General features: G+C 35.2%; 5 protein-coding genes across 7 annotated transcripts; 3 read left to right on the plus strand and 2 right to left on the minus strand.

The window, feature by feature from the left end:
* Positions 1–8,744: 8,744 nt before the first annotated feature.
* LOC133882403 (probable linoleate 9S-lipoxygenase 5) lies at positions 8,745–12,804 on the plus strand. Its single transcript, XM_062321564.1, has 9 exons — positions 8,745–9,095; positions 9,427–9,716; positions 9,881–10,127; positions 10,307–10,645; positions 10,751–10,836; positions 10,924–11,031; positions 11,129–11,433; positions 11,536–11,799; positions 11,883–12,804. Exons 1-9 carry the CDS (start codon positions 8,894–8,896, stop codon positions 12,649–12,651), a joined length of 2,610 nt encoding a protein of 869 aa, XP_062177548.1. The 5' UTR covers positions 8,745–8,893; the 3' UTR covers positions 12,652–12,804.
* Positions 12,805–14,439: 1,635 nt separating this feature from the next.
* LOC133882408 (photosystem I reaction center subunit II, chloroplastic-like) lies at positions 14,440–15,274 on the plus strand. The gene has a single exon (XM_062321576.1). The coding sequence runs from the start codon at positions 14,522–14,524 to the stop codon at positions 15,143–15,145; it is 624 nt and encodes a 207-aa protein (XP_062177560.1). The 5' UTR covers positions 14,440–14,521; the 3' UTR covers positions 15,146–15,274.
* Positions 15,275–28,346: 13,072 nt separating this feature from the next.
* Positions 28,347–30,335, minus strand: LOC133858947 (uncharacterized). The gene is made up of 8 exons (XM_062294394.1): positions 30,204–30,335; positions 30,054–30,119; positions 29,875–29,972; positions 29,710–29,747; positions 29,492–29,579; positions 29,193–29,402; positions 29,025–29,090; positions 28,347–28,724 (listed from the first exon to the last, which is right to left on the minus strand). The coding sequence occupies exons 1-8, from the start codon at positions 30,262–30,264 to the stop codon at positions 28,551–28,553; spliced, it is 801 nt and encodes a 266-aa protein (XP_062150378.1). The 5' UTR covers positions 30,265–30,335; the 3' UTR covers positions 28,347–28,550.
* Positions 30,336–32,572: 2,237 nt separating this feature from the next.
* On the minus strand, positions 32,573–36,463 carry LOC133858948 (thermospermine synthase ACAULIS5-like). Its single transcript, XM_062294395.1, has 10 exons — positions 36,064–36,463; positions 35,174–35,240; positions 34,970–35,064; positions 34,761–34,863; positions 34,265–34,353; positions 34,009–34,165; positions 33,343–33,418; positions 33,175–33,233; positions 32,938–33,074; positions 32,573–32,855 (listed from the first exon to the last, which is right to left on the minus strand). The coding sequence occupies exons 1-10, from the start codon at positions 36,204–36,206 to the stop codon at positions 32,768–32,770; spliced, it is 1,014 nt and encodes a 337-aa protein (XP_062150379.1). The 5' UTR covers positions 36,207–36,463; the 3' UTR covers positions 32,573–32,767.
* A 13,328-nt stretch (positions 36,464–49,791) lies between these two features.
* Positions 49,792–63,196, plus strand: LOC133882417 (amine oxidase [copper-containing] alpha 3, peroxisomal-like). 3 transcript variants are annotated; one of them, XM_062321588.1, is made up of 6 exons: positions 49,792–50,185; positions 52,043–52,447; positions 60,923–61,307; positions 61,404–61,517; positions 61,688–62,226; positions 62,337–63,196. In XM_062321588.1, exons 1-6 carry the CDS (start codon positions 49,809–49,811, stop codon positions 62,542–62,544), a joined length of 2,028 nt encoding a protein of 675 aa, XP_062177572.1. In that variant the 5' UTR covers positions 49,792–49,808; the 3' UTR covers positions 62,545–63,196. The 3 variants fall into 3 exon arrangements, with proteins under 3 accessions (XP_062177572.1, XP_062177589.1, XP_062177581.1); XM_062321605.1 differs by lacking the exon at positions 49,792–50,185 and having other exon boundaries at positions 51,543–52,447; XM_062321597.1 differs by lacking the exons at positions 49,792–50,185; positions 52,043–52,447 and adding an exon at positions 56,731–57,618.
* The last annotated feature ends 8,893 nt before the right edge of the window (positions 63,197–72,089 follow it).

The following is a 72,089-nucleotide window of genomic DNA, read 5'->3' on the forward strand; positions in this document are numbered from 1 at the left end:
TTTTCTTCACATTTGCATCTGAACTGCACAAACTAGACTTTCCTCCTACCAAATCCAATCTCAATTATACGAAGAATATATTCTCTAACAATAACATAAAAATGCATTTTCCTTTCAAAAATCCTGCTGCAGGAATGGTTTATAAGAGGTAACCGTTAATAAATCCTTTTTTAAAAGGAGAAAAAGATTAAAAAAAAAAAAAAACGTTTCGTTCTAAAAAAATTATTAACAAACATCACAAAACATAAAACACCCTTAAAAATATAAAGACAATTTTCTCACATTAGAACACTTTTTTAAATAAAAAAACCCCGAAGCATATTAATAAACTTTGCTTCTCAACCCAGTTAAGAATAATTTGTCCTTTAGGCTCTTAGGATGTCATCAATGGCTTGTGGATGAGCAAATCTGGCCGGAAAAACACTCTTGTAGTGGCGACTAATGACCTCCAGCGGACCTCCAGCGGACAACAAAGAATGAACTGCGAGAGAAAGTACGTGCAAAAATAAGAAGGTCAAACTCGAAAATGATTTACAGTTTTAAAAAAAAAAAGAAACTATTTTATTAAAATTAAAGAAAGTTTTCTTAATTAATCTAAAATATTTTTGGCTTAACCATAATTTTCGATCGTATCTAGCACTAAAATTTTAAAAAGCAAAATCATTTTTCAAAAGTATTTTACGTCAAAACAAACCAACCAAGCGTTACGTCTTATATCTTCGTGAAAGATTCAATTGAATATGTGAAATGATTAATAACCTCTACAAACTACGGTTGTTATAAACTTTTAAGCAAAGGTCGTGTTGTGCTTAATGGGCCCGGTGGTGTCTAGTATGGTCAATGGGCCAGATTTTTTCTGATGGGCTTGCACCGTAATTTGCAAACATGCCAGCCTAGCTCTGGCCCAACTAGTCTTTTCATTTATATTTTACATTAATTACTTTTTTTCTCTGGTACTTCCATATATTTTATGTTTCATATTATTTATTTTTTTTTAAATTTTTAGGCGTAGGCGATACTTGATTATAAATATTTTATATAATAAAAAGAAATTTTTGTTATATGATGTGTTAGTATTATAGTTCTCATCAAACATAGGGTTAGGCTTGAATGTCTCTGCTAATACATAGCATGATTCAAAGACATGAAACCTAGTAATATGACGAGGACGGCCCCTAACTAATAAGGCCGCTGGGCCTGGGCAACTTTTAAGGTGGAATGTTTTTAGTGTTAAAGTATTGATTAAATGATTAAATTTACCTATTTTTATTAGCTTAAACTTTTGGGATAAGTGATAATTTAACATAATATTAGAGCCAAAGGTCTTAAGTTCGAACCTTGGTTCCATCATTTACTCCAGCTGTAATTAAATATTCTACGTGTTGGGCCTCACTTATTAAAAATAGAGTTTGAACCTTCACATGAGGGGGAGTATTAAAGTATTAATTAAATGATTAAATTTATCTCTTCTTATCAGCTTAAAATAATCATTCTCATTTCTTAGTTTGGTGACAACACAACCTTATTAAAAAGAACTTACAGGATTTCTTATTTTTCTAAAACTTAAATCTAAAAAAAATCAGAAACAAGTTGAATTTGTGGGTGGCTAGGCCAACCTGGGGTTTGCTGTGGGTTCAACGTGTTTTTGAATTCTTTTTTCTTTTTAGTTTGAAATAAAATAAAGAAAAATATGTTTCTTTTTTATTTTTTTTTAAAAAATATTGTCTATTTACTCATGAATAGCTATTCCTTTTATTTTTTTATATGAATATATATTCTTTTTCGTAAGAAAATAATTATTTTGATGATAAAAGTTATTATTAGGAATAAATTCTTATTAAATAAAAGAATGACTCTATTTCATTTTAATTACTTATTTCGTAAATCTAACTCTCCTTAATTTTTTATTTTTTATTTTTTTAAAAAAATGAGTCAATAATATTATTAGTCAACCACGGAGGTTACAGTCAAACTTCATAATAATTAATAATTTCAGAAGCTTTATTTTAATTGACAAACATTTAAAATAAGCTCTGTCATATCTTGATTGTCGTGATATGTATCAATTTCTACTTTTGATTGTGTAAACGGGTAATGTCACCTATCAACTTATCAATACACTCACGAAAATGTCAAGTCGTGGGCCTTGTGGGTTGGCTTATTGGCTACATGGTGAAAGTTAATTATTTTGATGGCATATATTATTATGGGATATGATGAGATAAGAAGATTGATTTTATGTTATTTCACCCTCTAATTGTGTAGGTAGGGAACCCTATGTCGATTCGATGGTGGGAGAGGGAGACTCATCATCTTGATTCCTGCTCACTCAGCATCTTTCTTCTTTTTTTTTTTTTTTTTTTTCTTTTTTCTTTTTTCTTTTTCATGATAAATATTAAATTGATGGTTAATTATATCAAATAGTTTTAGCTCGAGCCAAAATAGAATATAATCCCCTGGGACCCTACGAATTGTCAAATCAATGAAAATGCTCGCCTTTACCGTTTAGAGCCCACATCCCCACACTGATAACACGTTATAATTTGGTGTGTTTCACATGGGAAGGACATTATTATTATTATTTTATTTGGGGGGGGGGGGGGGGGGGGGGGGGACGGGGGGTCCCAGGTGGAAACTCACGAGCAACAATTGCAAATGTTCATGTCCCACGTACCTTCCCAATTACTATTTCTTCTCCTTCTTCTGCTCTTTTTGCTTTTTAGGGAATTATGGTGCGTTTGAAGTTTCATTTTCAAAAATTTGAGATTTGAAAATGTAAAAAATTTACTTTTTAAATTGTAAGAAAATTGATATTTTTTTTAAAATGTAATATTTTAAAAGCTAATTTACGACTTTAAAAGCCAAATTACAATAGCTGTCAAACGATTAACTGCGTCTTTAAAAATTAGATTTTCAAATTGTTATTTTTAAATCACACTTTTTAAAATCTTAAATTCAATCAGACCCTTAATAATGTATTGTGGTAGGACAAAAAATGAAATCTTGACCATAAAAATAAACCGTCATCAATGTCCATGTCCTACAATCCCCTTTCATTTTTTTTTTTCAAAAGTATTGTTTCTCTTTTAAAATAAAAATTATATTATATATCAAATATATATCTGTCTCTCACAAATATGTTGCTTTTAAGTTTTAGATTAATTTGATAAGGGCCGATGGTGCACAATAGTTCTATAATTGTTGTGTACTTTTGTAGACGGGATTTGATTCTTACACTACACCATCACAACAACCTCTCACATGAATATGGACCCCAGTGTGTAGGACCCACCCTCATGTGAGGAGTTGTTGTGCAATTGTTGTATTGGTGTTGTAAATCTAACATTTTCCTTTATAGACACATGGGGTGAGACCCATGACATAAGTCTTACCCCACATGTCTACAAACTTGCACAATAATTACATAACTGTTGTGCAATAGTATTTTTGTTAAGGTTATGAGAGTTTTTCTGACTCTACATCCCGTTGAACCTGATAAATATCCTGAAATATTTTTTCCATTTCAAATTCTTTTCTAGATAATAAGAGAGTAATCTTCTAATTATAGAAGGAATCTGCCATGCCCATGAGCTCGTAATTTCTTTTTGTCTTCAATTTTCTTCATGAAATTTTCTTATTTTAGAGACAATATGTTATTGTAGTTTAAAATCCGATTGATTTAAAACTAATTTTAATTTTTATATCTCAATTTTCATTGGGCGAAGAATAATTCCATTCTTTTGGATTTTTTCAAAAACAATTTTAAGATTTTTTTTTTTTTTTTTTTTCCTTCTATAGCTTTAGTGAAAATAGTGAAAAATAATAATAAAAAGAAGAATAGAAGAACCATAAGATCCAATATAATTTGGTACTTAGGATACTAATTAATGAATTCAATACTGAAAACATTTATATTGAAAAATAGCTAGCTAGAGTGTACTATAATACCTTGTAAAGAGTTTTCTCAGTATTTCTTAATTGTTTTAAAATTATTCATTTTGTCCGTTTTTCTATTTAAATTGTTGGCCATTTAAAAATTTAAATTAGTAAATAATCACTCATTCTTATTTTTTAATTAATATTCTAACCCACGTTATCAACTCACCTGCCAGGCTGCCACCACATGTGAAAGCGAAACTTCCAATTATATAAAAAAATAATTAAAAAAAGAAGAAGCAAATCTATATATGGATGGTGCTGGTGGAGGCTGACAGACACGCTGTGTTTGACCCTATCCATGCACAAATTAAACAAGGGTCCTCCTACCCAAGTGGCATGTGCTTTGATTCCGTCCGGCTAGCTGTCTCTTTAACCTCTTGTACGCTGTTCTTTCATGTTTTCCCCAAGCAAGGGTTAAAAAATAAAATAAAATAAAATTTCTTATCATTGACTTCCCGATTTCATATATACCTGATTAGAAGAAAAAAAAAAAAAACCCTGATATATTAATTGGTCCTAATTATGAAATTCGAACTGCATGTCTATGACATGGTGTCATCAATATTCAAATAATTATCTAAATTGCAATATATATATATATATATATATAAAAAAGTTAAAAGTTCAGCAAATATATATATATATATATATATATATATATATATATATATGATGTAGTGTTGCGGGCATTGGTGTTACCGAGTAACGCTAAAAACCACGTAAGCAATATTTTAAAAATATGTAGCACGCATGAACCTAAGCTTTTCTATATCTGGGTTTGATTATCACAGTCTTTTGCTTATTATAATAAGCATACACTCTTGTTGGGGTATGAGTTTCATATATGCATACGAGAAAGTGTACAATTAATTATATATGATTACTCATTTACCTTTTCGCATGCATTAACAATTAATAAAGCGCTTTAATTTATAACTTGTAAAGCAAAGAATATATCCAGGAAAAAAAATTCTAATCCTCCTTTTGTTTCTTTATATATTTCCTTTTGGGAAGAAGGTCTTCGATCTGTGCTCTTTAATTATGTTTCCGTTTTTCTTTCGGTTGGAGGGGGTGGCCGGAAAAGCCTTTGTGAATCTTTTTGGCAACTTTTCTGGTAATGAATTCATTTCTGACCATGTCTTCTACTCTACCCTTTAATTGATTCCTTCCATTGCAAAGAAGAAAAGAAGAGTATCAACATTAACTTTATTGAGACAAGAGTTACAATAACTCAAGAGATAAAGTCACAAGAGTTATAAGCACTTAAGAGACACGAGTTACAAATTTATAAATTAGATTTATTATTGTTAATGTAGAAGTAGGAAAATACTTGTAACATTTAGACTATTTCTTTATAAAGAAAATCGTGTATACAATCAAATGAATCAATGAAAAATGTAACCAAAGAAAAGATCGACTTTGATGTGTGAATGTAGGCCATAAACAGAACTACTTAAAATATGTGTTTTCTATATTTCTTTTATTTCTCTTTAAATTATTATTAGTTTTTACAAACTTATTATAAAGATGACAATAGAAAAATAGTATATGAATTTTGGCTTCATGATTTTTTTTTTCTTAATTTTAAGCTGACACGTCCACGTGCGATTGGCTGCCATGCATTGCATGCATTTGTTTTTTTGGTCAAAATATTATAGGTATCCCGCCCATAACCCATAGACCAAACCGAGCAAACTAAACAACCAAATTAATTATTATTATTATTTCTTATGAATAACCAAATTAAATATTCAAAACGTATGTTATTCATGTTACAATTTTTAACGTTATTCCCAAATTATTGTCGTTTGTTTGTCTTGTCGTTATCGAATGATAAATATATATGTTTGCAGGTGGCATGATAAATCAAGTGGACCTTCGTGATTAGACCCCACCTAAGCCTAATCATACAATTTTTTTTTTTTTTTTTTAACAAATTCCAATTTTTATTAATATATACCTGTCTGGATGTCGCGACAGAAAACCTTAGAGCCAACTTTAGGTTTTAAGTCTGATTTTTACAATTTTATAAAATGACTTGTTGTACACGATTTTCAAGAGGCAAAGCTAAGTAGTACTGAGACAAATATAATTGAAAATCTTTGGCTTAGGCTATGATTTATTGGGGTGAGCTGGTTGTTCTATTCTCTTGCAGTTAATCAAACCACATTGTTCTTCGTCAACAAACAATTGAAGTCTATTGGTTGATCGGTAAAAGAGATCAAGAAGAAGAATTATCAAAAGATTCTAGAATTATTATGTCAGGAGACAAATAGAATCGTTTGTCTAGAACAAAGTCTAAACTGTTACAAAAGATTGTAAGTGTATATTTCTTGTACAGCTAAATTATTCTTAGTGAATGGTTTATTAGATTTAATTGTTCCAGAATGGTTTTCCTTTGATGGGTTATTCAAAGGATTTCAATTTCGTTAACAAAATTGAGTGTTTAGGTGTGATTGATTGATTTATCTTTTTAGTAGTTTGCTATTTGATTTATCGTGATGCATATTTCTTTTTTAAAATGTTCATTGTTGCTGGACTTCACCTATTCAACCCCTCTAATTAAGTGATGCCTAGGATAATATTTTCCACATCAGTTCTACAAAAATTAGAAAGTATTAGTGACAAAATAATTTTAAACAGTTAATTTTTATTTTTATTTATCTTAATCAAATTGTAAACCCCTATAAAAAAATATCTAACTGATTTATTATTATTATTATTATTATACACCTAAATCATTCATAAATCATGAATCATACGTATCGATGGCTCTGAAGAGTCAAATATGAGACATATGATTACTAAGTTGATGTCTCCACGTTAATTATATGTACAAGTTGCATCAATCAAGAATTTGAAGTAAAATATGGAAGATTTTATTCCCAATTAACAAAATACTATATTTTTATCTTATAATTATTTAATAATATTGACATGATACTCCAAATCAACAATTTTTTATTTTTATTATTATTTAACAATAATTAATTTAAGGGTTAGTTAGGAATGCCACGTCAAATTTTTTAAATGAATATTGAATAAAATTATAATATCTAGCATTTTTCCTAGCAAAAGTGTAACTTAACCCCTATTTAGGATATTCATTTTCTAATTATACACTTGGACAGGGTTTTGTGATCTTTATTTATGTAAAAACACTCTTTTCACAATAGGCTTCGTATTTTCATTTATATACTTTCCTACTTCCCATAAAAAATTAACCTTTTTAAAAAAAAAAAAAAATTATTTTGGTTTGTAGTTCGGAACATGATCACGCTTGTCAATGATAAGATTATACTGTAGTTCAATTTATAATTGTTCAGATTCCATTATTTCAACCCTCTCCCACGAAGGTATATGCGGCGGTTATTGGTTGCCTAATAACTATTAACGGTTAAAAATTACTAATTGCATAACTGTTTTTGTAGGTAGTAGAAAAAAATCGTTAACTATCTAGAACGTGGTGGTTAGCGGTTTTAGAGGTAGGCAGAATCAGTTAATAACCGCTAACCGCATTCTCTTATATATATAAATAATATACAAAACAACATCGTTTTGGTGCGTTTGATATAGTATTTTCGTTTCAAGTTTAATGAATTGATTTTTATTAATAATAATAATATTCTTAAACTTTGTTACATTTGACGCTTTCTAATTATTTAAAAAGGCGCAAAATCATATAAAATGAGTGATGTTAGGGACCATATTTTTATCATATTTTTACTCTCTTAAAATTGATGCGGCTTTTAAAATTATCATTAGATCAAAATTCAATAGGGTTCCATCTTAAATTTAATTATGACTTTAAAAGTCAATCAACTTTGAGATAATAAAAAGAGGGTTTATAACATTACTCCATCTAAGTAGGCCTTGAAAAGAGGCTGAAGGAATGTCTAAAACGTCAAAATAGGCTCAAAATGTTCATTTTTAAAAAAACGGTTATTCGGTGCAGTTATGAATTTTAATAATGGAGACAATAATCGATAACCGCATGCGCATGTACACCCTTCCTCTCATAATTTCTGCTTGGAAGACTTGTAAGGATGTTCCTTCTGCATTGTTATTTGACTGCGCACCTAAGCTTTTGTCTTACATGTCTTGGACACCTTGTATTCATCACATCAACTTAACTTTAGATTGGAAGATTTCTTCCCTGACTTCTCTGTCATTAGTTGGTCTTCCTCCATGATGCACAATCTTGCCAATTCATTTTTTGGGGACCATCTCCAGTTATAATTTTTATTTGCTGGATAATGGGAAGGAACATCCTTATATTTTTCGTTCTCTTCTTTCTTTTCTGTAACAAAAAAAAAAAAAAAAAAAATGACAAGGGTGAAAAAGACAATGGCCGGTACCTAACAAAAAGACAAGTGTGAAATAGACCATGCTAACAGGGACATACATTAAATATATTTCAGCATATGCATACATATTGTAATTAAAGGAAGAAAAAAAAAATAGTAGCCAATAAAAAATAAAAAAAAACATTTTTATTAATTTATTTTCAAAAGTAGCATAAGAAGTGAAGTTGCGTAGGTGGAATCAGTTCCTTCAATTATTCTTTTTTTGTTTTGGGCTGGTTCTTTAATTATTCAAAGATAAAGATTAAAAATTCCTTTCAGACCCCACACCATATAGTGGGCATAATTTATATTGAAGAGCTGCATAAACGGAGCCACAAACTTGGCAAGACGAAGACCCAGGTCTCCCAAGTCAAGAGCTCAGGGAAACCAATAAAAAAATTTATATATATTAAAAAAAAAAAAAAAAAAAAACTATATTATTACATGTAGCAGTGAAGCCATGTAGAATATGGCTAGCCGATCTTCTTGAAGATTTTGTCCATATATATATTGGCTTCCCAGTCTCTCTTAAAGCTTACAATCCTTTAATTCTTCCGCTGCTGATTTGGATTGCAGTCTGTTCCAGTTCAGAGATAGTAAAGAAAATAATGGAAATGTTTTGTGGCAAGAACAAAAAGAAGCAGATTCACAAGGCGGGTGAGAGCAAGAAGATCAAAGGGACAGTGGTGTTAATGAAGAAAAACGTGTTGGACGCCACTGACATGAAAGCCTCGTTTTTTGATCGGATTCATGAGTTCTTGGGCAAGGGTGTCTCCCTGCAGCTCATCAGCTCTACTCATCCCGACCCAGGTCACCCTCTCTCTCTCTCTCTCTCTCTCTCTCTCTCTCTCTCTCCATCTTCTTGTGTTCTCCAGGTGCATTTGTCAGAGGTCGTCTTGGACTAAGACAAAACAAAAAACATCATATGCCATCAATATATAGTAACTAAATTTAAGTTGTTGATTTTAATTTCATCATGTGTTACTCTGTTTGATTTGGGAAAACATTTAAGTAGAGCCCAATCAAACTGTACTGTGAAATTTCAATCAAGTAGCTTTTTTGAACAACTTTCTAGCACTGCTTCTTTCTTTGATCTTGCTGAGTAAGATGCTAAGAAACTGAAATTTTGGGTTGTGTTTAGCGAATGGACTGAGAGGGAAGCTTGGAAAGGTGGCATACATGGAGAAATGGATTTCAACAATTACTTCACTGACGGCAGGAGAAGTTTTATTCACGGTTACATTTGACTGGGATGCGTCCATGGGTGCTCCTGGGGCATTCATTGTCAAAAACCATCACCACAGCCAGTTTTACCTTAAGACTGTCACTCTAGAAGATGTTGTTGGGCACGGCCGTGTGCATTTTGTCTGCAATTCTTGGATTTACCCCCAACATCGTTACAAATACAACCGTGTATTCTTCTCAAACCAGGTAATATGAGTTTGAGTTGATATAATAAATGTGGAACAAATTAAGATTCTCTATTTAAATATTAATATTAATGGTTAATGGGTGCTTACATATGCTTTACTTTTTGTTTCTATGGCTGAACTATCTTTTATGGAAAAGCACTAAACTTATAATCTTTGTGTTAGACCTACCTTCCATGTCAAACACCTGAGCTGTTAAGGAAGTATAGGGAACAAGAGCTAGTAAATCTACGTGGAAATGGATCAGAGAGGAGGAAGTTTAAGGAGTGGGACAGAGTCTATGACTATGATTACTACAATGATTTGGGAAGCCCAGGCAAAGGGGCAGAATATGATCGCCCTGTTCTTGGTGGATCAGATGAGTATCCCTATCCCAGACGAGGGAAAACGGGTCGAAAACCAACAAAAAAAGGTTAGAAATATAAACAATATTCATTTTTCAGTTGTTAAAAGCTGCTTTGACAAGTCTAAATTGGTGGTTTTAGAATTTCAAATGGCATGAGGCATGTAATCAATGAATGATTTTTAGGTGTTTTTGAAGAATGATTTTGATCATTTTGAGTCAGCAGCTTGATATTCTCATTGTGACAGATCCCCGCACTGAAAGCAGATTGCCACTTCTAAGTCTTAACATATATGTTCCAAGAGATGAGCGGTTCGACCACTTGAAGTTCTCAGATTTTATTGCCTATGCTGTGAAGTCCCTATTTCAGATATTACTCCCAGAGATTAAATCTCTATTCGACAAAACCATTAATGAGTTTGACACCTTTCAAGATGTACTTAATCTCTATGAAGGGGGTATTAAGCTACCCAATGGACCCACACTTGGTAAAATTAAGGAATGCCTTCCTTGGGAGCTACTGAAGGAACTCGTTCGCAATGATGGCGAGCAATTCCTCAAATTCCCAGTGCCTGATGTGATCAAAGGTATGTGTAGAATTTTTCTCTGTTTCACTTGGCATTTGATGCTTTAAACTTCTTAACCATGAATCCTAAAGTTTTTATTTTTTATTTTTTATGGCACAATTGCAGATAATAAGTCTGCCTGGAGGACAGATGAAGAGTTTGGACGAGAAATGCTTGCTGGAGTCAACCCTGTCATCATCCGTCGCCTCCAAGTAAAATACAACTTTCACTAGATTAGTTGATTAATAATGTTGAATGGTATTTCTGCTTCAACATCTTCCCTGAAATGCTGTCTACAGGAATTTCCCCCAACCAGCAAGCTAGACCCTAAAATATATGGGAATCAAAACAGTGCAATAAGAGAAGAGCATATAGAGAACAACCTGAATGGGCAGACTGTAGATCAAGTATTAAATAAGCTTCATATTTTTCCTGACTATATATATATCTACATTACTATACTCTGTTCTACATTGACAGCTAATATCTATTTTGTTGTTATAGGCAATCACAACCAGTAGGCTGTTTATATTAGATCATCATGATGCACTAATGCCATACTTGACAAGAATAAACTCGACTACCACAAAGACGTATGCCTCCAGAACCCTACTTCTACTGCAAGATGACGGGACATTGAAGCCGTTGGCGATTGAGTTAAGCCTTCCACATCCACAAGGGGAGCATCGTGGTGCAGTCAGCAAAGTCTTCACGCCAGCAGAAAAGGGTGTTGAAGGCTCGGTGTGGCAGCTGGCCAAAGCTTACGCTGCTGTAAATGATTCTGGCTACCATCAGCTTATTAGCCACTGGTACGATGCCTAAGAAAAAACACACTGCATGGTAGCAGATGATGATAGAAGCTTGACCTTAATCTAGAATGCATTCTAAAATGCTTCCGGTTATGTTTGCAGGTTGAACACCCATGCTGTGATAGAGCCATTTGTGATTGCGACAAATAGACAGCTGAGTGTGCTCCACCCAATACATAAGCTTTTGCATCCCCATTTCCGGGACACAATGAACATAAATGCCTTGGCTCGGCAGATACTCATCAATGCCGGTGGTGTGCTTGAGAAAACAGTCTTCCCAGCTAAATTCGCCATGGAAATGTCTTCTTTTGTATATAAGAACTGGGTGTTCACAGAACAGGCATTACCTGATGATCTCCTCATAAGGTGAGCAAAACTCCGTTAAATTATGATTTCGATAGTTTTGATCTTGATCGGAATGGATTTTGATCCGCTTTTGCTTCATTTAGAGGAATGGCAGTTCCAGACTCGAGCTACCCCCATGGCCTCAGACTTCTTATAAAGGATTATCCCTATGCTGCTGATGGGCTGGAGATCTGGTCAGCAATAAAGAGTTGGGTTAGTGAATATTGCTCTATCTACTACCCAACTGATGACATGGTCCAAGACGACTCTGAACTCCAATCATGGTGGATGGAGATCCGCAATCAGGGTCATGGTGACAAAAAAGATGAGCCTTGGTGGCCTAAGATGCAGACACAAGCCGAGCTTATCCAATCCTGCACCATTATCATATGGGTGGCTTCTGCCCTCCATGCAGCTGTCAATTTTGGGCAATACCCTTATGCTGGCTACCTCCCTAATCGCCCGACAGTAAGCCGCCGCTTCATGCCCGAGCCGGGCACCCCTGAGTATGCAGAGCTTGAGTCAAACCCTGACTTAGCCTTCCTGAAAACAATAACAGCCCAGTTCCAAACCCTCCTTGGTGTATCACTGATAGAAATTTTGTCCCGGCATTCAACTGATGAGATTTATCTTGGGCAGAGAGATACGCCTGAGTGGACTTCAGATACTGAAGCACTAGCAGCATTTGAGAGATTTAGAGAGAAGCTGATGACAATTGAAAACAGAATTATAGAAATGAACAATGACAGCAAATGGAAAAATAGGGTTGGGCCAGTCAAGCTGCCTTACACCTTGCTCTATCCTAACACCTCAGATTACTCTAAACAGGGCGGGCTCACTGGCAAGGGAATTCCCAACAGCATCTCAATCTAAATGTCTATTTTTGAAGCAGTTACCTTTTAGAAAGTATTAGTGCTAAATTCAAAGATTTTCTGGTAGGTTTTTGTATCCTCATTTTTCCTCTTTATCTTGTAATATATGTACCTGTTTTTCTTGTGTATGAAATATATCTGCAGGTTTGCAAAATTTCTCTCCAAATATCTGGATATTATACCATATAATTGTTACATTTAATTTTAATTCATGCGGGTAAATTGCTCCATGCACCATTAAGTATCAGAATATAATTGACATTTCATAAGTAATTTGTTAAAAAATGGATGGAATATAAACAGAATAATCGATCTATTTGATAAAAGTTTCAACAATAGATATTTATTGGTAGGTGGAGTGTACTAAAAAAATGTAAGGAAATCCTGAGAAATAGTGAATGAAGACAAAATAAAATAAAATTATGTACTGAATTTTAGCAATATAGAAGGCTGTTTCATAAAAAAGAAAAGAAAAGTAGAGGATATGATTTTGATTAATTGTAGATCTGAATTATTTTCCCTACTAACCTGAATTAAATTCTATATTCAATAAGTGATAGAGATGAATAGTGATACCAAATGTTTTAATATTATATGTTGATGCAATGTATAATAACAGGCTTATAATGCTTTAACACTAGGTATGGAAATATGAGGAAGTTACTTAAGTTTGGAAACACTAATGGTTTGGGGGCATTAAGAAATGTGTAATTAAGTTCTGCCTATGATATTTATTCTTATTCTTATTAACAAGACTTGAGGAGTTTAAGTAATTGGTTAAATTGTATTGTGGCAGGATATTTAAATCTACTGTTTTAAAGGGAAAAAAAAAAAAATGAAAGTTCAAATATATTCATATAAATTCTCGAATTGGTTCGGTTCCACATATAATTGGATAGGGTTTTAATATGGTAGTGAGAAATATCACGCACCCATTAAGGTCTATTGGAGGCCCATGGGACTTATTGAAGCTTATTTGCACCTATCCAATAATTCTCCACTCGAGAGTAGCATGCTTGAGGGTGGCCTATCTGAAGGAGCCCAATCTGTAGGTGTTCTGACTAATGATACCGTAATTCGGTGCCACCTTAACCGACAAAAAACATATGTAGGAAGCCACCTATATAAGGAAAATCATTATTCTCTTTAATGCCTTGTCCCCCCTTTTGATTAAAAACCTTTTTTTTAATAAAAAATGGATGTTGGGGGAAAGTTTCGATCTCCCACAAATCATTTTCCTCTTGTCTATTATAAATCCAGCACCCTTAAAAAAAGATCAACTCTTTAAAGAAAAGGGATCAAACGAGGAGAATCTAGGTGGAAAAATTTATGCAATGATCCAACACTTTCAATTTTAAACCCTTAACCTTTTATATCTTCCAATTTTGACCTACTTGCCTTAATCGGAATAACCCTATTAAAGACCTTAGACCGCACACAATTAAACACCTTGCGCAGAAATGGGACTCTATGTACGAAAATGGCAATGAATCCAAAGTAAATGTAGAAAGGCCTGATCGGCCCGGATCCTTACCCAAGCCCATGATCAGGCAGGCTCTCTTTTGTCGTTTAAGGTAGTGAGTGCTATATTTTGGAACGATGCCGTTTTGAGTTCACTCCACATCAACAAGAACAAAATAATAATAATAATAATAAAATAAAAGGAAAATAAAAGAAGCTGAGGTTTAGAGAGTCCGTATCAAAATCAGACATCCTAATTGGTCCAAGCCATATCGCCTTATCCACACCCACATCCCTACCACCCATCCAAAATCCTACAAACTCTCCCTCAATAACATTCTCAACTTCTATTGATCCCTCACAACCTTGAGACAATCAACCATACTCACCACCTTATCTCCAACCCCTTCATGGCCATGGCAACCCAAGCCTCCCTCTTCACCCCACCCATCTCCGCTTCAAAGTCCGGCGACCGTGTCACTGTGCCATGGAAGCAATCACCAACCTTGTCCTTCACTACTCCTAAGCCACTCAAATTCTCCGTGGCACAGCGTACAGTTAAGGTAACTGCTTGTGTGAAAGAAAAGGAAGCGGCTCCGGTGGGCTTCACCCCACCTGAGTTGGACCCAAGCACTCCCTCACCAATTTTCGGCGGCAGCACGGGGGGTTTGCTCCGCAAGGCCCAAGTCGAAGAATTTTATGCGATCACATGGGAGTCTCCCAAGGAACAAATCTTTGAGATGCCCACCGGCGGTGCAGCCATCATGAGGGAGGGTCCGAACCTGCTGAAGTTGGCTAGGAAAGAGCAGTGCTTGGCACTGGGGACTAGGCTGAGGTCCAAGTACAAGATCAATTACCAGTTTTACAGGGTGTTCCCTAACGGGGAGGTCCAATATTTGCACCCCAAGGATGGGGTCTACCCGGAGAAGGTCAACCCAGGCCGCCAAGGCGTCGGAGTGAACTTCCGGTCAATCGGAAAGAACGCGAGCCCGATTGAGGTCAAGTTCACCGGCAAGCAAGTGTATGACTTGTGAGGTGTGGGGATGCATGCTTTGTTTGCTGTCTGTGATGTATTTTATGATTATATGACTGTTATTAATGTTTGTAACTTTATTTTGTTTTCCAATTGATGCTATGCTACATCCAAAACACATGTATCTTCATTTTTGTTTGTCCATGCAATTAAGCCTATGTTGTATCAAATTAAAGAAACTTTTAACTGTGAAAAGCTAGCATAATAAGAAGACAATTAATATATATATATATATGTAAAATAACCAACAAATTAAAAATAAAAAAAATAATAATTCAAAAGGAATTACCCATCTTTGATGCCGAGTTGTAGGATTTAAAATTAAGAACCCATTTTTAATTTGTATGGCCGTCCTTCGCTATAACAATTCAAGTCCAACCCCAACACATTTCTTGATAGTTTTCAAGTTTTCAATTAGTTATTCACATTGACATTGTTATTATTCTTCACAAAAATATATGCTTTTTTTTTTTTTTTTCATTCTACAAAGGAGATTGATATTTTGAAGAGTTTTCTAGTGAGCCCATAATATAATATATTGGGGTTGGCCGCAGCCGAGGATGTGCTCTCCCTGGGCTGTGTGAAAGCTTCTAGACAAATTAGTTTCACCCAATTGAGAATTAGTTTGGGGGTGAAATTGTTGGATATATGATTGGAAAATTTTGATTTGATGGGTGTTGGCTTTGAGGTGTGATTTTTGAATTTGATAAAAAGAGAGTTGTCGTCAGTAATTGTGTCATATAATTAAGGTGACAAAATATCATTTTTCTTCGTCTATTTATAATAAAAAGTAGAAAAATAGATATTGTAATAATTTTTTTTGAAGAAATCAAGGCACACATGGAACTTCTTGAAATTTTTTAGATATGTTGTCAAACTTTCTCATGAATTTATTTTCTCAATTTAGTCTTAAGCAACCAAATTATTAAAAATTTAGATAAATAAATAATGTTTAATTGTTCATTTATTTGTTACTTTTGAGTATCACACCCATTTCTATAGAAATCCAATGCCAAAAAAGAAAAACCACCTTCTCCTTAACATCACAATTCAGAGGTCCAAAAGTCGAAGCTCATAAATTCGGCCATCCTTGTCTAAAGGCCAACTATCAAAAACTAAACCCATTGCCATCGACCCCTCGTTATCCAAACCATACCCAAAACCAAGCACCCAAAAACGCAAAAAGCCCAACAAAAACAAACCTCAATTCATGAATAAAAGCAAAGGTGAAGTGATGTGTGTGTAGATGTAGGTGTGATTGCAATGTGGGCTCAATCCTTAGGCAACTTAGGTGGTTGCTTAAAGCCCTCAATAAATTAAGACTCTCAATTAATAATTGTATAATTTAGTTGGTAAAAATTTAATAAATAGTATTTAATTGAGGCCCCCAACAAATAATGGTAAAATAAAAGTTTTTTTTTTTCAACTTTAATATTATAATACTGCCAAAATTAATTAAATAGTAATTAACTTATAATGTCATTGTAACCTTCTGATCTTATTTAATATGTAAATAACCAGAAATGATTACCTCAACTCCTCAGTATTAGAATAACAAGTGGCATAAATAAATGACTTTTCTTTTATTCTATCAACATTAATCATTATAACTAGAGCATCTACTAAGAGCCATCACATTAATTAAAAACGTTACACAAAATATATTACCACCATAAAGTAGATCTAAACTCGTCAAAATCAGAATAAACTATAAGTCCACAACCTCACCCAAAGGCGCTAATACTGCGAGCAGCCTGTGAAATCCTATAATGAGTCATCAAACCATGACTAGATTAATATTATTACGTCAAATGACTGTATCTGCCTCGAGGTCATTCTTACTTAAAACCTAGCTAGCTTCTCAATAAAACAAAAAATTGTTTTTCATGTGGAAAAGATAAAAGTGTAAGTTCATGACTTAGATCACACGTGAAACACATTTATGCAATGAAACCAAATAATTTTACATAATGCACAAGCACACACACTGCGAGCAGCCTGTGAAATCCTATAATGAGTCATCAAGCCATAACCAGATTAATATTATTACGTCAAATGACTGTATCTGCCTCGAGGTCATTCTTACTCAAAACCTAGCTAGCTTCTCAATAAAACAAAAAATTGTTTTTCATGTGGAAAAGATAAAAGTGTAAGTTCACGACTTAGATCACATGTGAAACACATTTATGCAATGAAACCAAATAATTTTACATAATGCACAAGTACACACACACCAGTGCCCTTTCCCTCATCTCGGATGACATATGCTACAATCCCTATCCCTATGTCTAAGGCAATTACATAGTAAGCCATCACTAGTTGTCCAACCAGGTATAACCTCGGGTGATTCATACAACTAGCATGCACGCGCGCACGCGCGCACACACACACACACACACACACACACACACACACAAGCCATCACTAGTTGTCCAACCAGGTATAACCTCGGGTGATTCATACAACTAGCACACACACACACATAACCTCGGGTGATTCATACAACTAGCACACACACACACAGTGCCCTTTCCCTCATCTCGGATGACATCTGGTACAATCCCTATGTCTAAGGCAATTACATAGCAAGCCATCACTAGTTGTCCAACCAGGTATAACCTCGGGTGATTCATACAACTAGTATTGCTGCAGGTAGTGTCCGCCGTCCATGGATGGCTGTGCCTGTCACAATAACGTTCGAATCCAAGGTAGAAACTCACACACTCATCAACTAGGCCATAAGGTTAGTCTGTATAATCTAGTATGCACATGCTACATATTTCTTTCACAATAAGTTTCGCATTATTTGATATAGGTGATCATGTTACACGAGCACATTATTAATTCATTTCCATGCATGTAAAATAGCATTGATAGTCACAAAATCATTCATTTTTCAAAACCATAAGCTTTAATTTGAAACTCAATGTTCATAACATTAAAATCACATACTATTTCATAAATGTATAAAATATGCACTTTTAATATCAAAATAGACACACTTCAAAATGTCGGTAAATAGTTTTTGCATGAGTTTTACTCACCTTGGTTATACAAGTCTTTTTGGTAATCTTCATAAATCCCAGCTCCTTGTCTGCAAAAGAGTCTACTATTAGCTGCACATTTAGACTTAACTTCAAATCTAGAACTTAAACTTCTAGGTAGTTCGCCAATCAGATCATTGGACGACATAGGAACTGTTGAGACAGTCCCACCCTTTGATCAATCTTCGCACCATTGGAATGTCTGACTGTTCGGACTGTGCTCGGACCGTTGTAACGGTATCTATACATAAACCTTTAAACTCCAAAAGATCATACCTTTGATCTATCTAGTACATTCTAAGGCCCAAAAATGCCTCCTTATTCTACCCTAAGCACAAGTCCGTCCTCAAAACAGAACCTAAACACCAAAGTTTAAATCTTTCTCCCAAAAATCCATTATTTCTTACAAAAGTCAAGGTTTACCTTAAAACAATTCAAATGCACATATATCTACACTCTAAGACCATAACCCTATAATTATCATTAATCTACAATAAATTACATTTAAAGCTTCTATCAACAACCGCTCTCTCTCACACACACAAAAATAATCATTAATCAGAAACTAAACATGGATTAAGCAAGGTCTAAACCATGAAATAGAACCAAGCTTAGGGTCTAGGGTTACCTTCCTTGAAGATGGGAACCCAAAACCCTCCAAAAGTCTCACCTCCTCCTCCTCCTCTCTCTCTCTCTCTCTCTCTCTCCTCTCTCTTTGGGTCTGGTGGCTGAAGAGCAATAAAATAGGGTCTAGGGTTCGACCTTGGCCCTTAAATATTCATTCCTCCATGAGCCAATGCTGAAATGGTCAAATTTCATTTCATGTAGATTGCCACTGTTCGAACATTTAAAGCATTGTTCGGACATTCCTAAGATATATTGTTGGAACACTTCATGAAAATTTCGATCAATCGGTCTACACAAATTTATCCTAAGTGTCCAAATGTCCAATTTTTCTTCATCTTTTGACATTTAAGACTAATTCAATTCTATAAAAAATACTTAGGCCTCGTTTGGTTTGCAGAATGACCATTCCATTAGGAAAATGAATAGAGATTCATAGGAATAAAATGTGGTAAAATGGAATAGCTATTCCTATTTTTTTGTTTGGTAATAACTCACACATTTTAATCGGAGTTAAAAAAAAAAAATTACTGAAAAAACCCTACATTATATTATTATTTTAAAAATAAAAATAAAAAACAAAAAAAAATTGAAATAAACTGGTGGGTGGCTGGCCACCCCCAAAACACCTCAGTGGTCCCCCCGAGGCATTCCAAGGGTGGTGCGACCACCCCTGGCCCTCCACAGTGGCTGGCCGACCACCCATTGGGGTGGTCGGCCAACCACTTTGGGGTTTAGATTTACTTTTTTTTATATATAAAAAATGAGTTTATTTTTTTTTGAAAAATGTCGTCTTTACCCCAAGAAATAACTATTTCTCTCATTTTTTAGAGGAATAGGTATTTATCTTCGTAAGGGAATAACTATTCCAATGAGAATAACTATTCCATAGAATATACCCCTACCAAACTAATGAATAGTTATTCCATAGGAATAACCATTCTATTCCAGCGGCCTATTCTGCGAACCAAACGAGGCCTTATGCATAACTTAGGGTGTCCTAAATCCTAATTTAGTGCACGTTGTTACAAGTATGGTAAAAAGTTAATTAATAATCTCAAATTAAGACCCTCAATTATGGTAACAACAAATAATAATTTTATAATATTGGGGCCTTCTAAAAAATCTATAGTGTATAAACTCTAGGCATGTTACACTTTTGCTTCGGGTTTTCATTTGCAAACCAACCTCGCATCTTTTGTCCTGTGGACTGAGAGATTGTTAACATCCTTCTTGTGTGGGTGGAAGGGCTTGAGGAGAACGAAAGCTTCAGCATCATAAATGAAGCATTGATGGCAACAAATATGAGGTAATAAGGGAAGGAGAGGAACCATTACAAGACAAAGCTTTTTAAGTGTAAATAGAGGGAAAAACATTTTATGGTCTGAATGAGATTTTACAAATCTAAATGTGTATATGTTATTACATAGTAAATATGTTGTTATATTTTTTAAATTTTGAAATGAAGTGACACTATGTATACGGTTAGATGCAATAAAATAAAAACTAGACTATGAAATGGTTTGTCCCCATTTTACTTGAAATGAAGAAAATCCTATTCCAAGCGGAGAGGGAAAAAAAGGATAATGAGTGTGGAATGAGCAGTCACGATAATGACACTAATATAGGGGGAGGTAAACAAGATTTTTTGATTTTCTAATTTCATCGCATTGAAGCAATGAATGCTGAAAATACAAAAAAAAAAATTTGTATGAAATATTTTACGCATAAACAACTACCAACATTAATAAGTATTAAGAATGTAAAGCTTCTCTCTCCCTTCTAGAGAGAAGGTCTGAACCCTTTGTGTTTCATCTCCACCTTCTCATGAGTGCCTCATGGGAAAGAGGTATGGCCTCCATTATCCTCCCCTCTCCTTGTTTTCATTGTTTTCGTCCCTTTGTTTCTTTCGTTTTTCTCCCTCTTTTTCTCTTTGTGTCCATTGGTCCTCTCCTTGGACAATTGCTTGGTTAAGTTCTTTGTCAACGGATCCCGTTCGGTTTTTGGCATTACTTCCCATGCAACAACCACTTCACAGTCAAGGGTGGAGCCAGGGGAGTCGAGAAGAGGCATATGTCCCCCTCAACCTCCAAATTTTTTTCTTACATGTTGTAGAAAATCCTCTAAATGCCCTGTTTGCCCACCCTTAACTGCAGATTAGGGACAATCGAAACCCAGTCACCAAAATCTAGGGGCAAATGATTCAAGTAGCGGGGATGTCTGGAAATTTTTCTGCCACAGTTTCAGCATTTCAGGATTTTAGGTTTAGGTTAGATGAAAATAGGGAAAAAGATAATAACAAGCACGATGTCCTTTAAACACATTGTTTAAATAAATTTTTGTCGTTAGACTGTTTGTGGATCACTGCCTTAGCTTCTTTCTTTCTTTCTTATTATTATTTTTGCAAGTTGGCTTAGATTCTTTCATTTGAGGCTTTAGTGGGCTTAGAAAAAAAGAAAAATGTTAGTGGGCTGGTGGGTTTGGTTGAGAGACCAAACTCTAAAGACTTTTCAAAAGTTCAAACCTTTAAACTCTTCTGACAACACAGCATAACACGATTAACAACAAAAGTCTAAACTCTAAAGTATCCACTTATCTTTTTCTGTTTTCATTTCTTGCGTTTAGAAGAAGATTTTCACACGATTTTTTTAATTTTATTTCCCAGAGTATTATAATTCGTAGATTCTTTCGTTGGCCCGACTTTCATGTTACTCAATAAGCCATGACTAAAAAAAAATGTTTCTCTCTCTAGAGAAAAACCTCTGCCTTCTCTCTACCGAGAGTAAGGAAAAATTAGGTCACTAACCTATTTCATTTTTTGTAATTTTTTCTTTCTTCTGTGGAAATTTCTCCTTTGGTTCAACCAAATTATCAGTAATATTATCCTCTCTTATGAGATTTTCTTTCAACTGCGACTGAAATCCCTATCATTTTTTCTCCCCTCTTTTGGTTTCCACCTGAGGTTCTGTTTGAGTTTGCTTTCTGCTGATTTTGCGACGAGTGGTGACTCAAAGTTTCTTTGGCGGCTGTCTTGGGGCGAGAAACATCTTGGTACACACTTTGGGTTCTCTTGATTCTTTCCACCAGGTTTGAAATCCTCCTGATCCCTCTCTTTTCTTCCACTGGAATTTCTGGATTTGTTCGTTTAATCGGTATTTGGACTTGCTGAGGTGGCCTATGTGTTTCTGTTTTCGTCTTACACTGTATATTCTGGATTTTGCTTGTTTTGATTGGTATTTGGAGTTGCTGTGGTACATTGGATACTCTGGATTTTGTTTGTTTACTTGGTTTTTGGACTTGCTGTGGTGCCCTTTGTGTTTTCTAATTTTGTCTTACATTGGTTATTCTGGTTTTCGTTTGGCCCTCTCGCCATGAAAATTCTCTCTTGGAATTGTCGAGGGTTGACCCGTCCCTCGGCTATTCGTAGCCTCCGGGCTATGATTAACAAACATTCTCCTGATGTTATTTTCCTCTCCGAAACTAAGACTTCTCATTCTGATGCTTGTCCTATATTACATCGTCTTGGTTTCTATTCTTTAGCGCATGTTTCCCCTGTTGGCTCTAAGGGTGGACTTCTGTTGGCCTGGCGAAGTGGAATTGACCTTTGATGTTTTGTAACCAATAAACATTCTATATCTGCTTGGTGTTACTCTGATCCTCCTAATAATCCTTGGATTTTATCTTGTGTGTATGGGCCTCCTTACAATAAGAACAATACGGATTTCTGGAAATCTCTTGCTAGTATTGGTTCTGACTACTCTGGCCTGTGGTTATGTATTGGAGATTTTAATCGCATCTTGGACCAAACAGAAAAATATGGGGGTTGGCCTTTTTCTTGTTCTTCAAATGACTTGTTTCGAGATTTTCTGAATTTGCATGGATTAGTTGATCTGGGATTTTCTGGTTCACCTTTTACTTGGTCTAATCATAGACATGGCAGAAATCTTATTCGGGAAAGACTAGATCGTGGTGTTGCTTCCACTAAATGGATTCATCTTTTCTCTTCCTTCTCAGTTAGACATCTCATTGCCCATGCTTCGAATCATCACTTTTTGATCTTAAATACTGCCACTCCTAATTCCAATCTTCCCAAACCTTTTCGTTTTGAGGAATTTTGGAGTAAGGACCCTTCTTGTCATGATGTTATTTCCTCTGCTTGGAATCCCCATGTTGTGGGTTCTTCACCATTTATTCTTGCTAAGAAGTTGAAAGTCACCAAGATTGCTCTTAAGTTATGGAATTCTACTCATTTTGGAAATATATAGCAGCGTATTAGCTCTTTGACTTATCAGCTTGAAGCCATCCAGTGCTCTCTACATGATTCCAGCTGCCATAATGAGGAATGGGAGATTCATAACTCTCTGGATGAACTTTATCTACATGAAGAGACCCTTTGGCGAAATAAGTCTCGTGAAACTTGGCTCACTTGTAAAGATCTCAACATTAGATTCTTTCATACTTCAACTCTCATCAAAAGGCGGCGATCTTCCATTGATTTTCTGAAAACTTCTACAGGAGCATGGATCACTGATCGCAATACTATTGGGAACTGCTTCTCTTCCCTCTTCACCACATCCACACCACCCTGCCCGGATGAATTTCTCTCTCTGTTTGAGAATTCTATCTCCTTAGCAGAAAATAACACTCTTTGCTTCATCCCATCTGAATAGGAAATTTTTGATGCACTTTCAAGCATAGGATCTACAAAAGCACCAGGGCCAGATGGTTTCACTGCCCTTTTCTACAAAAAATATTGGAGTATTATTAAGGATGTTGTCCTTGGCAGTGTTTGGGATTTTTTCATGAAAAATCATCTTCTTAAGGAACAAAACCACACCTTCATTGCTCTTATTCCAAAACAATTGGGTCCTCCTACTGTCAACCATTTTCGACCAATTAGCCTTTGTAACATCATTTACAATATCATCTCTAAAATCCTGGCAAACCGTTTCAAAGTTCTTCTCCATCATTTCATTTCCCCTCTCCAATCCGCTTTTGTACCAACCAGAAATATTCAAGATAATACCATACTTGCCCATGAATTGCTCCACTCCATGAAAGCGAAAAGAGGTAGAGGTGGCCTCATGGCTATTAAATTAGATATGGAAAAAGCTTTTGACCGTATGGAATGGAGCTTTCTCTTTGCCATCTTAGAAAAAATGGGTTTTCGATCTACTTGGATAAATTGGATTCGTATCTGCATCACTTTGCCATCCTTTTCCATCCTCATAAATGGTAGCCCTTTTGGTCTCTTCAATCCAGCTCGTGGTCTTCGACAAGGTGATCCTCTCTCACCATTCCTATTTATTTTAGGAACGAAAGTATTCTCACGTCTACTTCAACGGCAATTTTCCCTTGGCTCTCTCAAAGGTATAAAAATGGCAAGGAATTGGTCCCCCATTACTCACCTCTTATTTGCAAATGATCTTCCTATATTTACAAAGGCCACCTCTTCTGAAGCCTCCACCATCAGGAATTGTTTTGACCTTTACTGCTGCTGGTCTGGTCAAGCTATTAATAGTGCTAAATCTTCGATTCTATTTAGCAAAAATACTTCACCTGCCTCCATCCATAGTATCACAGGCATCTTTCCGTTTAAAACTACTGCAGCAACAGCCAAGTATTTAGGACTTCCATTTATCATTGGAAAATCAAAAAAAGAGGCTTTTCAAGCTATTCTGGCAAGGGTTCACGGGAAAATTGATGGTTGGCGTGCCAAAACTCTATCACAAGCTGGCCGAACTGTGCTAATTAAGGCTACTGCATCCTCTATCCCTTCCTATACTATGAGTACTTTTCTGCTACCTAAGTCATTGTGTGCAACTCTGGATAAATGTTTCAAGGATTTTTGGTGGGGATTTCCAAAAGGGAAAACTCGAAACTTATCTCTCAAATCTTGGCGATCTATATGCATTCCCCGCCATCTTGGGGGTTTGGGCATTCAAAATATGTTTGATATCAACCTTGCTTTGATTACAAAGCTTGGATGGCAGCTCCTATCTAATCCTGATAGCTTTTGGGTCCAACAACTTAAGGCGAAATATTTAGCTTATGGTACCTTTCTATCTTCCCCAGAGTCCTCAAATGCTTCCTGGTTATGGAAAGGAATACTGCAATGCAAATCAACACTCGCTTCGGGAGCGTGCCTCCAGGTCTCCCTGAACTCTAATTTCCCTATTTGGACTACTGCTTGGATTCCCACTTTACCAAACTTTAGGCCACTCCCGAAGCATCCAGGTAACTGAGAGTTCCCTTCCCTGTTTATATTAGATCTCTTCCTCTCTGGAACCCATCACTGGAATGTCTCTACTATTTATTCCTTGTTTGATGAGTTTTCTGCTCAAGAAATTCTCAAACTTCACATTTACCCCTCCACTTTTCCAAAATATTTATGGACTCCTGCTCCATCAAGAAAATTTACAATAGGTTCAGCTTATAAATCTATCATGGCTCTAAATCATCCTGAGTTGGTGTCTACCTCATCTCAACCTTTTTGGAAAAGCCTCTGGAAACTAAACTTGAATGACAGGCTGAGACTTTTCTTGTGGAAAATTGCTTGGGATATCCTTCCTACAACTTCTAGAGTCAACTCCATATTACCTTCTCCAAATAGATTGCCAACATGCTCGCTTTGCAAATTAGGTGATGATTCCTTTCATCATCTTTTTTTCAACTGCATTTTTGCACGATTTGTTTGGAGGCACTCATTTTGGCCCCTGGATTCTTCAGCCTTTACCTTTATCTCACTGCAAAATTGGGTTCAGCAGATTATTTCTCCAGGGACTTTTCTCAATATCCTTTCATCAAATCATCACAAGTTTCAAATCTTTGCAGTAGTGGCTTGTGACCTTCTATGGTTTTATAGGAACAAATCTCATCATGAAGGAATTGCCATTGATATTCACCACATCTCCAAACATATCAATTTGACTACTTTGGAGCACTATAATACTTGGCATCCATCTTTCTCAATTGTTATAGAGATTAACAAATGGATACCTCCTAAACCACCATGGATTACAATCAACTTTGATACTGCAATCATAGATTCTTTCTCGATGCAAGCTGCAGTCTGTCGAAATTCCCAAGGTTGCATTCTTCATATGGTATCTCAGCTCTCCCCTCCTTGTCATCCAAACTATGGTGAAGCACTTGCTGCCAAATTAGCGGTTTCACTGGCGTCATCGCTACAACTAGATCACTTTATTCTGGAAAGTGACTCACAAGTTGTACTTTCAGCTCTTCAAAATCCTGCTGATTCTCAAGATTGGAAGATCTCTTCCCTAATTATGAGAACGTTAGGATCCATCCCAGCTTTTTCCTCTTGGAAAGCTAACAAAATTGTAAGAAGTGCAAACTTCTGTGCCCATTATGTGGCACATTGGGCCGCAACCAGATTCTTTTCTGGTAGCATTCCCATCTATCCCCCTCATTTCTTTGTTGTTCCTATTGTAAGTGGTAAAGACCTCCCCCTCTAGAGGTGGCAGGCTTCTTTCCACATAGTTTTGCTTTGTTGTAGTTTTGTTTCAAAGTATCTATAAAAATTAAAAAAAAAGAAGAAAAAAAAGAAGAAGTATATACTTGAAAAAAAAAAAATAGAAAGAAAGAAAGAAAGAACAGAGAGAAAAGCAAAAAGTATATTAAGGCCTCAATCTAGAAGGAAAAGCTGAACAATAGATATGGTCATTGACAATGAAAATCAAAATTGTAAATTGAGAATTGCAAATTTTAGCCTTCTTCGAAATTCTAAAGTTTTTTTCTTTCAGTTTAACAATTCAAATCAATTGTTTTTTGAAAATTTCTCATTCTAAAAAAATTTCAAGTATGTAATCAAACTTTAGTTTTGATTAAGCTTTTAAAGTTAGATTGCTCAATTAAATTAATTGTTATTAATTTATATAGTTTTTCTTACATATATTAGTTGTATGAAATATATAATTGTAGTTACTTGAAATTATGAAGAACAGCAATGATTCTATTATGGTCCAATCAAATTCTAAATGAAGTCGTACCGAGGTAAATTTAACAAATATAAAAACATATCTTTGCTTAAGATTTTTTTTATTATTGTTTTTTTTATTACCATCCTAGTGATAGAAACTAAATTTGAATGACATATCTACAAAATAAAATAATAATAATAATAAATCTTGTCAACCAATTATGAAGACTCGTCGAAGATAATTGAATAAAGTAAAAGGTTAGAAGTCTTGTCAGATCCTTTTGGCTTAAAGAATGGGGGGTCTTGTCCTTTATTTTCAAGCTGTAAGCCCTATGGTTGTTTGCAATATTAATGATAGCACATGCTATTTGTTCAAAAAAAAAAAAAAAGAAAAGAAAGTAAAAGGTTAGGAGTGACAGAATAAATTGTATGTTACATTTATATATTTTAAACAATAAGTGAATTTTTTAGTTATATTTTTCAATATTTCTAATCAATTATTGTTAAACTTTAGTTTTTTTTGTTCTTTCTTAAAAATGTATAAAAAAATCTTGAACCCCCTTAACAAAAATTTAGGCTCCGTCACTGTTCACAGTGGTTGTTGCTTTTTCTATTTGGGGCTCGTCACATACCCCATTTGCCATTGATTATCTCTTTGTGCGACTCTTAGAATGGCCGGCTTTTTTATTTTTATTTTTTGGATCCATTGTCTACTCTTTCTTTCTTTTCTTGTGTTGCCTTTTTAGTTTGAATTTTGTTGTTAAATAGCTCATTCCGTTTCCATTTTTTGGATCTCTGGTATATATCTCTTTTTTTTTCATTATTGACTATATATATATATATACCCATTGGGTGGAATTCGATCCCCTAAGCACCCAATCCGAAGATTTGGTCGAATCATGTGATTCATGTTGTGATACCTACCAACCCTCCCTATCACAATCTATTGACATGCATAATTATGAAAAATGCCAAAAGCTCATAACCATCTCAAGGCTGAGTTGAAGATATGAATTATTTCAACAACTAGTAATACTTAAAGGTTCTGACTGCCTAAAATCCTTATCAATCAACATTTAACTATTAAAATATGATCTTTCTGGTAAATATTTAATGAATGAAAGGACCCTCCCTCAGCACGGGAAATATAAAAAAAGAAATAAAAAGGAAAGAAAGCAACCTTCATCTTTTTCACAACTGCTATCAATTACAAAGTGTATATTCGTAATTCGCGCATCACATTCATCTATCTTGTCGAGACAATAATGCATGTCTACAAACTGATTTTTAATTAATTTATTTTTTTCAAACTGAGTTTTAATTAATTAATTAATTAATTATTTTAAAACTTAAATGATAAGTTAGTAGCGCATATCTTTTTCCCGTACCTTTTTGGGGCAACAGCAAAGAGAAGATAATGCGTGGAATAAAATAATGATTTGTTCATAAAGCTACATCAAGCTTCTCAACACGGCCAAAGAACAAAGAAAAAGTATGCATATTTTATATTTATTTCTTTGAGTTAGACAAGCATTAATTTATATTCTTGAAAAGAAAAGGGAAAGCATTATTGTGAGTTACAGCGCATACACTCGGGTTAATATAATTAATAATTCTAGGAAAAAGGAAATTATTACAACCATACACTTGGCCTAACATGCTCCATTATATGGACAACCACGTTTTCATATATATCAACAAATATGCACATACATTTAGATAGATCTACATGACTGCGATTGCAATCTACAGCCCCAACCCAAACGCTTTGAACGTCTTGATCGATCGTGAACCAGTTAAGCACCAACGGCCGTGATTGCGATAATAGAATCAATCTCGCCTTTCGTACGGCTGATCCTTTGATCACCACCATCCATTCCGCTTACCCATAGTTCCGGAATTCCTTGTGCCAAGCTGTGGACAGTCTCCAATGCGTAGTCGGCTTCTTTGCTTTTCACGGTCTTTCCAACCTTCACGAAATAATAATAATAAAATTAATCAAGGGCAATTAATACATTATTTAATATATTGTGGGCTCCATATATATTTAATTAATCCTTGCATTAATTGCAACACTTCTTATCATTTGGCCTCAAGTAAGTAAGACATTAATTAATTGTTTCATTCGATGTGACGTCTGAGACGAGACAATCTTTGACACGTTGGGTGCCGGTGGACTTTAGTCCTTAACAATCGATTTTTTGTTTCCCTAAGCATGTTTAATAAATTAAACCGATTTAATTTATGTTTCGGACGAAACGTGGAATTACCAGAACGGTTCGGAGACCCAAGGCTTTTCCAGCAGCGACGTTACGGACGTTGTCGTCGAGAAACAACTGCTCAAAAGAAAAGGGCACAGACATCGTTAACCGGGCTATACTATAATGGAAAATGAAACGACTTTACTAGAATCTATAGTGTGTAATTCGCGGGGGTACCGTTCGCCGAGGATCAACGTCAGCAGCATCCAGCGCGATCTTCATGGCGTCCATCGACGGCTTCAGAAGCACCGGGAACTCGTCGGGCCGGGTTGACCTCGAGAGGTTCGGGTTCATGGTCTCGAAGCATATGATTTGCTCAAAGCAGTCTTTTAATCCGAGCCTATCCAACACCTTAACCGCGTGATTCCGGTCCGAGTTCGTGAATATCTGAAATAAACTCATTAGTTAAAGATTAAATTCAATGTACGAGAATTAATTAAAAAATTGGGTCCAATCGAGGTTAATTTTGAGCTTACGATTTTTCTTTGAGTAATGCTACGCAAGAGGTTTCGTAGATGAGCATCCGGTTTGATCAAATCATAGGGTAGTCTCCCGTGTACGAAACTGTGGTCAATAAAGCGGACGAGAAAGAGAAAGCAAATTTCGATTAGTTCAACTCAACGACTAGAATTTCTATTGAAAGTTAAAATGGGTGATTAGAGGAATAAGACTCTCTCTCTGTGGCTCTGCTAACCTGTGGTAATCATCAGCGTCGATGTCATAGCCTACTGCCTGTGACAAATACAGAGATTGCTCAGAAGAAAATCGCAGGCAGAGCAAATTGCCAGCTAAAAAGAAAAACCCATTTTGATTTTCCTTTCTTTTTTTTTTTTTTCGGAGAGTTTAAAGGCTGAATTACCCGCAAACCAGCTAGGGAGCTGCCGTGTGTTTTGAAAAGCTCAGCTCGGAGAGTCGAGGCCTTGCTCTCTGGGAATCCGCATTTCTCCACAAGGAAATCTGCAAAAAGAAATTAAAGATGATCAATATCTAAGATTGCAATGAATTAATTAAATGTGATGAATATATGAAATTTCGTACCATCGATGTTTTTCCTGAGAGCTTCGGCAATTCCAGTCTTGGAAGAGTACAGAGTGTCATCCAAATCTGTCTCAAAGAAGCCCAAACAACAGTCAGACAATATTTTCATAGAAAACCAGAAAACAAGAAAGAGATTTGTGAGAGAGTTACCGAAGATGAGGCAATCGAAAGGAGAAGTAGAATCGATAAGGGAATTACTGCAGGAATCCATGGCTTGAGGAAGAGAGAGTGGAGAAGTGACGCGAGAGAGTTAATAATCAGAGTTGGGCGAAAATGGACGGGTTTTGAAATGGTGGAGAGAACAGGTATTTATAGCAGAGGGAGAGAGAGAGAGGGAGAGACGTGGACGGATAAGATGTTGCTGACTCAGACAGGCTTGAGAGAGAGAGATTGGGAGCCGAGTAGATTGTGGGCCCCACACGCCAGATCCGGACCATTTTTTTTTTCTGTTAGACGAGAATGCCCCTGGCCCAAAACCCACCAAACAAAATAGGAGGTGTCAGCTACTTATTTCCTTGATTTTAAATTTTAATGTTTTGCAATAATGCTATTTTTATTGTCTTTTGTAGGCATATTAAATTATTTTGAATCAATTACGGATATATTTGTTAATGATTTTGACGTGTTTTAATTTTATTTTATATAATACAAAGTTGTAAAGCGTTTTTGGTGGAGTTTATATATGAGATTTTTTTTTTTGTCGTTGGTTTACTTAAGAAAATTATTTAGCAAATTTATTGAAAATGCGACCTGTAATTAGATATTGACATATTATTTAAATACGCACTAAACATTAAACCTGAAATATTGAAATCACCAGATTTTATATAAAAAAACAAAACCAATGACAAAGGAGCACCTTTTTAGTTTTCTTTCATAGCAAAAGACCAGCACCCTCGTTGGATCTGCCCAAAAAAACTGAGGAAAGATAAAATCAAGGAAAAAAGACAACCACCTAATCGTCGGAACCCACAGAAGCCCCTCTCTCTCTCTCTCCAACAAAACAAACAATTCCGAACAAAGATGAACCAAAAGTTGGCGTGGCATACGATGTCATCGTTTCGAACAGAGGTGAACCATAACAAAGATGACATCATTCCGAACAAGGGCGAATTGGTACTTGACGTCGATAGAGATGCTTTGAACAAGGATGAACCGGAACCAACAGAAAAATTCTATTGAAAATTGTCCTAAATCCAAAACAGTATTAATGTAACAATTCAGTCCATACTGAGAATTTGCATAGCCCATATAGAAAATGAGTAATTTATAAGAGATATTAATTGGCTAATTATTTTAGAATAATAGCGCATATGTGACTAACACTCTTTTATGATCGTTACAACTATCGAAGAATTTCAGAATCTAACAATATTTTTATTTTATTTTATTTTTTCAGAAAAAGTTGGTCAATACCTGAAGTAATAAAATCACATTTTTTTCTTAAATTATTTTAAACTTGTTTTTTTAAGTTACGCAATCCTTTTATTAACGTAAAAATTAATAATTATTGTATTCAACGGTTACAAAATCAAGAATACAAAATGGCCCTCTATATGAACTCTTCATATGACCTCCATTTGTCGTTTTGTTTAATTTAAAAGAGGAGTGATACGCGTGCACACTTTTATTGTAGAAAAACCATTTTCCAATTTTAAATCTTGTCTTCCAAGTTAATAATATATGAGTAGATATTTTTGTTGGCTCCTTTAGATAGTGGGAAAATTCCTGACACCAATAAGTACAAAATAATGTCGTGACAGTTGGAAGCACACATTTCAATAACAACGTGTTCCACACCAAAACACGAGTAACGTCGTAAAATTGATTATTCAATGTTGTGTGCCACAGCCTACCAGCGCGTATAAAAAAATAAAAATAAATAAGCAAAAAAAAAAAAAAAGAAAAAAAAAAAGAAAGAAAATAAGGGCTGTTGTTGGGAGGGGTAAAATTCAGGGTGTTGCCCAATTTGGGGTTTGGCCCACTTGGGCTATCCTCCCTAATAGTTTCTTTTGGCGAAATCTTTTGAGACAACACGCTATGAACTTCTTGTTCATGGGAAGGGATATTCTGGTAATAATTTAATTACAACAATAATCCTGACCTAGTTGAGATCTTGGCTAATTTGGAAAAGATGAATATTAAAGGAAAACTAAATGGGGTAGCTGGCCATACTTAGAAAGGAGGAAAAATCCTCATAAATGTTTCGTTAGGCTTTTAAGGAAAGGTTTGCAAAATTGAAAATTAAAATTTTCAAAAATATGTTTATCTATTTAGGCCCAATCTAATAGGCTCACATACATTGAAAACCCAGAACACTGGGCCTAACTAAGGCCCAATATCCTCTAAACTACGGGTGTTACGCTGGTTGTCACTTGTCAGTTGTCACACAAAAAATGGAAGGTTTTTTTTTTTTTTTTTTTTTTTTTTTTTTTTTTTTTTTTCCGACTTTTTATAGGAATGCTCTGTTTCGATGAAGCTAATATAAGCTACAATTGTCAAAACTTCTGAAGAGAAAATCACAAACAAAAGACCCACCATTACCATTATATCAAACCTTTCAAGTAAGTACACTTGCAGAAAGGAAAAAAGAAGAAGAAGAAGAAGGGGGAATAGAAATATAGATAAAATAAACCCAAGATTGTGTTCACTTGCGCGCAGTACTCTGATGTTTCACTGTGCTTTGGTATAGGGCCACCCTTCTGCTCCATTTGTCATCCTTGAGTATTTCTATGGGCGCTGCCATGGCCATATATGAACCTTGCTGTTCCTTCTGTGTACACATGAGTCTCGTTGTCCAGCCTGCCAAATGGTTAATCTCTCAAATCAGTAACGTTTCTGTTTCAAGTATCCAGAACAAAGTCAAACACAAAATCAGCCTTACGAGTTCCTCACGGCTTTGCTCAAGGTGGATGCTGATGAAAATGTTTTCCCATCGAGATATCTGTTCTCCCCTTTGATCCTATGCTTCATCCTGACGTCCAACTCATCAGCGCTCACCACAAAAGGAGTATCAGAAGCCTGCCATTTTCAACAATTCTTAGTCCACCAAATTATTTTTTATTTATTTATTTATTTTCACTATTGTATTATATATATACAAGGTATTGATTTGTCATACCATCACCCATCCCCAAGTATCAGCGAAAGAAGGAATATGAGCTGAGTAAGGCACCACATCTGTACGCGAGAACAAGCTAGTGATTAAGTTGAACCCTAGCTATGACAAAAAAGTTGGGAAAAGGCTAAATATCTTTCATTTTTGTTAATTATCTCCATTGTTACTTACATTTGAAAACCTGCCTTAAAGTGTTGTAAATGCAAGAGAATACTTCTGTATGGCTGAATATTCCAGCTGGCCCGGCCTACGTAGATTGCAAGACACAAACAGGTTATTTCTTTATTTTCCCCTCACACTCCCTTTTAAAAGTATAGAAATTTCTTACAAACCGGTTTATAGAAAATTTTTTATAACCTACTTAAAAAAAGGACGTGTGTCTTTTAAACGTGTGAAAAACATATATTTTTTTTATTAATGCTATTAAAAAAACATGTAAGAAGCACATCCTATTTAAATAACATGCACTTCTCACATACTAAGGAACACATGTCAATCTTATATGTGGGTCGTAGAAAATTTCCTACAAACCGATTTGTAGGAAATTTATGTTCCTCCCAAAATAACAAAAATGATATTTTGGATATCCAGATGAAAATACCAATAATGCATAAGTTAAATTAATAGAAAAATTAATTTGATTCTCTTTTATCTTTATTGAGAGAATATTTTAAACATAATAAAATTGGATAGCTAAAATGTTAAGTCAAATGTAGATACTTTGAAAAAAAATGTGAGTAGCTAAAATAAGAAAAATATATTAATGTATTTTTAGCTAAATATTTACTGAGCCAAATGTGAATGCCAACACACAAACGGGGGCATGAGGACACACACCTGTGTGACAAATATGCCACCCTCATTGAGTCTAGGCTTGATAGTAAACTCATAGAAGGATTTGGTGTAGAGTTTGTAACATGGACCTCCTTCAATGGGGTCGGCCAGGTCGCCTATGATCACATCATAACCATCTTCTCTGCTTTCTAGCTCAGCCCTGCAGGAAACCACGAGAATTCTTAGTATGTTGTTAAAGTAACAGAAACAATGATAAAAAGAAGAAGGATAACTAAAGCTTGTGAGTAGAGAAAGGGACCTGGCATCATTGATAATCAGCTCAAGTCTTGGATCACAGAAAGCTTCCCTGTTTACAATTAAGTATGACTTGCAAAATTCCACCACCTCCTGTTCCATGGAAGAAGAAATTAATTACCAAGTTAATTAATTACCTTTCTTAGGGTTTTTTTTTTTTTTAAAAAAAAATAACTTTTTACTTTAATCACATATTTTGCGGCTTGTAAAGTTTCACTTTAGTCGTATACTTATAATTAAAGGTTGACAGAAGTTAAAATTTGCAAGACAAGACAGTTTCTTTTCGGTCGGTGCTTTCACTTGTTCTTGTCTTTTGTGACAACATAAGACAAAAAGAGCTCTAGTAAAAGGCAAGACAAGGAAAAACACAATTGTACATTCACATTACACCGGAAAACGTGCAATGTTCATTTTCTTTAGACAGTATTTTAAGGAAATGTTTTGATCATGGAGTTAAAACATGGATATAACGTATAAGAACAATACTATAGAGGTTTTACCTCATCAATGTCACACATGGTAACCTTGTCTATAGTCTTGTGTCGAAGAATTTCTCTTGCTGTGGAACCTTCACCTCCTCCCATAATAAAGATGGTCCTTGGACTAGAATAATCAAATGGAACATTCTTAACACGCCGTCCATGTCCAATGTAAAACAACAGGAACAAAAAGTAACGACAACTACTAAATAAGAGGAAAAGGTAAGTACTTTGGATGATGAAGAAGTGATGGATGAACAAGAGATTCATGGTAGATGAATTCATCTGTCTCGGCACTTTGAAGCTTTCCATCAATGACAAGAGCCTATATATTCACAAAACAATGTTTAGCGCAATATACTAGCTAGTAAAAAATTGTTGATATATATATATATATATATTTTTTTTTCAAATTATATATTATGTAGATGAACCTTTCCAAAGGGCTTTGTGTCCAAAAGAGCAATGTCCTGGTACAGAGTAGCTCCTGTATGCAATATACTGCATTGAAGAAAAAATGATTAATATATTTTTAAAAATATGGATGTGTTGCACTTTGTAATTATAAGACTAATTCTTCTATATAACAAATTTACAAGAAATTAACAAAGGAAAATTTGTAGATACACTTTTCTATTCTGTAGCCTCAGCAACTAGTGAAATATATATATATATATTAATTTAATCTTGTCTGGCCTTTTCATGACCTAGTTATTTTATTAAAAAATTTGCGCTTTTTAAGAATAGACTTTACGTTGCTAATTAAGGATGTTATTAAAATAGTTCCCACTAATGTGTATCATTAAAGTAGTTTCCACTTCCCAGAATCAAAGGAAATAAATACTCCAAAACCTAGAATATCACCCTAGTGGACAGCTAGCTTGGACCTTGGCTTTTTACATTAACAAGGTGTAAGCAATTGTTTTGCCCTAAAAACATGCATGATTTTGTCCATGCATGAAAATTTTCTCTGTATAATTAACATGCAATTAAATAGGAAACCAAACTTCGCCAAAATGAGCAGCTGAATTGACTAATTTCTTTCCTTTTCCTTTTATCGAATTAATCCGCAGCTCAAAAAAGAGGCCTACCCCAAAGAAAATTGAAAAAAAAAAAGAAAAAGAAAAAGGTGGACTCTTAACAAGGGAATGTGAAAGCTGAATAACCGGAGAAGAGATAAGACGAAAAAAAATTCGAACATGGACCTTGCAGTAATGTCTATTTGATCTTAAACTAAATAAATTAACTGGCATTAGTTAAACCATTGTGACGATCGACAACATTAATATTGAGCTTGCATGCATCATATATGCATGGGATATACCTATTGAGAGCAAAAGACCATCTCAAATTCTCTTCAATTTCTTCCTCGTACCAACAGCTCTTCCTATAACCATTTAGTGGAAGGCCTTTCCCATGAACTCCATTTCCATTGGAAATACCATTGGAACAAGAAATATCACCCATTTTCCTATCGCTGAAAGAAACTCAACACAGAAAGAGAGAGAGAGAGAGAGAGAGAGTAGAGAGAAAGAGAGAGAGAGAGAGAGGGGCAAGTGATGGGAGGATAGAAGGGTTGGTGCACAATATAAATGGAGGGAAGGAGGGGTATAAAGCAGGGAAATCGAAAAGGACTAGATTTTGCTTTGGGTATGGATGAGTAGGGAGATTTATCGAAGTGGGCGTGGTCGAGAGTGAAAAAGAGTCAAAATCCTCGTGGATTTTCGCGAAGTAAAAATTCGGTGTGCGTGGTTTCTAAGGTTGATCTGCACGCGTGGTTGTATATCCATATATTGTCTTCCTTCTCACCTTTAATCCATGATGTTCTTTGTATATATTGGACATACGTGATGATCTTTGCCATGTGCATGCGCAGCCATATGTGGAAGTGATTTGACGTGTATGATTTGGTGGGGTTAAAGATAGAGATATACCTATGTACTACGGGACCTATGGAATTCTCCAATGCGCATTTGACACGTGGGAGTGCAAGTGATGGCATGTATGAACGAAAGACATGGCATGGATGATGCCGAAGATCGATAGCAAGCTAGCTAGTAGGCACATGGAAAAAAAAAAGAAAAGAAAAGAAGAGAGTTTTATTAGATGGTAGGAAGCAAAAGGATAAAGGATGATTATTGAAGCGGTGACATTTACCGGAAATTTTGGTTATTCCTTTTCTTCAGAAATGTGTGCAGATCGACTTTGGCATAGAGATGGAGAGAGAGAGAGAGAGAGAGAGAGAGAGAGAGAGAGGAGAGCGTGCTGCGGAAATCATCATCATATTCTCTTTGTTGCCTTAAAAGATTGAGGGAGGGCGTGCTGTGCCAGGCGCACTCATAATCACCATCACCATCGAAGCATTAATCCTCTCCCCTCCCTCCCTCCCCACCATGATAAAAACAAAGAATAACTGTTGAGCTCACTATTTTTATCCTGCCTGCTTTGCCACGTGTCCGAATAGGATCCCATCTTGTGATCCACTTTGTGGGTCCAGCAGGACCCGGAGGCATGGTTCGGCTTATGATGTAAGGTTGGCATCAGCATGATGTGCCCTCCGGACCATGGGTGGACAAAGGAGATCGAGGAGTGGTGTTCTTGTTCATGCACGCCAACCACCATATATGAATACAAAGCAATCATCGTTGTAGGGTTTTCGGGGTGATAATGGATTGGAAAGTGATAATGGTACCCAAAGGACCTCAAAGGCCCTGCAATCGAATCCCTCTTTGCTTCACTGTTCTGTTCCCCTTAGATCTTTTACTTGCTCTCTTGCCCCTCTTCATCACCTGTTAAAATCATTGCGGATGGCATTGGCAAGCTTTAAGTGACCAAAAGATGTAAGAGGATTGATTAAGACTTATTTCTATGGGACACAAAATATAACTTTTCTTTTAGTCGTATCGTAATATGGGAATAAGATTATATATATATATATATATATATATAGCTCAATCTTAATCTAACTTATTTGATTGAACATTTCAGACTTTTCAATCATAATTCGTTAATTTCGTGTTGAATTTGTATTGAATCAATTTGCGGGTCGATCATGTTAAAAATTGTTAGTTTTATTTCATATGTTAGGTTCGAATCGTATTGAGACATGGATATAAAATTATATAGGTCAACCTTATATAATCTGACTCATTTAATTTTGTATTGGGTTAGTAAAATATCATTTAATTTGACATAAATTATCCCTTCTATTCAGACAATATTGTTGTTAAAACAATTCGTCAAAAAAGAAAAGAAAAGAAAAAGTTGTTAAAACCTTTAATTGGGAACGTTGACGACTTTTGTCGACGGGCGACAGTCGTGGATATAGTTGCATATTTTGTGGACGGTGGACCAGGGATACACACTAATTAGCCTGCTAGCGCCTTCCACTGTATATCCACAAAGTGACACCTGTGTGGACGCACCGGCACCAATAAACATCATCCTCTTTTCTTTCTTTCTTTTTTTATTTTTATGAATCATATTCCTAATTTGAGTGATGCTACTTTTATCTGTCGCTATCGCACTTATTTTATGTGTTTTAAATGGATTTTTATATTAATCATTTAAAAAATTAAAAATTAAAATACGTGAGCCCATGTTTAATTATTAATGATTTTTGTTGCTTTTTATTAAGTCAAAGAAATTGATAAAGAATGAAAAATACAAAATGTTCTTTAAAATATAAAAAAATTATTTTTTATATTTTGTCAGATCAAAATACTTTTTCAAATAAAAACTAATAATAAAAAAAATACTCTCAAAACACTAACAACCATACTAAGATTTTAATATTTTCTTAACACATGCATGTAGGGATGTAAATAAATTAGTTCGTTCGACAATTTGCTCGATACCTTCTCGATTCAGTCCGATCCGAACTCGAGCTCGATACTGTAGAAATTCGCTTGTTACTATAAAAACCTGTTCGATTAATAAATGATACATACCCGATTTGCTCGACAAAATTCAATAAGGGCTCGTGAGCTTAGCTTGTTTAAAGTTCGACCGGATCTCTCGCCAGGCTCATTAGCTCGTTCATATCTCTTATATATTACTAAAAATGAGTTATGAAAATTTAAGCATAGATATTAGTAATTAAGTAATATATGCTATATATGTTATTTAATATTTGTATGTGTGTATTAGTTAAAATACTAACTAGTTAGTTCATAAACTAACATATTATCTAGTTAATTAACATATGCTAAGTAAATGTAATTAATTATGTGTTACTCGATATTTTTTTGTATATATGTATACTAAATAAGCATATAGTATACTAGCTAAGTAAATATTATATTACATATTAATTATAATACTTTGATAATAATATTTAGTATGTTAAGCTAACATATTAAGTTATTAATAGTTAGTATAGAGGTTATTCACAAATTCGGACTTTAACTTCACTTTGATTACACATTGAAAAATTTAATAGCCTACCTTGAGCTTTAGTTGATCCAAGCTTGTCGAATAACCCGGCTCGAATGTCATTCTCAACGAGTTCGAGCTCGTCCGAGTTTTAAATCAGTCAAGATTGAACACGCATTTTATAGCTCGGCTCGAACTCGAGCTCGACTATTAAACTCGACTCATAAATAAGTCAGTCTTGAAATTTTAAAACTTGATTCGACTCGACTCGATTAGATCCCTTCTTGCATGCGTAAAACTGAAGATAAAATCAAACTTACACTTTCTATACCTAACTTCTGATGCAAATCGCATTTGAAGTAAATTTACACCTAACTTTTTTGTTTTGTTCGGCTTCTTGAACACTTTTTTCATCCCACGCACATCATTAATTATAATTAATTATCAGGATAGATATGTGATGGGCACTCGATCTTCAGAGTCAACTAAATGTCAATATATAAGAAGGACCAAACCCAACACTTCATTGATCTTCATGCATGATGGAATATCATAAATTAATTGAAATAACTATATATTAGACCAAGCTAGCTCCTTAATTATATATTGGGGTTCCTTAACTTTTATTCTCTAATGAATTGAATCTGCATTTATTCAACGAAAATGAATGAGTAGAAAAAGTGCATAACTAATAATTGTGAGCAACCGAAGGTAGAAACATTGTAGTTTGGTTTACACCTAATTAATCCGAGGTGGAACCATCCTTAGCATTGAGTTTATTTAGTTTTGTCCCCCCTCTCCTAATTAAACCTAATTGGCATGCTTTAATTTAATGTGAAACAAATTAAACGATGGAACACCAAATTTTAGACCTTACTCACTACCCAAAAAAAGGCATTTATGGACGATTTTTTTCTAGACGGTTTCTAAAACTGTCTAGAAAACAAAATTTGTAGACGGTTTTTCTGAAATCGTCTGTAAAAAATTTATTATGGACGGTTTGATTAAACCGTCTATAAAATTCTAGACGGTTTAGTTAAAACCGTCTGGATATTTATAGACGGTTTTTTTCAAAACCGTCTGTAAATGTTATTTCTAGACGGTTTAGTTAAAACCGTCTGGAATTTTATGGACGGTTTGGTAAAAACCATCCATAATAAATTTCAGTTCCAAACAGTTTCAAAAAAAACCGTCTGAATTTTTTTTTTCATGACATGTCATCGATCCGCGTGATGCCTCCAAATTTTACCACATCCATCCGATTTTTTTCCAAACCAAAATCACAACCGTCTGTTTTTTTTGACTTGTGCACTTTCGTTAAAAACCCCGAAACTGTACACATCTGCGCATTCTTCCGTTAAAAACAGAGTAATTCTATTGATCATTATTCAATAAACACAAGAACACCACCGTACACATCTGCGCATTCTTCCGCACGCGTCCAGACATTCTTTTTATTCTTTTCATTTTCATTCATCCTAATCATGTATATTTGCACTAAATCTTCCGTTAAAAACCCCAAATCATACCTTTTCTGTATAGCCTCTTCACCTCTGCTTGTTCAAGAATCCAAAATCAGAAATTGAAGCAGATTGACAGCAAATGGGTTTGCTTTCTGGGTTTCAAGCAGATTGACACCGACTGGTATAATCGTCGTCCAGTTCCCCCAAATCTTTCCCTTATTCTTCTTGTTGATTTTTGGGTTTGCTTTCTGGGTGTGATTTTGTTGGTTTTTTGGGTCTTCTTTTGGATTACTAAAATAGGATGAAATATTTGGGTCGATCTTCATTGTTGTGTTTTGCGTTTTGAGCAGATCCTTCAGACGAGACGAAGAAAAACGTACACCGAAGACAATGACCGCTACAGATGAAAGGAAATCGAATGAAGAGGAAGGGAAATCGGTTGACGACGAAGAGACAGATGAACGGTGAACCCAATGACTTTCGGTGGATTTGCAAATGAGGGAGATGACCGAACAAAAAAAATAAATCATATTCAAACTCACGCATAGATTTTGTTTTTTTTTTTAAAAAAAAATAAAAATTAATGATTCTGGACGGTTTTGGGCAAAACCGTCCAGAATTTTTCTAGACAGTTTTGGGCAAAACCGTTCGGAATCAGTTCTAGATGGTTTGTGTCAAACCGTCTGGAATTGCGGACGATTTGGCCCAAACCGTCCATAATCTGAATTAGCGACACCTAGTATTAGACGGTTTGAAACGGTCTAGAAAAAACCGTCTAGAACGTTTTCTAGACGGTTTTTTCCAATTTTCGTCTAGAATTCTTAATTTTTTTGTAGTGACCGACTACTTGGTTATAATTTTCTCATGGCAATATGGAAGATATATATTACAGTCATTTTCTTGATGAACATGTTATATTCATCTCCATTTTTTTGATTTGAAAGATGTTACAAATTAAAACAAGTCAAAGTTTCACTTAATAGGACTTAAAAATCCCGGCCATGTATTTGATTTGATTGGACTAATTATTAAACATGCATTTTTTTGAATTGAAAAAAAGATATTTATCTGAAATCTGAAATCGTGAAAGTAATAGTAGAAACATTTATCCGCATGCAGTCCAACAATTAGTTAGAGATCGAAATTAATAAGTAATTATCCACTTGTGAGTGGCGCTGACTAATTAGTACCACAAGCTATAATGGCCATTGGCCACTCTCCAACAACCTGAGGGCATTTTCAGAGAGCGCAATTAACATTAGTCCTGCACAACGAAGAGCTAGGACCCACCACCAACAGCACCGCCGCCCAATCCGACCATTAGTGCCACCATTTCCAACACGCTGCATATATATATATACAGCCCCAGTCCAACACCAAAAACCCTGCAATCCCACCCAATGATTGTTCGCCGACGTAGGACAACGTTGGCCCATCTACGTACGTACCGACGGGTTCATCGGATGTGAATGCCCCTTTGGTGGTGCACCAGGACAGGCACCATATTTACATGTCGATTGTGCCTGGTCCACCGTTTTGCGACCCTAGCTAGCTAGAATCGAACCCAAATATAGTCTGTTTCATTTAAAGAGCAAGCTAGCTAGATATTCTTTGTTGCCACAGTTGACCGCACACCAAATGATTTAGCCGAGAGCACTTGCAAAATAGATAGAAAACGAGCAAACAAACTTGTCGGTGTGCGGTGGAGAATGGCTCCATGCTTAAATTATTATTATTATTTTTGAAAATGGGGAAAAAAGAACTAACATTGTGATAAAGGCAATCTTGGCGCATATACATAACTAGATAAAAAAAATAAAATAAAATAAAAAAATTATTTGAAAAGTTGACAGAAATGTTGATGATGTTTTGGAATGAACCCTTACTGTAACATCTCAATCCAATTTTTTTTTGCTTAAAAGTATACTTTCTATTTCTAATATCTTCAAATGGATTTGTCACAATATTTTCCACAGGTAGTTAAACAGGGCATTTATAATCTTCAAGCATTAATCAATATTTTATCTAAATATTGTTTAATCTTAATACTCCTAAATAAAGTTTAAACATCTCTATTATTCTACATAAGTTCCATAAGCCAGTACTTCAAAATATTTACACTATTACATATTTATGAAAAGTTGACAAAACATACATCAAGCCTATTCCTCAAAAATAAATCACATTGGATTTTTCCAACTAACTAGTCACCAAAAATCTCTCCAAGATATGCAACCTTTTGCTAAGCTCCAAGATCCTCAAATTTCCCCCGGTATAGAATACTATTAAGAGTACGTCTTCGCTATCTTTGAAAAATGTAAATAAAAAATATAATGAGCAACTCCAGTAAGTAGAAATAATTAATCAATGGAGCGATGTCGAGACATTTACTAGTTGGAATTATGCGCAAAACTTAATAAAACAATTATCAATATTTTCAAAACAAGATATGAAATATTTCATTTGTAGCATTCAATAACTATGAAAATAATTTGTTTGCATGAGTAACCATTTTTTTATTGTGAGCAATAAAATAATGCAATGATTTAAATCTATTAAAATTATTTCCCAAATGTCATACACTTGTTGTCAACGTTTTCGTCCCGTCTGACTTGGGTTGTACGATCCCCATATTGGGACTAAAACCACTTCTCGGGCAAGAAGAAACAACGCACCCTCCTTGGAGCCTCTAACCATGGGACTGCCCATATAATTTATGAGGAATTCACCCATGACCGATTACTATGTTGCCTCTCTCTCCAAAGCACACAGTTGCATGACCCAAACTTTAGGATCCAAACACTAGACATCCTCATATAAGGACTGGCTTTGGTACCGAGCTTATAAATCTCACTATGCATAGGAGTTTTCAAATCATAATCAAAGTGCTTACAAATAACTGAATCGTTCAAAAAATTATACATAAAGTACAAATTTTCATTTACTGAACAAAATGTCATATTTCATCACAAAATTCTCATCTGTCACATTGGTAACCCAACGCCTTTCCAGATCAATCAATGCAATTCGCATTTATAAAATTCAACATATAAATTCCACAATGGCACTACTATATCAAATATAATATTATGCATAATCAGTATCAAAATATAGCTCGACTTACTATTTGTATGATTTATTTAAAATTTCTCATTTACTTTGAGAATCAATGACAATAAGGCATATGCACATGTATATACATCCAAATACATTTTATTTTGAAAATCCTTACTTTTGTGCGTATTATTTTCATAAAATTCTTGATTAATTAGTTCTATTTACCTTAAATTCCTGTATCACTACCACGGGGATTTACTACGCCTCAACTTATGCCGCTTGTTCCTAAAAATAAAATATTTAATTATCAATATTTAAAATCATAAATACATATTATTTAAGTTATAAATTTATAAAAGCCAATTTTTTTTTTTCACTTTTATCTTTTATCTCTCATATTTTCCAAATTTTGTCTTTTTGTCTTTTTATTCACATCCGTACATAACTTTTTTCTTCTTCTTCTTTCTCTTTCTTTTTTCTCTCTCTCCCTCTCTTCCCTCTTCTCATTTTTTTTTTCTTCCCTTCTCTTCTCTTCTCTTTTCCTTTCTTTCTCTCCTCTCTTCTTTCTTCTCTCTCACGCCCTAATTAGTAACTCAAGATCAATCTCAACAAAAACTCTACCTCAGTCCACCAAAATCAAACCCCAATAAAAAATTCAAACACCCTTCTTTTCTTCATAATCAAGTACACTAAATCAAACTACAATTTCTTTCCAAACCACTAAAATCATCAAATAAATTAAGGACAATATTGAAATTTTCACCTTTTGAAAGAGGAAATTTCTACCTCCACCGGTTCTCTTTACTCTCAATTCCTTTCTTCTTTTCTCTTCCCCTCCTTTCCTGCTTTTTCTCCTTTTTCTCTCCCTCTTTTTCTCATTATTAACAAAAGGAAAAGTCACATGGTTTTAGAAATTTTAAGTAAGTTTTGTAAAATTACTTAAAAGCCCTAATTACTTTGGTTATTACACTTATGCATAGTTTATTTTGATGTTGTTAGAACAGATTCCAATTTGGTGGTTTGTCAATCTGCAAGAGTCTTTAACTTGTAAGAAAGGAAACTGCGTCAAGGGAACCTGACAATTCGACTTCGATGCTTAAGTCAGTGTTTTCTCAAATGTATATATTTTTGGAATCACAGAAAGCAATCTCTCTCATACCTGCGTATTAGTGAGGTATTTATAGGTGAAGTGGTGAAAGTAATCCCTTTTTTCATTGGGGCACGTGTCGAGCTCAATGCATTTGTCGACAATCTAGATCGTGGGATCGTGGGATCATGGTACATGGGCCACGATGATCGTGGGGTCGGTCTTTAACCGGCTCTGGATTGTAGAGTACCTTCCGTGATGATCGGAGGGTTAGTTAAATATGGAGTACCTTCCATGATGATCAGAGGGTCGGTTAGATAACCGACTTTGGATCGTGGGGTGCGTGCCACAATAATCGGTGAGTCGGTGTTTTGCCGACTTTGGATGAGGTGGACTCGGTAAAAGATCATTGTGAGCCCATTGGGCCTTGACGGGCCCAATGGATCTGATTCTTGCAGTTTGTTGTTGGACTCGGTTGACATGAATCTCGGCCCATTCGGCATGTCGGGATAATTTCCCAACAGACGTGAAATGTTTTCCGTCGTAAAATATTTTCAACGAAATCATTTATCAGAAAAAATGATTTTTCTGAAAATATTTTTTTGGTGTTTGGCTCTTACGAAAAAATTACCAATGACGAAATATACCGGTGACGAGATTTCGTCACTGGCTGGCAGGATTCCAGCCACTTTCACCGGATTTCGGCTACTGTTGCAGATTTCAGCACAAATTGCCAAATTCCGGAATCGGCCGAATTCCGGCGATGGTCACCGGAATCCAGTCAATGCCGCTGGATTCCAAAAATCGGATACCAAAATTCAAGGACCTTCGGCAATAGATTCGTGCTACAAACAAACTCCAATGCTTAGTAGTGACGGATTTTTATAAACGTGCGTGCAAGAATTAAGAGTTTAAATTCAGAAAACGATTAACGGTTGTCAAAATCGTAAATCGTTTTTCTAAAATTAAAAAGACTTTTACGGCCAAACTGAAAATAATTTCATTTCGCCATCATTTTTTTGTTGCACCAAACACCGAAAAATACAAAAAATATTGTTTAGAAAATATTTTATGCTCAAACAAACATAGCATTACTGATAAATCTTTATGCTTTTAGAATTGTAGGTGAGGGAATCTATTGTCTCTTGCATCTTTGAGCAATTTGCCTGACTAGCTTCTTGAGATGCCCAGTTACGTACTACGGATTTCATGCCCCAAATATGCCATTGAAGGTGTATTATGAAGAAATTCTACAGAACACTCGACCTGTTCTCCATAAATAAACAGCCCTATGCACATGGCCAAACTCTGTCTCAATATATTTCAAAAGAGAGGGAAGGGCCATGGCCGATACCGGGCCTTCCCTCCCTCTGGGCCACTGTCTCTAGGTCCCTTCTTGGAGTACAGCCCAAACATGTGGCACTCTTTGGTTGGGCACACCCTTGCTCTACGGAGCATCTCTCATTCCCTCTTGTGTCTTGAAGTGTGGTCTCCTGGTGTGCACTGGTTGGCCGCGTGATGTGGCCACGAGGGAATAACAAATATTCCCTTTTCGTGTAGTTGTCAGTTTTGTCTCTAGTAGCATGGTTAGAGTGACGTGGTAGGGGTGGAGATCCTCTGCGGTGCTCCCGGCCACCTTGCGCCCACCGTGATCCTTCAAATGGTTAGTGAATTGGGACGCAGTCCTTAGTGGTGGGTTTTAGGCTCTAGGCCTCACTTTTTGGCCCAGCAGGCCTGCCTTAACCGGAAGGACCAAGGGGCCTCCAGTAAAAGGGTATACCATTATTAAAATGCATTAAGTTCTAACTTTTCTTAGTTTTAGATTAATCAAAATTTTGTTTTCATATTAAACGTTTAATCCATGTGTGTAGACTTCTCTTATTTCAACTTAATTAAGACTTAAAGAGGAGAAAAAGAAGAAATTGTTAAGACTATTTTCCTAAATTTTGGGCCATGACCCATTCATTGCTCATGCACTAATCGTCCTTAGTGGTTGGAGAACTCCTAGTCTAATAGCATGCATAACAGTGTACGTGGAACCTAGTAAAAAGGTATACTAACCAAAAAAAAAAAAAAAAAAGAAGGATCAAGGGCGGAACGATTATTCCTTCAAAAATGAGAATGGTTATTGCTGAAAGGACAAAAATTTTTTACAAATCGGTTTGTAAGAAATTTTATACAACCTACATATAAGATTGACATATGTCTCTTGGCATGTGAGAATCACATGTTTTTTTAATATATATCATTTGCTTCTCACATGATTTTTTAATAGCATTAATAAAAAAAAAAACATGTAATTCTCACATGCCAAGAGACATATGTCAATTTTATATGTGGGTTGTATGAAATTTCATACAAACCAGTTTATAGGAAATTTCTATTTTTACTAGAATATAAAGAATTGGAATAATTAAAATAACCATTCATATTCTTTAGTTTGGTGATAAAACACGATTCTTTCATAGAAATTGAGTCAAAATTTCTAAAATACTCAAGATTTATAAAAAGAAGAAGAAAAAAGGGGGGTATAATACTAATAATAATAATAATTTTTAAAAAAACTTCAAAATAGTTTTTGGTGGCCACCTTGGCTGAACACTGGGGGTGGTCACACCACCCTTGGAGCCCTCATGGTGGAGTGGTGCGACCACCCCCGACGACACTTAAGGGTGGCCGGCTACCCATTGAATATTTTGAATTTATTTTATTGTTGACGTTTGTTTGTTTGTTTTTTTTTTTTTTTTTCTAAAAAGAAAAAAATAATAATTATGTTTCTCGGGGAATAAACCTTCCTCAATTTAGGAGAATAATCATTTTCAAGCCTAGCATGCAACGAATAAAGAATAACTATTCTATAGGAATAACCGTTCCATTTTATGGATTTACTCCGCATACCAAACGTGTCATAAAAAAAAGAACAAAAGGGTATAATGAACATTGAATTGTGTTATCCAAAACAATAGTAAGAAAGACATGGGATTAAGGCTTAGTTTTGAAACAAATGCTTGGGATACTACGACTTTTACTACAACACCCTTACAATTTTACGTGACAGTTCTCATGAATGTGTTATATATCTTTCTTGGATCTATGTATATTTTGAGATTTTTGTATGGAAATAAGATTGAAATGATGAATTATGGATTGAAGATGAAGAAATAAGAACAAGATAATAGGCTATTTGAGATGCCCAGGTCTCCATGCTGATTTGAGAACAACAATTCTCCTAAAGAAATCAATTTATGTAATATTCCTTTCCTCTCTTTAATTTCTTTACAGACTTAGATTCCTTTTATAGACTTTAAAAGCATATTCTAGAAGCAATATCCTAACTAATTCTCCCTAGCTAATTTTTCTATTTACCCCTATATAATATTCCTTACAAATTTTTCTATTAATCCCTATATTATACCATAACAGAATGTCACACTAATAAAAAATTAAACAACAAAATTTGACTTATAAATTTTTTGTTCAATGACTAACATAATAAATGTCACTTGAATTGTTATATCAAGAAACTTATAATAAAAATTGTAATTACTCCTAACAAACACTCAATTGTGTGCCTAACCAAGCTCGCGTCCTCAGCTGTTGGGCCAATCAGATGTACGTGTACTGGGTCTTGCCTCATCCTCCATTCGTCTCAAATCTTGGCCATTAAACTTTGCCCCTCATTAATTATGTTTTTCCTTTTAGGTGTGTGATTTGGACAAGTTAGTCCAGACCAATCGGATCCCAATCAGGACTCTCTGCAAGATTAGGATCTTTCAAGCTAGCCCATGGTAGGCTAGCTTGGGTTGAAAAATATCAACCCAAAATAAATATGGAGATTCTTAATTTTACCCCTTTAATTAGATATATTAATTTTATATCGATCGTTTCACCCCTTAGAAATTTTTTTAGAATTTTAGTTTTGGAAAAAAGTATTATAAAATAGGGTGAAGAGATCTCAATCTTTATCTTTTTATTAGCCAATAGCTAGCCATGCTAAACTATTTGATTGAATCTTCTCAATAACATACAGAGTCACAAAGAATGAAACAAACATAGTGGATTAATTCTTTTAACACGGAAATCACTTTGACTTTAATTGTTATGTCCAATAAGATCGAAGTGGAAACAAGAAGTTAACCTTGGATTCACATTAATGAAAGCAAAAGCACCCATGGAAAATGGCACCAATTACGCACGCATTCGATCGATGATCATGCACGCATGTGGCAGTAATATATTGTTTAAAATATGAATAATGTTTCTTGCATAATTTTTATACAATTTTAATTATTTTTTTTTTTATCAACCATTAGATTTGATTTCCTACATGTAACCGGGCCCTAAATATTCAATGGTTAATTTTTTTAAAAAAAATTGTTAAAATTATGTAAAAGTTGTGCAATAATAGATCATTACTCTTAAAATATACAACATATTCATTATATCCGTACATCTCTAATTAAGACTTATTTATTTCCTTTCTCTTTTTGTAATATCCTTCGATCAATGTGATCGATCCTTTTATTATTCATCACATGCAGTCAATGCGTGCATGCCTACAGTCGGTCTACAGCCTACGTCACGTGTGACGGATTTTGTTCACTTTAGTAGCACAATTTGGCCCAAGGTGCAACTCAAAACAAAATAGTAGATCGTAGAGATGAGTTGTACGTAGTGAATTAAAATTAAGAAGTATGAGTACACATTAAATGATATTTTTTTTTTGGTGGGGTGAGGGGAAACTATAATTAATTATGTGGATCGGAACTTAAAAGGATCAACTCATTTCAATGCCTTTTGCAGTTTTAATTAATAAGTATAGTAATCTTATTTTATTTTTTTCATCTCTGATCGATTAGCTTTGAATCTGCTTAAGAAACTTGTATGTGAATTTATGATTTATTTATTGTCATAAGAGACCTTAACAATGTTAAAAAAAATCTTACCTAATTAATCTTTCGTTTACTTCAATTGTTAAAACAGATAAAATTATATGACCGTTGAAAGGTCTAACCATGAATTGAGCATAACAAAATGCTTTATTTAAAGGGCAATTAAGGAGCCTCAGTTTTCCATGAAGCTAGAGCCATGGCTTCAACGTTGAAACTAATGCTCTACTTACTATTCTCCGATCCATCTACACCTTCTCGCCGGTCTCAAGCCATGATCGAGCACCACCCGCTAGACTCTCTAACCCCATTCGAGTTCACCCTGGTTCGAACCATAGTCAAGAAGTCATACCCCAGCCCTAACCACAACCTAACCTTCCGGTACATAGGTTTGGACGAGCCAGACAAACCCACCGTCCTCTCATGGCTATCAAACCCCGCCTCCAAACCCCCACCTCTCCGGGCCCTCGTCATCTCACGCGTGGAGAGACAATCCCACGAGATTATGGTGGACTTATCCACCCGTTCGATAGTCTCCGATAAAGTTTACAATGGACACGGCTACCCTTTGCTTACCTCTGTGAAACCGACGTACTCAATGTTGAATGCAAGACCTCCTAATTAAGCCCGGCCTGTTGACCTGCATGCCCATTTGCAATTAATTAATGCCACCAATAATTGTTATTAATTTTAAATAATTGTTAATCTTTAAAGATAAATATGGTACCCCCCTTGCATGCAGTCACGCGATCTATGGACTAATTTATTTCATTATCTTTTATATAGATATTGTTTGATCGATGCATGCCTTTGCATACTACCTGAATAACCTTTTTTGACCTTCTTTTTTTTTTTTTTTTTTTTTTTGTTGCATTTTACATGTAGCGCTAGCTGTATTCCTAACATTGCCTTGCCTTTCAATATATATATATATATATATATATATATATATATATATGTGAACGAGGTCGGATGAATTAATTTTCAATCATTTTTCGGTTGATATGGTTTATTTATTAGGAGAGCTATCATGCTAAGTTTTAGATAAAAAGATTTGATGGATTTTGTTCAATTTAGCAGCAAAATTGGCCCAAGGAGCAATTCAAAACAAAATGGCAGTTCGTAGAAATGAGTTGCAGTGAATTAAAATTTAAAAGTATCAGTACACATTGAATGCTAATTTTTTTTTTTTTTTTTTTTTTTTGTGGGGGGATTGAGGGGAAATTATAATTATGCGGATCGGAACTTAAAAAGATCAACTTATTTAATTTCAATGCCTTTTGCGGTTTTAAGAAGTATAGTAATCTTATTTTATTTTTTTCATCTCTGATTAGCTTTGGATCTGCTTAATTAAGCAAGTTGTATGTTAATTTATGATATGTTTATTGACATAAGAGACCTTAACAATGTTAAAAAAAAAAAAAAAAAATCTTACCTGATTAATCTTTCATTTACTTCAATTGTTAAAACAGATAAAATTATATGACCGTTGAAAGGTCTAACCATGAATTGAGCATCACAAAATGCTTTATTTAAAGGGCAAGGAGCCTCAGTTTTCCATGAATAGCTAGAGCTAGCCATGGCTTCAACGTTGAAACTAATGCTCTTCTTACTCTTCTCCATCTACATCTTCTCTTCGGTCTCAAGCCACGAGCACCACCCGCTAGACTCTCTAACCCCATTCGAGTTCACCCTGGTCCGAACCATAGTCAAGAAGTCATACCCCAGCCCTAACCACAACCTAACCTTCCAGTACATAGGTTTGGACGAGCCAGACAAACCCACCGTCCTCTCATGGCTATCAAACCCCACCTCGCCGGGCCCTCGTCATCACACGCGTGGAGAAACAATCCCACGAGATTATGGTGGACTTATCCACCCGTTCTCTTGGGGAATTATTATTCCCCACTCGGGAAGGTACGTTTGGTCGGGATTATGTGGTCTGTCGGTAATGACCACTCGGATTATATGCTTGGTCGGGAGTGACCAAGGTCTCGGGAACATATGGTTGGTCGGAAATCACTAGGATCCTTAGCATTTATTAGGATCTTAGTACTTGTCAAATCAGGTCAGAAATCAGCATGTAGCACCATGCCTAATATCTTCACACCTTACTGGTCACTGTTCACACTGTACAATAACAAGACTTTTGCTATGCATCAACAGTAAAACGAGGTCTATATATATACGTATCATCTAAGAGGTATGAATCTAAGATATATGAGCATCTCTCTCTCTCTCTCTCTCACTCTTTCAATTGACTTGGGCGTCGGAGGAGGTTCCACCGGCCAACCCCCGGCGGGCCTTTGTTTTGTTTCAGGTTACAAGCGGAGAGGCGAACCAAAGCTGCCATGTCATCAAGCAAAAAATAGCATCAACACGTTCGATAGTCTCCGATAAAGTTTACAATGGACACGGCTACCCTTTGCTTACCTCTGACGAACAAGTTGCTGCAATGGAATTGGCGCAAACATACGAGCCCTTTATCAAATCCATTAATAAGAGGAGCCTGAACTTATCATATGTCGTTTGCTCCACTTATTCAATCGGGTGGTTCGGAGAGGTGAAGAGTAAGAGGGTGTTGAAGCTGCTGTGCTTCTATACAGATGGGACGGTTAATCTGTATTTGAGACCCTTGGAGGGAATAACGTTGGTGGTTGACCTGGATGAGATGAAGATTGTTGAATACTACGATAGGTTCATTGTTCCGGTGCCAAAAGCTGAGGGGACAGACTACCGGGCTTCCAAGCAGATGCCGCCGTTCGGTCTGCGTTTACACGGTGCAGCCTTCGTGCAACCCGACGGACCAGGATTTAAGATTGACGGGCATACTGTCAGGTTAGTCAACGCTTTTTTTTAAAGAAAAATGTTTATTTTGAGCAAATTAAACAAATTCATCCGATGCCATTTTTGTTAGTATATTACAATGCTCACCTCGATCGGCAACGTTTGATGCTGCTCTTTTAAGCGTCTCTCTCGTCTTCCTTAGTTGTCCTGATCTCCAATCTAAAACTAAGAGTAGTTTGAGATTACGTTAAGGAGAAAGACTTAGACTTAGTACATAGACAGTCGTGTCAAGTAAAAGAGAGTTGGTTTGGTAAAAAATTTAAAAATCTATTTGACTTTTTTGCTATAGAAAAGTTCAAAATTGCGTTTTAATTATAAGAAGCTTATAAATAAAGTTTTTTCTTTTCTATAGATAAGCTCTATTTTTTAACACAATTCCAAATTAGCATAAGTACGTAGCTTACCAATATATGCATAACGATATTGGTGTACCCAATTATCAAGGGTTCTTTAATTTTGGCTCGTCAATGAAGGCTTGTTGGGTTAGACAACCATAAGGCCACCTTCTTCCAAAAATGGATCACCAAGGAGCCCTGGGCTGTGATCGAAGGCCACTCAGGCTCGTCTAACCGGAAAAAACAATATTGAGAGCCAAAGTCATTAACTCATAATGCTTAAGAGCATTCATAACGAGCTCTTCAAATTGTTTTTAAATTTAACTATATAAAGCTACGAAGCTAGCCACTTTTCAAATCTACTAAATATCAAACTCTTTAAATATTTTTCTACTTTAATTAAGTATTATTTTTTATTAGTGAAACTAACTACCAGAATTTAATTTCTTTGCCCAATTACAATTTTAATTCAAACAGTAACTATGCATATATGGGCAGGAAATAATATTAAAAAATAAAATGTTTTGTTTTGTTTTTTAGGCTCTTTACATTTAAAGAGGAATTCTGACCAATGTTAAATATAACAATGGCTAATGTATAGGGCCACCAGGAATGCTCTGATGCTTTAGCCAAGGGTTCTGGGTGATCGTGGGACACCATATTCTGAATCACCCCTTTGCCACATCACATAATCGTCTAGGACAATTCGCAAGCCGGCCGGGTCATCTTGGTAGATTTTAAGGGCTAATACGCAACGAGTTTAAATGAGGCTATATTTTTATATTTAAATATTAATTTTTTTTTTTTATATATTCTATGCATATTTTCTAGTAGACATTTATAATGAAAAATATTTACAAATAAAAGAAACACTATTTATAATAAAAAATTATCTTATGATTACAATAAATAAATTTAAAATGTAGAACTATAGAACGTGATTTATCAAATGAATTCTTTCAGCTTCACTTTATTATATATGTTGCACAATGGAAGCAATGAAAATTATGCATTTTAAAGGCTAATTTCCATCTAATTTTGAGCATTTAATTCAAATTGACGATGGAGAAAAAGTTATGCATGTTGGTTCATGAATGTGAAATTAAATTAGACTTTTATATTTTTTTTTTTTTAAATATTTATTGTATAATTATTAACTGAGAGCTTGAGCCGTCCCTGCTAACAAGCCACGTGATGATTCGGTTTGGGATCAATCACGCAGCGAAACTCTGCAACATTCTCGCATGAATCTTTGCCGTTGTTACGAGAAAATGTTTTTTGATATATGGATAGATGAAGATCCTAATCTTTATATATATAAACTTAGGGGTAATTACCTTTTCCCCCATGAACTACCAAAAAATGCGCAATGCTCCCATGAACTACCAACTCGACCAAAATAGAGCATTCAACTATCAAATACAACCATTTTTTTCCCTTCCGTCAGTTAGAGGGATTAAAAGAAACAGTCAACGGGTCATGTGTCGTTTTATATGGGGGCATGTTGGAAGATGGTGGTAGTTCATGGGGGAAAAGAGGAAGATTGTGGTAGTTTATGAGGGGAAAAGAGGAAGAAAATGAGGGTAAAATGGCGTGTGACGGTCACGTGACCCGTTGACCGTTTGTTTTAACCCATTTGACTGACGGAAGGGGGGAAAATGGTTGTCTTTGGTAGTTGAATGCTCTATTTTGATCAAGTTGGTAGTTCATAGGGGCATCGCGCATTTTTTGATAGTTCATGAAGAAAAATGTAATTACCCCATAAACGTATTATGGTTTTCCTATCACATGCTCTTATCCTGATAAGGGTTATATATAGCTACTTTAGATAGAACTTTCCACGTCGGATATATAAGACTCCTCTTCCCATCAAGGAAGTTGCACAAAACTTAATAACTTTTAGCCGGTGATCACTCAATAATATTATTGAACTTGTATATATAATATTGTAATTTCTGTAAAATTGTAAAATTTTAAATTGTGTAAATTAAGGCAGTTTCTTGCCTCGAAGTACTTGAAAAACGTTGCATATTAAAAAAGTAACATGTTACTAAGAGAACCAAAAAAAAAAAAAAAAATCAAAATCAAAATATTTTTTCTCTACTTTTGAATATACCTACACTTTTTTTTTTAATAAATCAAAAAACAGTTTTTTTTTTTGGCTCAATTAAAGCCTTTTTATACATAAAACACAAAACCCTTTTTTTTCTTTTTTTTTGAAGGGAAAACATAATAACTTGATGAAATTATACTTAATATATTCTCATCAGTAATATATCACATTTTTAATAGGGAATATTTTTTCCAACGTTCATACGTGCAAGAAATGACCTTAACTTGATTACAATTTATTTATTATTTTTTAAATTGTAGAGATCCTTATCCTATGAGTTATTTATTGAACCAAGATGAATTTCCACGATAGCCCTTCCCAAGATGAATATCCAGTGACATTGCTGACCTTGGATGGTGGCGGCTTGAGCTCCCCGCCTGTAACTTCTGCGAAAGCGACTCAGTACGATGATAGCAAGACCTCAAACAATCAAACCTAACCCCTGTCGACTTGCCCATTTGCAATGTCACCACCGACTCACCAACAATTGTTATTTGCATTATTACACATGGGTTTGGTTGGAATAAAATGTAGATTAATATTTTATTTTATTTTAAATAAATAAATAAATTATATTTAATTTAATTTTTTAAAATTTTGTCTCACAAAGTTAAATCTCGTAATATACAATAAATTAGAATAATATTTTGATTCAAAAAAAATTCAACACCCAAACAAACCATATATATTTTAAATAGATTCTTAAAAATAAACATGGCAGCATATACTGGTCTCGTTTGAATTTTTTTTTTTTTTTTTTTTTATTTCTCTTAGAAAAATATTAACTTTAAAATATTTTTAATTTTTTTTACTTTTTATATCACATTAACATTTTTATTATTTTTTAAATAAAAAACTCACTACAATATAATTTTATTTATTTATTTTTTCATATAAAATATTTTAATTTTATATCACATTAATCTTATTTTTCAATCTTTAAAAAAAAAAAAAAAAAAAAATCTTAAGAAAAGGAGGGACGAAGGATTTTCAAACGGGCCACTATTCAAATAAAGAGAGAAATAAATGTGCACGGCACCCCTTCTCTTTTCTACTGTTTGATGCATGACTTTGCTTCCCCCTTGAATGACATTTTGACCCAATTTTTTTGCATATCACATATATCTAGCTATAGCTGCACTAATTCCTACGATTGTCTTGCCTTTCAATATGAGCGGCGGATGAATTTTCACTCTTTTTTCGGTTAATATGATTTCTTTAGGAGAGCTTAATTATCATACTAAGTTTTAGCTAGCTAGATCAAAAGATTTCTGGATGAATTGTCAATGCCTCGTTTGATACAACTAATTAACATTATAAATTACATATATGCTTAAATTTCTTAAATCATTGGAGGGTTAAAAAAAAAGAAGCATTGTGTCATAGTTTTGGTGATAAAAAAGTACGTGGTATATATATATAATATTTCTCTTTCTGATTAGCTTTGGGTATCATTTTTTTTTTTTTTTTTTTTTTTTTTTGAAGGAAAGTTAAACTTTCATAAAACATTCAACAACAATTACAAATTACCATCCACCGGTGAACACAGAAACAACACCATTATGGTGTAAATCCAACACTGAGCCAAGCTCAGATTAAAATAATAACAAACAAGAAAACACCCAAAACGAAGTTGCATCTAGAAAAAGACCGCCTCCCAAACACCCCACCAAACATCAACCACTAAAAGTCATAAGACTTAATCAAGTTGTATGTTAATTAAAATACTAATTTATCTTCTATTTATTGACATATATAAGAGACCTTAACAACGTTAAAAAAATCTTACCAAATTATTCTTTCATTTAACTAAATTGTTAAAACAGATAAAATATGACCGTTGAAAGGTCTAATCATGAATCGAGCAGGACAGGCGAAAATGGTTTGTTTAAAGAGCAAAGAGCTAGCTAGCTAGCTAGCCTCAGTTTTCCACAAAGAGCCATGGCTTCAACGTTGAAACCAATGCTCTTCATACTCTTCTCCATCTACACCTTCTCGCCGGTCTCAAGCCATCAGCACCACCCGCTAGACCCTCTAACCCCATCCGAGTTCACCCTGGTCCGAACCATAGTTAAGAAGTCATACCCCAGCCCTAACCACAACCTAACCTTCCAGTACATAGGTTTGGACGAGCCAGACAAACCCAGCGTCCTCTCATGGCTATCAAACCCCGCCTCCAGACCCCCACCTCGCCGGGCCTTCGTCATCACACGTGTGGAGAAACAATCCCATGAGATCACGGTGGACTTATCCACTCGTTCGATAGTCTCCGATAAGGTTCACAATGGACACGGCTACCCTTTGCTTACCTTCGACGAACAAGTTGCTGCAACCAAATTGCCACAAACATACGAACCATTTATTGAATCCATTAAGAAGAGGGGGCTGAACTTATCAGATGTCGTTTGCTCCACGTTTTCAATCGGGTGGTTCGGAGAGGTGAAGAGTAAGAGGGTGTTGAAGCTGCTGTGCTTCTATACAGATGGGACGGTCAATTTGTATGTGAGACCCTTGGAGGGAATAACGTTGGTGGTTGATCTGGATGAGATGAAGATTGTTGAATACTACGATAGGTTCATTGTTCCGGTTCCAAAAGCTGAGGGGACAGAGTACCGGGCTTCCAAGCAGAAGCCACCGTTCGGTCCGCGTTTACACGGTGCAGCCTTCGTGCAACCCGACGGACCAGGGTTTAAGATTGACGGGCACACTGTCAGGTTAGTCAACGCTTTTTCATACAAAAAAGTTTATCTCGAGCAAATTAAACAAATTCATCCGATTGCATTTTCTTCGATATATTTATAAAGGGATAAATGAAAAATCAAACATTGTGTTTGTCTAAATTATAAATTGTTTTTTGCAGTATAAAAAATAATTTAAAATTACTCGATGTAAGCCAAAATAAAGATTTAGTCTCTACACTCAAATTCTGTCAAAACACTTGACAGATTCTGTTAGTGTACACGTGTCACTCTTAATTAAAAAAAATATATATAAAACCTAAAAATTTAAAACTTAAAGAATTATTATTTTTTAATAATAAAAAAAAGAGATGGCTGCCGGTCCGACCCTGGACTCCATCTGGAGTGGCTCACAAGCCACATCATGTAATTGTCTAAGATCACGTAGTGTATGCCCCCAAAATTCTCGCAGGAATTCTCCCAAGCTAGTGTTACCAAAAAAATGGTCGGGAGCCCATAATGCCCTACTAAGAAGAGGCAAAAAACCGTAAGCTATAAATGGAAAAGGCAACCTTTTAAAGCATTCCCAATCGCTAACCAATTCACTAAGAAGTCTATTCATCCCATAATGCAAATTAAATACATTTCTTTTTTTATTTGTTTCTCTCTCTCCCCCCCCCCCCTCCCCCTCTCTCTTTCACCTAAACTCATTTACGTCATAGCAATATTTTAATATATCTCTAAATCTGATAAATTGTATTTCATAGCATGTCTATATGAGACAATCCATGCATGTTTGACATTTTAAGGTCACACTCATGTAGACCACCTCAGATGAGAACAAAAATTTCGCTGACTTTATAGCAAATAATTATCCAAAAACAAATGACCATGGTAAAAAAAAGAAGAAGAAGATATCGTTGAAAAAATGTCTAAGAATTAAAATAAAGAAAGAAAAAAAAATATTTAAATGATATAGTGAAATAATAGATTATAGTAGCTTTTGAGATTCATTAATTAAAATAGATAAAGTATGTTTTAGTTAGCCATTTTGCATATAAAAATGCATAAACCATTAGGAGTGCTCTCAGAGCATTCATAATAGTTTAGCCATTTTGATTAGCCATTTCAATGCAAAATGGCTAATCAAAATTGTATTTTGTTAGTTTAGCTACCATTTTCAAAACATCTATCTAATGGTTTATCTATCTTTCTTTTCTATTTAATTCAATAATCATTTTAATTTTTTTGTTAAGAAGAACAACTCGTCCAACTTCTTCTTGCACTCAGCAACATCTTCTTGAATCTATATATCGTCCAAAACAATAGCCCATCATCCGAAACCTAAACCTCAAAGGCTCACTCCCTCACCGATCCATCCACACACTATTCCAAAAATATATATGACCCCATCATGCAGCTCCTTTTATCTTTCTTCCCCGTTATCGGCTCCTCCATCGAAATGGCCAAGGCATAATTGTGTCATCTCGAACCCATCAAGGCATCAACAAAATCCTTTCCTTTATGCAAAAGCTCATTATCCATCAAGAAACGAGTCCAGGACCTTGTATCTCTCTCTCTCTCTCTCTCTCTCTCGTCTGGTGAAGAACGAAATAGGAAGGGAGATGAGTTTCGAATGATTTATCATAGATTTTTGCCAACCAAAACAAAATTGAGATGATGATTCACAACATCATGGACTAATACAAACAAGACCAATAGATCCAAAACCCAAATCCCATATCCATTCTCTATCTTTCTCTGGGTCTTGTCTGGTGAAGGACGAAATGGGAAGGGGATGAGTTTCAAACAAGGGAAAAATGGGAGGGAATTTTTGTTAGAGATTGACTGATGAGGCAGAGATTCAAGAAGCAAAGAAAAAAACATAAGTGATTGATGTGAATTTTTATAAAAGTTCAATGAAAATATTAATATTTTTGTTGAGGAATAAAAATTACATTGAACTTTTGTTAGGATTTTTTTTTTTTTTGAGTGATAGTAAAAAGTGGTTAATGTAATATAAATGAGAAAGAACTTATATGAAAAAGTGAAAAAAAAAATTATATTGTTATGAATTTTTTATATTATTTAAATGATAATAAAAAATTATTGATGTGATGTAAAAAGTGAAAAACATTCTTACTTTTTTACACTTTTTACATCACATCAATAATTTTTCATCCACAAAATTTTCATTTTCATTTTCATTTTCATTTTACTTCTCCCAAAAATATCAAATCAAAAACATTCTTACTTTTTTACACTTTTTACATCACATCAATAATTTTTTATTATTATTCAACCAAAAAAACTCACTACAAAACAAAATTTTTTCACTTTTCTATAAAACATTATCAAATTTTCTATCACATCAATCATTTCTTACTACTATTCAAGTAAATATTCCAATTCACAATCACTTACCAAACAAGCTCTTTCAATATTTTAAAGTTGAGTGAAGGATGTTGCCAAATGGGCCATGGTAAGAGAAAGGAAAAGATGCGTGGAAAATTAAAAAAAAATAAAATGAAAAGAGGTCTAAAATAAAATAAAAAAAAATATATCGTAAACAGTCACGCCACATAAACAGTATCATGCCATGTGACGTGATACTTTTTACATATGATTGAAAAATTTATTTTGAAATTTAATTAATTTAGTTAAAAGTAGGAAATGGCTACTCACAGTAGGTAGGTTCATTCTTCTAATCTTCTCCTTAGCCATTTTAGTTCTTTATATATATATAATTCTTCCTTAGTTAGGGGTTTTTTTTTTTTTTTCTCCTACTAATGTAATCGTCGGAGGTGACCTAAGTACAAACCATACAAGCCTCCAAAATCACTTTTATCTCGTCGCATATCTCCTTTACCGGACATTTGTATCAAATCCTACCCTCCTTCTACTCTGTCACTGTCGATGGAAATACACCAGTGACGTCTCAAAGTTGATTTCTCCTCCGTTCCCCAAGCTACGTGGAAAATGTACCTCTGACTTAAATGAGTTTTCTGACCCTAACTGCTGTTCTCGACAGGACATACTCCGCCAAAAATGTAGCAGTCATTTTTAGAATTTTTTTGTACCGGGGTGGCCCACACTCTTGCCTTTTCTGTTCTGGCTTTGACACGTGATGTTAGATTCCAGCACATGTTCTTTTCTCCTTTCACCTACTTTAACTTTAAAAGAAAAACAAATAATATTTAGCTCCACAAACCTGGTCCGTTTGGGCTTGGAATGGATGGTTAAAAGCCCACTCCAGATCGGGCCTAAATACCAGGCTTTCATACATGTCTTAAAACTCAGAAACACTAACAAATTAAGCTTCAAATCTCTTTGTGATCAGTTGGGCCAACTGGGTCTTCCACCTAGGATTCGACGTTCGAGCAGGTCCAATAATTTCTCTAGCCTCAATACACGACCCTGAGAAGCAGGCATACCGGCGGGTGCTATATAGAGGATTTATATCCGAGCTGTTTGTGCCTTACATGGACCCATCTGAGGAATGGTACTACAAAACCTTTTTCGATTCCGGCGAATTTGGGTTCGGTCAATCTGCGGTGTCGCTCGAGCCCTATGCCGATTGCCCTTCCAATGCAGTATTTCTGGACGCATATTATGCCGCGGCAGATGGTACGCCTGTGAAAATACCAAACACCTTTTGTATATTCGAGCGTTATGGGGGAGACATAATGTGGCGTCACACGGAGTTGGGGATTCCAAACAAAGTTGTAAGTCATGTTATATTATTAATTATCACTACTTTTATTTTTATTTTATGGAAATATAATCGTTTAATTAATATCACAAATCATATGAGATTGCAGATAAGAGAGGTTAGGCCAGAGGTGAGCCTAGTGGTGAGGATGGTCGCAACAGTGGGCAACTATGACTACGTTCTTGATTGGCAGTTCAAGCCCAGCGGCTCCATTAAATTCGGGGTACGATTTCTCTTTTTTTCTAAAAAGAAAAATTAAGTGTTATTTTCACTGTCACATTATCCCAATTAAATTAAAGTTTTACAACCCGTTTGATATGATCACTCTTTCTTCCAACACCGAATTTGGTGAGTATACATGTGTGAGTTACAGTTTCTCTTATATCTGAGTAGGTTGGGCTAACAGGAGTGTTAGAAGTAAAGGCTGCAACATACACTCACACAGATGAGATAAAGGAGGATATCCACGGCACCTTGCTAACAGAGAACACGATAGGCGTCTACCACGACCACTTTTTGACGTACTATCTCGACCTCGACGTGGATGGTAAGGACAACTCCTTCGTGAAGAACAATTTGGAGACAACCCGAGTGAAAGACCGTAGCTCACCAAGGAAGAGTTATTGGACAATTGTGAGTGAGACGGCTAAAACTGAATTCGATGCTCGAATTCAGTTGGGGTTGAAGGCTTCTGAGCTAGTAGTGGTGAATCCCAACAAGAAAACCAGACTCGGAAACAACGTTGGTTATCGGCTAATTCCAGGGCCGGTGACACACCCTCTTCTGTCGTACGATGATTACCCACAAATCCGGGGAGCCTTCACTAATAATGACGTGTGGGTCACGCCCTATAACAAGTCAGAGAAATGGGCAGGAGGACTATACGCTGATCAGAGCCGAGGAGATGATACCTTAGCAGTTTGGAGCCTCAGGTATATATATATATATACACTCACGACGTGATAAACTTGATTGTGAATTTTTTTTTTTTTTTGAATGGATATTGATTTAGATTTTTGTATTCTTTGAATTGAATGCGCAGGAATAGGAAGATTGAAAACAAGGATATAGTGTTATGGTACACCATTGGATTTCATCATGTCCCTTGCCAGGAAGATTTCCCAGTGATGCCGACATTGAGCGGTGGGTTCGAGCTCCGGCCGACCAATTTCTTTGAGAGCAATCCAGTCCTTAAAACAAGATCTACGACTAGTCACGTACACTGGCCTAACTGCACCACCCGACCGTAGGATTATATTCTGCCGTTTATTATCATAATATAAAAAATGAACCTAATAAAAGACAAAAATTTAGATACTAGCAAAGAGGCCATATGCTGACTATGACAATCGAGTAAGGCTACGTTTCACTATTGTGTTTTTTTCTCGTCTTTCCAAAATTGATATGACTTTTAAAATTGTCATTGGATCAAAATCTAATAGTAGTCTATCATAAATTGAATGGTGACTTTAAAAGCCATATCAATTTTAGGCGGACAAAAAGAAACACAATAGTGATATGTAGCATTACTCGACTGTGACAGTGTTATGAAAGTAGAATTCAGAAGACTTTGGCATGACGTCTCACAAGCACAAATTATATGAAACTCTTGTAGTTATCTTTGTTGTATCTTATCTTAGAATAGTCGTAGCTTAATTAAATAAAGAGTGTTATAGTTATCTTTATAAGTCAGAGTCTTTTAATTATTTGTAATACCATGGTGCAAAAGTTATTTAGTAATAAGTTTCTCCAAGTTAGAGTTGGAGTTATCTCCAAGTAGTTTATTTGTATTAGGAGTTTATTTTAGGATAGAGGTAAGAGTTCATCTCTTATTCTATGTCTTTGTAATTCTCCTATTTATGCATGAGTGATTAATAAAAAATAAGCAGAATTAAACCCGAACCTTGTGTTTGAAACGGCTTAAGTTTCTTCCAAACCTAAAATTTATCTCGTTCCGTGTACAATAAATCATTCACGTAACAGATTGAATAAATCATAGCTCTTGTAAAGCAGTACCAAATTAAGAAACACATGAAATTTAATTAGGGTTAATTGGTTTGAATTTACAATTTCGATGCACCCTTTTCTCTTTCTAGCTTGACTGTCTGTTTGTTTCATACTCACATTTCGTGAACTTCTCAATGCTTTATAATCTGAAGGAAGAAAATATAAAGTACGAGAGTCTAATACATGTGAAAGCCAAACACACATAATGATTAATGACCAAACTAATAACGTGCATAAGGTTGTGAGAACTCCCAGTCTAAGAGGCCATGGGTGCTTGAATTGCTCATGCATTAACCGTCCTAAGAGATTGGTAGAACTTTCAATCTAATTTTTATGACTCAGTATTTTTTAACTATCAATGTTTAGTATTCAATTTAAAATATTATTTCTTTATCTATTTTTAGTATTTTCAAAGAGTTGAGAAAATCATATTAATTTTTTTTATTAGCTTTTTTTTTTTGAAAAAAAAAATTTATGCAATGTTGAGATACATTATTGTACATGTTAAGTGAATTTGCTGACACTGTAACACCTAACAAATTCCTTGGCCAAAGTGATTAGTCAGATGGAGAAGTATTTTTTTTGCTATAGCCCAATGTGAATGCTGCTCTTACCAATTGTAGCCCAATCCCGACTTCGGCCGAGCTGGTGTTGTAGTATTTCAGGCCCGTCCTAGGCTTTGCTTGAAAGATTTAATCCGAAATGATAGATCACATGAGTATTTCACAAAAAAAAAAAAAAATGAAATATAAAATGAGTATTTCGTTATATTTTATATGATATTTTTTTTTAATTGAATAAAGAAAAATTTTACAAGAGATGATCATTTTCACTCTTGATGCGAAAGGAAAAAAGAGTGTACAAGGTAAATACAATGCACAAATTACAAGCAATAGTAGGAAATTGGCCAAAAAATGCAGTAGTTTTTATATTAACTTTGTACTTGAAGTATATGATCAATATTAATTTTATTTTTTGGAGCTATTAGATATTTGTTAAATTTTCAGTTCTTAATCATGCATAAGGGATAAATAAGTTATGACATGTCATATTGTAAATAAATTTTCTAAGTAGGATTTAAATAACAATCGTAAAAATTAGTCTAAATCCAATTCGGCGCCAAGATCAATTACTCAACCTAGAATATTTAAAACTTGTCATAGCCCACAAATATTTACACAAATTAATCTCAAAATTTCTTTGAAAATTTCTAATTAATTTTGAAAATCTATTGGTAAAAAATTAAATGTAATATCTTAAATTCTTAATGTTGTTATTATGATTTTAATTTGATGTTTTAGTGCTTTTTTTTTAAAAAAAAAAAGAAAAAAAAAAAAAGAAGAGAAAATTACAATTTAGTTTAGCCCCTAAACTACCAGCCGTTTTAAGGATTGCCCTCCGAACTACCAACGCTTAGACTCTGGCCCCCAAACTATCAAAACGTTTGAAAAATGTCTATTTTGGAGAAATATGCCCATGATACCCCAGCTACGTGTCATTTTCCAATTAAAAAATATATTAAAAAAAAAACGAAATTTTTTTTTTTAAAAAAAATAATTAAAAAAATAAAATTTTAGTTTTTTAATTTTTTAATTTTAATTTTAATTTTGATTTTTTTAATTGGAAAATGACATGTGACTGGGGTATTATGAGCATATTTTGCCAAAATTGGCCTTTTTCAAACATTTTGGTAATTTGAAGGGTCAAAGTCCAAGCGTTAGTATGTAGTTCAGGGAGATATCCATAAAATGACTATTAGTTTGCAGAACTAAATTATAATTTCTCCAAAAATTATTTATACTAGTATGCCAACTGATTTTTATTAGGGGAAACTTCACAAAAGGGTACCCAACTAAAGCGCTTTTTTCGCAAACGTTCAATCGAGTGTATGAATTTATCAAAATCGTTCAATGTAGGGTATTCCGTCACCCTCCGTTCTAAATCGATGACGGAACCCAAAACACGTGCGTTTCACGTGATATTTTAGCCTCGAACTACCATTTTTGCCCCTCATCTAAACGTTTGGATTTTTTGAACTTAAGAACAATCGGCCAAAAAAAAATCACAACTCGAAGCATCTACTCCCTCGAACACAACTCACCCAATTCCTTCTTGCGACTCAGAACCCTAATCTGGTGCATTCCGTTCTAAATCGATTCGACTTTCGACTGTATACAGAAGTAAAATACACAAAGGGTTGAGAAAGGTAATATACCGAACTTATGTTTTAGTTTATTTATGTAACCCTAATCTGTCAAAGTTTACTATTTTGTTAATGGATTAGTGGAATTTGGTTCAGTTATGTGATTTTTGTATGTTAATAACATCATGTTTGTAGTTGATTGGGTTTTCACATGCTTTTCCGATTATGTGGTTGATTTTGTTTGGGTACCATGTTTAGCGCCACTGTCAACAACTGGTTGTGTTTTTATGTTAGTGAAAAAGGTATATGTTTTACGTTTTGTGGTCTCTCATGTTGCTGGTTTATTGTGAGTATCTTGTTTGGGTTGTGTTGTGATTGGTGCTGCAAGCATATGGGTCGGGAAGACTGTGCAATGTGCTAGTCTAAATTTTGTATACTCTTGTATACAAGAATCATTTGATTACTTCCAAGTGGATTGCTGAGTGGTGCTTGGACAATTTTAGAGATCAATCGAACATGCCTGTAGAAGTCCTGAAGAAGAAGGTGAAGAAGAAATGGAATGTTGAAATCCACCATAGTACCCTATATAGGGCTTGGAAGAGGGCACAAGAGGTGATTTATGGGAAGTTGGATGAGCAGTACCATCGTCTATGAGACTATTGCGCGACAATCAGAAGCACAAATGTGGGGAGTTGTGTTCTTTTGATGGTAGAGAGACCTATGCCCGAAGTGCCATGTAGATTCCAAAGGATGTACATATCCTTGGCAGCAATGAAAAATGGCTTCAAGGATGGGTGTAGGCCTGTGATAGGCCTTGATGTGTGTTTCTTGAAGGGGGTTTACAAGGGGCAGTTAATGGTAGCTATTGGAAGGGATAGCAAAGTGTGACCCTTTACACAACAATTTGGCCGAGTACTTCAATTCTTGGATCACCAAGTTCAGAGATAAGACCATACTGGCAATGTTGGAAGGCATTAGGACAAGTTTGATGAGAAGGTACCAACGGAAAAGAGAAATTATAGCTACGATGGAAGGCAATGTTGAGCCAAAAATTAAGGAGAAGTTGGAGATAGAGGAAGATGAGGCCGGACATTGTACGCCAACATTTGCTGGTGATGGTTTATTTGAGGTTGAGTGCAGGGGTAGAAGGTATGCTGTGAATTTACCTGCCAAGACATGTGGGTGCAGAAAGTGGGATGTTTCTGGTATCTCATGTGCTCATGCGATCTCATCAATATGGTATGGTGGAGGCAACTCTGAGGATTATCTGAGCCCATACTTTGGCAATGAGATGTATTTAAAGGCATACACACCCATCATCTACCTTGAACCTAGTGAGAAGCAGTGGGTTAGGACAAATCAACCCATCATTAAACCACTTAAGGCAAGGGCATCTTCGGGAAGACCTAAAAAACTGAGGAACAGAGGGGTTGATGAGACCTTAAATACCTACACAGTTAGAAAGGGTGGTACGAAGAACCAATGTAGGATGTGCAAAAAATATGGTCACAATACTAGAACAAGCACTACGAGGATGCGACATGATGAAAGACAAGAACGTAGGCGGAATTTCTATAGAAAACATGCAGCAGATCTTGATTGCAATCTTGGCAGGGTAAGTATTTCCTGTGTTATATTTATGATTGCAAACTTGTATGTTATTCAATGTTGTTTACTAACTAGTTTATTTGCTTTTGTTTGTAGTTGGATGGTTCATCCAGTGCCCCATCTGTGGTCCAATCTACTGCATCAATGCCAAGTGCCTCATCCAGTGCCCCATGTGTTGGTAATCCTACTCACCCAACAGGAAGTAGGGGTCAAAAGAGGAGAAGAGAAGAGGGTTCAAGCAGTGCATCTGGACCAGGTCAGGGAAGGGGTGTAAGCAGTGCATCTACACAAAGTCGAGGTCAAAGGAGCACAAGAGGAAGGGGTGCAAGCAGTGAAGGGGAAGGACAAGGTCAGGGTGAAGGCATTGCAACTGCACATGGTAGGGGTTAAAATAAGACAAGAAGAAAGGGTGAAAGCAGTACAACTACTGCACAAGGTAGGGGTCAAAAGAGCAATCTCGGGTTGGCCACCAGGACAAGAATATCTGGCAGGTTGAGAACTTCTATTTTACAAACAGGAATGCACAAGAGCAAAGGAGAACTCCTTGTCGATCTCATTGGAAACCCTGCTGGACCACCGAAAGTTCTAGGGGGTGGACCAGCATGCTCATGGGGTCCTCCCAGAAGTGCAACTGGTATCACTTTTAGAGTTGCTCCCCCTGATTTCGACATGCACATTTTGGCTGCTGCATCCACTGCCATTCCTCAACCAGAGGTACAAGGAGTTGCAAAGAAGAATGACAAAGGGAAGAAAAAGATGTGGAGAGTCTGAACAATATTTATTTTGTTATGTTAAATTGATATGAACATGGTTTATTATCAATAATGAAGTTAAAATGTGATGATTTATGGAAAGTTAAAGTGTGATGATTTATGTTAAAGTAGTTGGTTATGCAGATTATGATATGGAAGTATTTGGTTGTGCAGGATTGTGGTCAAATTTGGAACAAAATTTGGTACCAAGTATTTACTGCATAACTTGGTACCAAATTTGGTTATGCTGCTCACTTGCAACCATTGCTGTAAAGTGATTAAGCAGGTTATGGTATCAAGTGGATTTGTGCAGGTTATGGTATCATTGTGGTGTATTTACTGTCCATTTTGTAAATTTGGTACCAAATTTGCAACAAAATTTGATACCAATTTTGGAAGAGCCTATTTACTGCCCCTTTGCAGATTTGGTATGCCAAGTGCCCAAGTTTGGTACCAAAGGAAAAGAGAAGTGCATAATGTTAATGCTCAAGCATATGAGGATTGTGGTTAAATTTGGTACCAAAGTTGTGGCCAAAGATGCTACAAAATTTGGTACCATATTTGCTTATGCTCATTTGCTGCCCACTTGCAACCATTGCTCATAATTGAATTGTGCATAATGAATTTCCATACCAAGCACCATACAATGTCAACAACATCAATATTAACAATAGCATTGCAGAATCTTGCACTACAAAATGTTTAGAGCATTACAAAATACTACAACATTAGCATCTGATCAACAACAAAATTGATCAATTGATCATCCTACAATTGATCAATTGTTTCACTACAACATCATTCTTGATGGAAGAAACTCTCTGTTGTACGAAGGATATACCAGCAACCACATCAACATCACCCATGAACAGACCAATGCAATTTGGTACTTCCTCTTTACTAACCGAAACTTATCATTTTGTCTCTGTAGTTTGAACTTGTATTTCCCAGCTTCAGCCCTGCATTTCTCAACTTCATTCTTGTATTTTCCAACTCCATCCAACCTATTTATTTGACTCAGTTCATGTTCGGCCTTCAGTGCCTTTAGATTCTCGTGCCAATCTCTCAATCTCGACACAACTCTCTGACCGTAGACGCAGATTTCAAGATCACGTCATTTAAAATAATCATATCTCACCTCTAGTTTCTGAATAATCAGAAATAAAATCAAATCAACCCATTTCAAGGTAAGTCAGAGATAGAACCCTAAAGGAAAAAATTTGGGAAAAATCAAAAGGAAAAACTTTGTGAAAAATCTCTGACCTTGTAATCTACACATGAAAAAAAACCTCATACTAAAATTACTTAAGGTGAACAACGTCCAAGATGATGATGTTTTTCCACATTTGCATACTGGACCGTTTGATCTGGACTCTGTCAACTCACTGTCGGACATATGCTCCATTTCACCCCGACGCCGTAACGGCACAAATGGGTCTCCTTCAGGAACGAAAATAGGAGTGAAGTTTAGGAGGATAATGGCCAAGAATAAAAACCCACATTTTCACGGTGCTGTTGGACGAAAGTGTTTGAGCCCGATCTTTCTAGTTCGGCTGCTGTGTTGCGTTGGGAGGGAAGAAGAGTGTGTTTTGAGTTTGAGTATAACAGGTCTTTTGATCGTTTAGATGAGGGGCAAAAGTGGTAGTTCGAGCCTAAAATATCACGTGAAATGCACGTGTTTTGGGTTCCGTCATCGATTTAGAACGGAAGGTGAAAGAATACCCTACATTGAACGGTTTTGATAAATTCATACACTCGATTGAATGTTTTGCTACATTAGTACCCTTAAGTGAAAAAACGCTATAGTTGGGTACCATTTTGTGAAGTTTCCCCTTTTTATTAGTAGTCCCCCTAAGCTATTTGATTGAACCTTGCATAATAACATTGCCATTTATTGGTACTAGTATGGTCCTATTAATTTCCTATATACATTATGATATGTAGTATCTTTTCATTTAATGCTCCATTTGTTTCGACGTAGAATGGTTTCCATCGTAAAATGGTTTCAGGGAAGTCATTTTTCTGAAAAATATTTTTCGCCGAAAGTATTTTTCGGTGTTTGGCGCGTACGGAAAATCACAAATATTTTTTATATTTTTATTCAATCATATTAACCTATAAAAATTAATTTTTATTCAAAACATATAAATATTAATGTAAAATAATATAAAAATCACCGAAGACGAGATTCCGTCACTGATCGACAGAATTCCAACCACTTTTATCGGATTCTAGCTACAATGGCCCGAATCCAAGATAAAGGCCAGAATCCGGACAGTTTCGTTAGAATCTGGGTTGGCCGGGTTCCGGCGAAAGTGGCCGGATTCCGGCCAAAACTGTCGGAATTTGGCAAAGAACAGCCGGACTCCGGCATACTGGCCGGAATCTGCCAGAACCACTGGAATCCGACTATTCTGGCCAGATCCGGCCAGCCGGCCGTTCTGGCCATTTCCAGCCAGATGGCCGGAATGCGACAATTTGGTCGCTGGAATCTGGGCTGACCGGATTCCGGCGAAGAAGGTCGGCTGATTCCGGCGACATTGACCTGATGTTGTCGGATTTCGGTACTGGCAAGATTTCGGTGATGGTCGACTGTGTCGTTTAAAAGGGATCGAATGCGTCTGGCGTCTTCGGAAAATGATTTACGTTTTTAAAAAGCGTAAATCATTTTCCGAAATTTACTAAGTATTTTTTGTCAAACAGAAATCATTTTCCGGTTGAATATTATTTTTGCCCCTACCAAACACCGAAAAATGCCGAAATCATTTTCCATAAATCATTTTACGCCGAAACAAACGGAGCATAATTATGAATTTAATTAAGAATTAGACTTTTAAACTAAATGACATGAAAGACAATTGGTCAAAAAGTTTGAATTATTTGAATTGGAGGAGAAGCTGGCCCTAGACTTCACCCCTCAAAAAACAGATCTGAGAGGAAAAAGGAACAAATTTCTCCCTTTCTCTTTCTACTCCCTGCTCCTATCATCCCCCTCCCATTCTGGTTTTTTCTTTTGTTTGTATGTGTTCTCCAATCATATCAGCAATTTTGACCTCTCCGCTATGCATCAGTCTATTGACCGCCATGATGTGTCGTTCATCTCCTCACTAGGCATTATTGCGGTTTGCTAGTTGTGTTTTTGCTTTAAATAAGAGTTTTCTTCTATTTATATATGCCCTTATGTGCAATCAATGGGATGAAGATTAGTCAGGTGTGAGAGATTATCTTTCACGGCTGGTTTAAATAAATTTTTAGGATATTTGGCTACTATTGTCTTAGATTTAGTATGCTCGGAGCATATATGCTCTTTAACTATTTTTTTACATAGGTTAGCGAAAGATGAAAATTATTGGACCACAAAGGGTGCAAACCCAAGTGCAGATTTTCGCAAGTAATAAATTCTCGGTAAGTACGAGGTCGATCCACTGGGAATGGTAGATACTAAGTAAAATTCTTATTATTGTGCAAAAAAGTAAATTGAATGGATTTTTCCACTAAAAAGTGGACCAATTGATAGATGATAAACTAAAATAAAATTAGCTAAACTAAGTTAATAAAAAGAAAAATTAAAAGAAAACACTAAGGCTTCAGGGATCCACCTAGTACTTTCTTTCATATTTTTGAGACATATTTTTAACTCAACTAGGTAGAGAATCAACTCTCCTAATCGAAAAATAAAACAATTAAGTGCAAAGTAAATATAAAATATATTAAACATAGGTTGATTGAAAATTTTATTTTATAAACATGACACAATAAATTAAACATTCAATATATTTTCGAATCATATCAAATCAAACAAAGTAAGCATTTGATATAAACAAAAATCATAATGAATCAAAATAAGTTGTTTCATTAAATTACTCTCAAATAAAAATCATTCCCAAATTTAATCATTAATCTATGAAGAACGAATAACATAGTCTCAAGAATATATAATAAAAATACTAGGCTTCACCCCTAGCCTTAGCTAGAGATTTAACCACTTATGTTTATGAAAATAAAAAATATCAAACAACAAAACCGGTTAAGAGCCTCCATAACTGCCCCCTTCTCTGTTTCTCCTCTTCTCCTCTCCTCTGGCTTCTCCTCTCGCTCCCCCCTTTTTAGCACAAGCAAAGCATGATATATATAGACTAATTTGCTAGGTCTTTCGATGCCACACATATGCTTTCTTGATTCTTTTCTTGTTTAAGAATTATTGCAAGTTTGGCTCTTCATGGAAAACAAATCACGTATCTCAACAATTAATGCAGCGCATGACTTTTCCATGTCTCCATACATG

Source organism: Alnus glutinosa, chromosome 1 (genome assembly GCF_958979055.1).
Source record: "Alnus glutinosa chromosome 1, dhAlnGlut1.1, whole genome shotgun sequence".
Taxonomy (NCBI): Eukaryota; Viridiplantae; Streptophyta; class Magnoliopsida; order Fagales; family Betulaceae; genus Alnus; species Alnus glutinosa.

What these genes read in the sequence shown, in the direction of transcription:
- LOC133882403 (XM_062321564.1), top strand. Translation starts at nt 8,894, where the DNA reads ATGGAAATGTTTTGTGGCAAGAACAAAAAGAAGCAGATTCACAAGGCG. An exon ending in CTCTACTCATCCCGACCCAG is followed by an intron (nt 9,096 to 9,426) that starts GTCACCCTCTCT and finishes GGTTGTGTTTAG; the next exon opens with CGAATGGACTGAGAGGGAAG. An exon ending in CATCAGCTTATTAGCCACTG is followed by an intron (nt 11,434 to 11,535) that starts GTACGATGCCTA and finishes TTATGTTTGCAG; the next exon opens with GTTGAACACCCATGCTGTGA.
- LOC133882408 (XM_062321576.1), top strand. Translation starts at nt 14,522, where the DNA reads ATGGCCATGGCAACCCAAGCCTCCCTCTTCACCCCACCCATCTCCGCT.
- LOC133858947 (XM_062294394.1), bottom strand. Translation starts at nt 30,264, where the DNA reads ATGGATTCCTGCAGTAATTCCCTTATCGATTCTACTTCTCCTTTCGAT. An exon ending in GCATTACTCAAAGAAAAATC is followed by an intron (nt 29,403 to 29,491) that starts GTAAGCTCAAAA and finishes AGTTTATTTCAG; the next exon opens with ATATTCACGAACTCGGACCG. An exon ending in TGGGTCTCCGAACCGTTCTG is followed by an intron (nt 28,725 to 29,024) that starts GTAATTCCACGT and finishes TATTTCGTGAAG; the next exon opens with GTTGGAAAGACCGTGAAAAG.
- LOC133858948 (XM_062294395.1), bottom strand. Translation starts at nt 36,206, where the DNA reads ATGGGTGATATTTCTTGTTCCAATGGTATTTCCAATGGAAATGGAGTT. An exon ending in TGGTCTTTTGCTCTCAATAG is followed by an intron (nt 35,241 to 36,063) that starts GTATATCCCATG and finishes TCTTCAATGCAG; the next exon opens with TATATTGCATACAGGAGCTA. An exon ending in TTTAAGGCAGGTTTTCAAAT is followed by an intron (nt 33,234 to 33,342) that starts GTAAGTAACAAT and finishes TCTCGCGTACAG; the next exon opens with ATGTGGTGCCTTACTCAGCT.
- LOC133882417 (XM_062321588.1), top strand. Translation starts at nt 49,809, where the DNA reads ATGGCTTCAACGTTGAAACTAATGCTCTACTTACTATTCTCCGATCCA. An exon ending in TGGGGATTCCAAACAAAGTT is followed by an intron (nt 61,308 to 61,403) that starts GTAAGTCATGTT and finishes ATGAGATTGCAG; the next exon opens with ATAAGAGAGGTTAGGCCAGA. An exon ending in GCGGCTCCATTAAATTCGGG is followed by an intron (nt 61,518 to 61,687) that starts GTACGATTTCTC and finishes ATATCTGAGTAG; the next exon opens with GTTGGGCTAACAGGAGTGTT.